At 35.0% G+C, this 72,089-nt stretch overlaps 4 protein-coding genes, 1 long non-coding RNA gene and 1 other non-coding gene across 9 annotated transcripts; 3 read left to right on the plus strand and 3 right to left on the minus strand.

Moving 5' to 3' along the window:
• Positions 1 to 10,878: 10,878 nt before the first annotated feature.
• Trnah-gug (transfer RNA histidin (anticodon GUG)) lies at positions 10,879 to 10,950 on the plus strand. Its single transcript has one exon. It is a non-coding gene; the product is annotated as a tRNA-His (tRNA).
• A 12,961-nt stretch (positions 10,951 to 23,911) lies between these two features.
• On the plus strand, positions 23,912 to 25,383 carry LOC131934548 (uncharacterized). The gene is made up of 3 exons (XR_009385805.1): positions 23,912 to 24,006; positions 24,294 to 24,351; positions 24,590 to 25,383. It is a non-coding gene; the product is annotated as an uncharacterized LOC131934548 (long non-coding RNA).
• A 5,239-nt stretch (positions 25,384 to 30,622) lies between these two features.
• Positions 30,623 to 37,041, minus strand: LOC131934555 (PRADC1-like protein). The gene is made up of 5 exons (XM_059290606.1): positions 36,911 to 37,041; positions 35,187 to 35,326; positions 34,683 to 34,786; positions 33,674 to 33,841; positions 30,623 to 33,566 (listed from the first exon to the last, which is right to left on the minus strand). Exons 1-5 carry the CDS (start codon positions 37,029 to 37,031, stop codon positions 33,446 to 33,448), a joined length of 654 nt encoding a protein of 217 aa, XP_059146589.1. The 5' UTR covers positions 37,032 to 37,041; the 3' UTR covers positions 30,623 to 33,445.
• A 727-nt stretch (positions 37,042 to 37,768) lies between these two features.
• On the plus strand, positions 37,769 to 46,122 carry LOC131934553 (DNA polymerase iota). Of its 3 annotated transcripts, none has more exons than XM_059290604.1 (10): positions 37,769 to 37,801; positions 39,261 to 39,454; positions 40,297 to 40,422; positions 41,551 to 41,715; positions 41,917 to 42,066; positions 42,607 to 42,849; positions 42,997 to 43,175; positions 43,367 to 43,458; positions 43,682 to 43,845; positions 44,937 to 46,122. In XM_059290604.1, the coding sequence occupies exons 2-10, from the start codon at positions 39,304 to 39,306 to the stop codon at positions 46,013 to 46,015; spliced, it is 2,349 nt and encodes a 782-aa protein (XP_059146587.1). In that variant the 5' UTR covers positions 37,769 to 37,801; positions 39,261 to 39,303; the 3' UTR covers positions 46,016 to 46,122. The 3 variants fall into 3 exon arrangements, with proteins under 3 accessions (XP_059146587.1, XP_059146586.1, XP_059146585.1); XM_059290603.1 differs by lacking the exon at positions 37,769 to 37,801 and adding an exon at positions 37,899 to 37,997; XM_059290602.1 differs by lacking the exon at positions 37,769 to 37,801 and adding an exon at positions 37,909 to 38,023.
• Positions 46,123 to 46,259: 137 nt separating this feature from the next.
• LOC131934554 (S-acyl fatty acid synthase thioesterase, medium chain) lies at positions 46,260 to 49,681 on the minus strand. The gene is made up of 7 exons (XM_059290605.1): positions 49,177 to 49,681; positions 48,492 to 48,630; positions 47,588 to 47,687; positions 47,414 to 47,492; positions 47,141 to 47,234; positions 46,710 to 46,798; positions 46,260 to 46,424 (listed from the first exon to the last, which is right to left on the minus strand). Exons 1-7 carry the CDS (start codon positions 49,292 to 49,294, stop codon positions 46,285 to 46,287), a joined length of 759 nt encoding a protein of 252 aa, XP_059146588.1. The 5' UTR covers positions 49,295 to 49,681; the 3' UTR covers positions 46,260 to 46,284.
• Positions 49,682 to 54,122: 4,441 nt separating this feature from the next.
• LOC131934547 (uncharacterized) lies at positions 54,123 to 58,892 on the minus strand. 2 transcript variants are annotated; one of them, XM_059290588.1, is made up of 4 exons: positions 58,812 to 58,892; positions 56,782 to 56,921; positions 55,493 to 55,534; positions 54,123 to 55,012 (listed from the first exon to the last, which is right to left on the minus strand). In XM_059290588.1, the coding sequence occupies exons 2-4, from the start codon at positions 56,864 to 56,866 to the stop codon at positions 54,309 to 54,311; spliced, it is 831 nt and encodes a 276-aa protein (XP_059146571.1). In that variant the 5' UTR covers positions 56,867 to 56,921; positions 58,812 to 58,892; the 3' UTR covers positions 54,123 to 54,308. The 2 variants fall into 2 exon arrangements, with proteins under 2 accessions (XP_059146571.1, XP_059146572.1); XM_059290589.1 differs by lacking the exon at positions 58,812 to 58,892 and adding an exon at positions 57,447 to 57,517.
• Between the last annotated feature and the right edge of the window lie 13,197 nt (positions 58,893 to 72,089).

Below are 72,089 nucleotides of genomic sequence, written 5' to 3' on the forward strand. Positions count from 1 at the left end.
TTGCATGGACTATGTTCTACTGCAGAATAACTTATTGCAAATTGAGAACATTAACCAACAAAGACACATAATTTGAAATTCTTTTTTTTATTGTGATGAGGCAAACACTTTAAATAGCAGACAAACTTAGTTGTTGACAAACATTAAGGCACACATTTAAATATTGATTCTTAGTTTATCTAAAAAGTTGAACTAAATAATTTTTCAACTGTTAACTGAAAAATAATGAGCTGTTTGTGACCCTCATTAATAGAATACTACACTTGTTTTGAGATGGAGCTTCTAAGGGTCTAGGATATTAATTTTGGTTTCATAGTATTAACATTAGATGGATACATTTTTAAATTTCTCAGTCATGTTTGCAATGGTGTTCACTGTAGAACTATCAGTTCAAGGACTATTTTAATTGCCAACAGTTTTTCACCATTGTAATTGTCAGAGATGCTTGAAGACTGACTGAAAAATACTACAGTAACAACTGGTGACTTGCGACTTAAACTATGTCACTCTTCTAGCTATGTGTTTGAATAAAAAATAAGGTTTAACTTAAACTTTAAGCTATTACCTAAAATAAATCCTAATTTTACAAATATTCATCTCATTTAAGGAAGCATAGTTTGGTTGAATATAGTCATCCATTAAAAATAATCAGGTTAAATAATTGAGTACTTTAAGTACTTAAGGTGGCATATTATTTTACCAAGTAATATCAAGTATACTCAAATTCATTTTTTTTCCAGTTTATTATTTTTTAACGCAAATGTATTCTAATACAAACACGTGTAGAATACCAGTAATAAAAATGAAAACAAAAGCTGCATTAATATTTTGCATTATAAAAAAGCCGTTAGAAAACGAGTTTTAGCCCTTATTTCGCGTTTTAGAAAACGATTTTAATAAATTGTAATAGGAATTGATCAAAATTCTCTATGTTGACAGAGTTCTGACAAGATTTTGGAATAAATTTCAATGTTTTCAGAAAAATTCAACTGCATATTTGAGGGGGGGGGGGGGGGGAAGGTTGTAGGCTGAGGTGTGACATTATTTTAGGGGGGGGGGGGTCTAGATTTTGTGACGGGGTGGGGGGGTAAAAACGTGGATCGCTTCCTAAATATTAGTATTCAAACTAATATGTAAAGTTCAATTATGTATGTTTGTAGCGGGCAAACCGTGGATTTCAAAGTCTCAAGTGCTCATCATCTAAATTCATGATTTAAAAAACTAATAATGGAGATGTTGTAAAACAATTTTCATTATTTAAACTTATAATGATAATTGTTGGCATGGTCATAAAACACAATTTAAATATATATATATATATATATATATATATATATATATATATATATATATATATATATATATATATATATATCACCTTTCACAAAAATTCTAATTATTTACATTTAGTTCTTAAGCACTTCTTACGTCCCTTGAAAAATTAGGAAAACACAATTACTTCCCTTTATAAAACCCATTACATGGGGGGTGGGATGAACTTTTTATTACTTTGTTTTGGTGTTGGGAAAAAAATAATTACATAAGTAATCAAGTGAAACGTTGTAGGTTAAATACTGCCTTTTATTTATTTCATACACTGAACGTAGGCCTACTGTTACTAATTATTTTTTAAATCAAAGACAGTTAAAGTAATAAAAGACATCTTTTTTCGGGAACGGGAATTCCCGCGAGTTATTATTTGTGACATTTTTTTTTTGCGCATACTTCTTTTCGTTTGCGGATAAGCTTGGGGTATTGTAATTGTTCACTAAATTGAAACAGGCACGCCCGCCGGCGCCCCGGAAGAATTCGAATTTTCGCCCTAGGCCATCCTGTCATCGCCATGGTACATAATTTCGTTTTAAACAGTGCAATAGACTCTGGATTGGAAAGGTTACTATATTCTTTAAGTGAATCAAATCAGTGCGACATTCGGCGCCCCGATAGGGGGCTATTTTGCGCCCGGGCCTTCCCGTGTTCGCTATGACGCCTACGTTCGTTTAAGTGAGTGCAAAATACTATGAATAAATTGGGGTACTATAGTCGTTTACTAAGCTGAAACAGGCGGTTCACATCCGGGATATAGAGGACCTATTTTAATCGGGCAAAAATTATAAATCCAGATTAATAAAATTTTTGGCGTTTTATGCGTAAAGGAGTCAGAAAAACTGGATTATCCAATCTGCCCTTGTGTCTGTGTGTAAACACTACAACTTGAGTACCGTTACAGCTAGGTTGATGACATTTTATAGATAAGTATTGTATCAAATTTGTAGATCTGTATACACTTTTCAGCGATTTCCAATTACCGGAAGTGGAACTTATTCTACTCTCAATTTTTCAAAAGCCTTGAGTACTATTTTAGATAGTTAAATGAAATCTCACATGTAAGTAAAAGATCTAATTCTCTGCCTTTAGCCAAATTTTGAGTAATTTCTGTTGACCGGTAGTAGTAATTTACGCTATTTCGGATTTCTCAAAAAATGCATGTGAATTTATAAAGTAGTAATAATATTCCACATTTTGTTTGGCATTCACTTGGTGCGCAATTCTTTTTCTACGAGATTCTAATCTATTTTAAAACGTTTGAGTGATTAAAAATTGATTAACAATAGTGTCTATATCCCCAGTTGCCATACCCTGTAGTGTTATAAAAGAATATTTGAGAAAGTTTAGGGGAGATCTCTCTCGGTTTATTTCTTTATAAAGCACGTCCTAAAAATGACGTCATTTAAAAATACTTAATTAAAGTAGAATGTTTTCTGTAACGTCCGCCAGATTACATATATTTAGAAATATCAGTAAAATTAATTTGCCAGAAGGTCCGTTGGGGCGAGTATGAAGGTCACGAAATGTAAGGCCTCGTATTTTCCCGTTTCCACGGTGGCGAAAGTGCCTTATCTATATCTGTGTGGCGGAGGATGTGAAACTGCTAAGACGCTGAACTTCTGCATCCAGTTGATGGTGTAGCAAGCCATCAACAAGATGCAGTCGTTTGCGTCTGGCATTGATTTCCCGACGTTACACAGATAAAGTTAATAAGGCATTTTCGACAGAATACTTGGCTGGTTTTCTATCCGGATTTGGCTTCTCCAGCGGAAATAAAAGAAAAAGTTTTAACTTAGTCAATGATAAAACTATAGTAAAAGTATATATCTTCTGTATAAATTATATTTCGTTCGGGTCAGTATATCTGCGTATTCTATTTTTATAAGTTTAACTAACGTGTATATTATAGAATAACGTATTTATAACGTGTTTAGTGTTTTTCCATGTGTATACAGTCAGTGGGAAAATGCACCAAGTAATACATTTTTAACAGAGGGTGTGATAATCTTAAAGACGTTTGATACGCCATAAAGCGACCTAAACTATTCTGTATCGTCTCCTGTTCTAGTCGGCCTGAATGTGAAATTACAGTCCCACCGTGTATTAGTATAAAATATGTAATGTCGATAAACATCACTGTCGACAGTGACAACACGAGATTTAATTTTTTAAAAATTAAATCAATCAGAAAACTTTCTTCAATGATAAAACATTGGGGGGGGGGGGGGGGGGGGGGGATTTCAAGTGGTATTTGTTGCGTTAATATTCTTACATAATAATAGCCAGCGTTTTTTAATTTAGAAACAAAAAATAATTAATGGACTGCTAAAATTGAATCTGTCGTAGATTGATATTTTCTATTATGATACACTGAAGATAGAAACCATGTTGATGTATATAGTCTTTAATCAGCCAGCATGACGGAAACAGGAAGTCACAAGATATATATATATAAGGGACATCACTCAAAAACAACATTATAAATATAAGACTAATACAAGAAGAGTGAGTTCCCTTGACTTCACAATTCTGAATATATTACATCCCTTTACCCTTAGTAAACAACAACACAGCTCTCAATAGAACAAATGATAGTATCCTAAAATCAACAAATATATTGCAACATGAACATTATATGATTTGAATCATTTGGTAGATTACATCCTTACAAACAAATGCAAAATATGCCACAACATAATTAAAATACAAAACAATGATGTCAAAGTCCTCTTGACTTTTAAAATCATAGGTCTAACTTATCTGGGACTTTGATTGTCCTGTTTGACCTTCTCAGTGGCTTTTGATTAGGTGACTCAAGATTCTGACCATCTGGACTCTCTAGCTCAGGAAGTCCAGGATCTAAATCATTAATTCCAGAATTTACATTTTCTGACTCTAGACTACTTGGTTCACTCATATCAACAGAACTTGGTTGTGGAACAAACTCAGTTGGTGTGAACTGTTCAGATTTGGTGGGATTGACAGATTCACACTTATTATCTGCACAAGTTATTTTTAACTGGTCTGCATGTCTATAAGACACAGGTCCTGTACATTGAACAATTTGACCTGGCATCCATTTTTCCCCTCTCCCATAATTTCTCAGATACACATTATCATTAACTCCAAATTCTCTTTCAATGGATGTTTTGTCATGATTTAATTTTTGTGTATGTTGATGTTGGGAAACAGACCTTTAAACAGTTGGATGTAGTAGGTCTAGGTGAGTTTTAATTTTCCTACCACATATCAATTCGCATGGTGCAACACCTGTTGTTATATGAGGAGTTGTGCGGTATTTGGCTAAGAACTTGTTTACTCTTTCCCTGAGAGACAATTTGTTACCGGTACTCATTTTTACCATAGCGGTTTTGAATATGCCTACCGCTCTTTCAGCCAAACCATTCCCAGCAGGATGATAGGGTGATGTGGTTATATGCTCAATACCATTTTCTACACAAAACAGTTTAAACTCATGAGCAGTGAAACTAGGCCCATTATCTGAAACAATTTGATCAGGTAATCCATGAGTTGAAAATATTTCCTTAAGTTCAATAATGGTATCATTTGCAGTGATTCTGTTCATGATTTTAACTTCTAACCACTAAGAATGTGAATCAATAACAATTAAGAACATTTTGTTCATGAAGGGTCCTGCAAAGTCTATATGTATACGTTTCCATGGTTCGATTGGCCAGTCCCAGTTTTGCAAAGGTGCTGTAGCTGGTTGATTTGAATGTAGTGCACAGCTTGAACAAAGCTTTACATATTTTTCAATATCAGCATCAAATATGTGGCCACCAGAACCACGATCGTGCAAGACTTTTCATTTTGGAAGAACCAAGATGAGTATCATGTAAAGTTCTTAAAACTTCTTTTTGTAACATTTTAGGGATAATAACCCTTGACCCCCATAGTATACATCCATCTTCTAGACAACTCTATTTTTCGTATTTTATATGGCCTTAAATCATCATTCACTGACTCTTCAGGCCAACCATTCTTACAGTACTCATATACTTTTATCAAGCACTCATCTTTTTGTGTTTCTCTTTTAACATCATTCACATTTATATTGGAGTTATCCATGATAGTGAAAAGAACAAATACATCTTCTGGTACATAACTAAGGCTTTGGTTTTTTTAAAGGTAAACGACTAAGACTATCTGCACTATTCTCAGATCCAGGTTTGTATTTCAATTCATAATTGTATGCGGCTAGTGTGATAGCCCATCTTTGAATCCTTGGTGAGGCATGTTCAGGCAGGGGTTTGTTTTCCCCAAATAAACCCAGCAATGGCTTATGATCTGTAAAGATGGTGAACTCCCTACCAAACAGAAACTTGTGAAATTTCTTAATACCAAAAATGATGCCTAAGCCTTCCCTATCTAATTGAGAATAATTTTTCTCAGCCTGGTTCAAAGATCTACTGGCAAAAGCAATGGGTCTGTCACCCTTTTCATCTATGTGGGATAACACTGCTCCTACACCATCTGGTGAAGCATCACATGTTAAGATAAGTCTTTTCCCTGGGTCTTAGTGAGTTAGTAAGGTTACAGAAGACAAAGCTTCTTTTGCTGTATTAAAAGCAGCATCTTGTTGTTTACCCCAGTGCCAAGTTGCATTTTTATGTAGCAGCTTGTACAGTGGTGATAGTTTATCAGACAGATTCCCTATGAACTTCGCATAGTAATTTATCAAGCCCAAAAAAGCTCTTAGCTGTTGGGTATTTTCAGGTTTGGGTGCTTCTTTAATGGCTTTTGTTTTCTCAGGTTGAGGTCTGAGACCCTGTCTGCTCAAAATATAACCAAGAAAACTAATATCTGTCAGCATGAATTGACATTTATCTTTGTTTATCTTTAAACCTTTTTCACCAACTATTTTCAAGAGTTTATCAAGTGTTTAAGATGTTCAGTGTCATTCTTACCAGTTATGTACACATTGTCAAAGTAAACACAAACATTTGGAATATCCTTAAAAATACTGTCCATGACAGTCTGGAAAATTCCAGGGCTAGATGATATACCAAAACATAGCCTTTCATATTGGTAGAGTCCTTTATGTGTGTTTATTGTCGTATAGATTTTTGAATCTGGATGCAGTTCTAGTTGAGTGTAAGCATGACTAAAGTCTAATTCAGAGAATTTGTCTCCTGCTAAATTCAAAGAAATTTCTTCAATGTTAGGAATAGGGTACCTATTTAGCTCTATTTGCTTATTCAGTGTAGCTTTATAGTCTCCACAAATTCTTACAGAACCATCCTTCTTTAACACTGACACAATGGGCGTTGCCCAATCGGAGTAGTCTACCTTCTTTATGATGCCATTAGATTCCAATCTACTTAGCTCCTTTTCAATTTTATCCCTCATTGCATAAGGTGGAACTCTAGCTTTGCAGTATCTTGGATTTGTGTCTCTAATGCTTATCTTCACTGTCCTATCATTTAGTAATCCGGAACTACCAAAGACACCTTCATTTTCAGATACAACTTTATCTCTTGAAGTAAAACTAGATTCTCTTGCTTTATTCACTGAAAATATACTCTCCCAGTCTAACTTAAGATCAACTAACCAGTTCCTACCTAGTAATGGTGGTCCATTTCCTTCAACCACAAGAAGAGGAAGTTTAACACTTTGACCATTATAGCTTACATGAACCATACACTCTCCTATCACCGGAACATTGTCACCTGTGTATGTTGTTAGGCACTTGTGACATGGTTGTAGAGGCACTGATCCTCCTGTGACAGCGTCAAAGTCCTTCTTTGTGATGACGGTTAGAGATGCTCCAGTGTCAAGTTGGAAGATGATGCTCTTACCGTTGATATAAACTGGTACATTGATGGGAGCATGACTTGTTGATTTCACAGAGAACAGGTTGAACTCCGGCTGCAAATCAGTTTGAGCATTTTCACTGGTAGAGTGGTTCATTGGTTGGGTTAGGTAGTCTTGGTGACAGTTAACATAGTGCTGCCTTTGGTTGCGGTACTGTCTTGACTGGCTAGATTTAGCAACAGACGAAGACTTTGCAAAGCAGGCCTTGGCAATGTGACCTTGCTTACTGCACTTATAACAAGTTGTTGGCTTGAACTTGCATCGATGAGATGCATGGGGACCGTTGCATCGATGACATTTTTGATACTTATTACTAGATTTAGATCTAGGATTTGAACGTGCAGGCTGTTTAGCATAAGTTGAAATGCTCTGATGGGGTTGGTGTTTGGTGACTAACCTGCTGTCTACTTCATGGATCCCTGAAGGCGTTAGAGATCTGGCTGCATCGGATGACTGCTGGAATGAAGTTGCAAGTTGTATTGCTTTTTCCAATGTTAGATCTGACTCGAGAAGCAACTTTCTTTGAACATCAAGGCTGTTTACACCTGTCACAAACTTTTCACATAGTCTGTCAGACAGCGTGTCCCCGAATTCACAGAATTCACTTAGATGACGTAAAGCAGCAACATATTCTGATATTGATTCGTTTGGTTGACGAGTCCTACCGTCAAATCTGGCTCTACACAGGAACTTTGATGGTGTGGGCGCATGGTGGTCTGTTAGCAGTTTGCTCAGCTCGTTAAAGCTCTTGGTAGTTAGACTAGCTGGTACGCATAAGTCCTTTAATAGCCTAAATTGTTGAGGCCCTATGACTGTTAACAAAACAGCTCTCTTTTTGGCTTCTATCGTCACGTCGTTAGCTTCAAGGTAAAAGCTTAACCTATCTAGATAATCATGAATGGTTTCATCATTCGAATTGAATTCTTTTATCTGGCCATACAGCGCCATTATCCTAGAAATACTTAGCCAATATGCTCTAGCAAGCTTCTTTTTAAGTAAGCATGTGCTCTTTTTCTGTGGATGATTTATCCTCGTCGCCAATTGTCGTAGATTGATATTTTCTATTATGATACACTGAAGATAGAAACCATGTTTATGTATATAGTCTTTAATCAGCCACCATGACGGAAACAGGAAGTCACAAGATATATATATATAAGGAACATCACTCAAAAACAACATTATAAATATAAGACTAATACAAGAAGAGTGAGTTCCTTGACTTCACAATTCTCAATATATTACAGAATCATTTTATGTAAGTAGCATACATGTTATTACTATGCATTACACAATAAAAAATACAGTATATAATGTGCTATTTTCACCCAATGTGCATAAAAACCAAGACACAACAAATAACGCACTTGTGGTGATAACAGAATAAACAAACCCTTCTTACAGAACTCAACCTCTCAAGGTATCCCCTCCCATTCCCGATAAAGTAAGTATCTTAACGTCCCAGCCCCACGCTGGGCGCAGAGACACCCAACCACGGGCAGGTTGTGTTGTTGATAAATAAATTATCGATAAGTACCAATACCATTTCTATTATCATCGCTACCCATCGTCAACTAAATCAGGGTTACGTCATTAGTTTATCGTCGTCACTATCATCGTCACTAACTTCAATTTCCCTATCATCGTCACTATCATCATCGTCACTATCAATTTCCCTATCATCGTCACTATTATCATCGTCACTATCTATCATCGTCACTATCATCATCACTAACATTGTCGCTATCATCGTCACTATCATCGTCACTATCATCGTTACAATCATCGTCACTTTCATCGTCACTATCATAGTCACTATCATCGTCACTATCATCGTTACTATCATCGTTACTATTATCGTCACTATCATCGTTACTATCATCGTTACTATCATGGTCACTATCATTGTCACTATCGTCGTTACTATCATCGTTACTATCATCGTCACTATCATCGTCACTATCATAGTAACTAAATTGTTCACTAAATTGAAATGAAAGTAATATTAAAATTACGCACTATTATACACATTTTGGTTGGTATTCACTTGGTGCGCAATTATTTTTTATACGAGATTCTAATCTATTTTAAAACGTTTGAGTAATTAAAAACTGATTAACAATAGTGTCTATATCCTGAGTTGCCATCCCCCGTAGTGTTATAAAAGAATATTTGAGAAAGTTTAGGGGAGATCTCTGTCGGTTTATTTCTTTATAAAGCGCCTCCTAAAAATGACGTCTGTTAAGATACTTCATTAAAGTGGAATGTTTTCTTTAAGGTCCGCTAAATTACATACATTTAGAAATATCAGTAAAATTAATTTGCCAGAAGGTCCGTTGGGGCGAGTATGAAGGTCACGAAATGTAAGGCCTCGTATTTTCCCGTTTCCACGGTGGCGAAAGTGCCTTACCTATATCTGTGTGGCTGAGGATGTTGGTCTACATAGACGCTGAACTTCTGCATCCAGTTGATGGTGTAGCGCAAGCCATCAACAAGATGCAGTTGTTTGCGTCTGGCATTGATTTCCCGACGTTACACAGATAAAGTTAATAAGGCATTTTCGACAGAATACTTGGCTGGAATTTCTATCTGCATTTGGCTTAGCTCCAGCGGAAATAAAAAAAAAAACTTTTAACTAATTTAACCTACTCAATGATAAAACTTTATACATTCGCTCCGGTCAGTATATCTGCGTATTCTATTTTTATAAGTTTAACTAACATATACATTATAGAATAACGTGTGTATAACGTGTTTAGCGTTTTTCCATGTACACAGTCAGTAGGAAAATACACCAAGTAATAAATTTTTAACAGAGGGTGTGATAATCTTAAAGACGTTTGATGAATCTTTAAGATGACACAATATAATAACACTTTTACTTACTTCTAACAAACAAAAAAATCACTCTGTTGTAGGTCCCCCTCCCTGATGTGGATCATCCCGCCCCTATGCTCTACTCCCAACCCCTATGCCCGCCACTGAATGTCAATTTTGTTATATACCAAGACAAGTAGGCTTATATATACGACAGTGGTTCCCAAACTTTTTCGAGTGGCGACCCCCTTTTATAAAAAGTAAGTGACCCGCGACCCCCATCTATAATACTACTAAAACTCAACTTTGTTTACATGTTTGAATATTTATTTGTTTGTCTGATTTCTTACTGTAAGGAAACTGCTGTATAATGGGGGGGGGGGGGGGGGGGGGGGGGGGGGCTGTAAAATAGTATGTAGGTAGAGAATAATTTTTTATTGCAGACAGACTGTATGTAGGTAGAGAATAATTTTTTATTGCAGACAGACTGTTAATCACACATTTATTTAAAGAAGTTAATTAATTTATTGATTTATTCATAGGTAGATTAACCACATTTGTTTTAAAGTTTTAGAACAATGGCTTAACTTTGGCTGAATAGTGATGTTTGATAACTCATTTTTAACACGTTTTTCTTAACTTAGCTTCGCGTTTGTTTGTTGTTAAAATTGACAACGAAAATTAGCCCACTTCTGATTGCTCTAGAGATCTGAAATTCGGCATGCAGGCTATTTTCGCCTAACAATTTCAGATGCAATCATAAAAACTAGCAATTAGAGACCTAAATTAGCTTAATTAAATTACGCCCCAAGGACCCTAAAATTGAGGACATGATTTCTAAAGATACCAACAAGACTGGAGGCCTATTGACACAGTTACTTCGGCGTGAGCGCGCTGGCCGTGATCGTATAGTGGTTAGTACTTCGCGTTGTGGCCGCGACAACCCAGGTTCGAATCCTGGTCACGGCGTGTAGGCTGCTGTGGGTCTCGCACTGCCAAGCTCACATAACAATTTCAGATGCAATCATAAAAAACTAGCAATTAGAGACCTAAATAAATTAGCTTAATTAAATTACGCCGGTCGCTCAAGATTTTTAGTCCGTGTATTTAAAAACACTTAGTCAAGTCATACTTAATCAAGTCATTAGATAAAGTAGAAAATAAACTATATAAAAAACTTTTTAAAAACCACGTTTTTCATGTGTAGCAACGGACTAAAAAGGAGAAAATAAAATACTTAAAAAAAAATTTAAAAAAAACACGTTTTTCTTGTTGACTAAAAAGTAGAAAATAAATTTTTCTTCCGACCCTAGGGGATCTACCAATGACTGCTCGTAGATTTTGATGACAAAAAACGTGGGTCGGGCAGATTTATGATTAAAGCGGAAAGCACACAACACACGAATTTTGGAAATTTGATGGTGAACGTACCCACGTTTTTTGTCATCAAATGTATGAACAGTCATCACAAGAACCTGCACAGCTCGAGGAAGCACAAAATCTACGAGCAGTCATTAGTAGATCCCCTAGGGTCGGAAGAAAAATTTATTTTCTACTTTTTAGTCCACAAGAAAAACGTGGTTTTTTAAAAAGTTTTTTTTAAAGTATTTTATTTTGTTTGTTTGTTTTTCTGATTTGTTATTGGGGAGAATCTTCATTATGTGTAGAGCTGTAAAATGGTATTTTGGGTGGTAAATATTGTTCCTTCTTAAAAACACTGTTAATTACAAACTAATTTAAAGCCGTTAATTAATTCATTGATATATTCATGGGTAAATTAACCACATTATTATAAAAGTTTAAAACAATGACTTAAGTAATAGTATAAAGATTTATTTTCTTTGTACAACGTTTTCAATTATTTTTCCTAAGGCCTACATGTGAATGATAAGGTTGACTATCAGGACCTCGCGGGGCACAGGGCAGGTGAAGTAGAGTTCACCTGTTTGTTTGTCCTTAGCATATGAAGGGATAGTGTGGTCAGAGACATGCTCGTCTGGAATCGATATTTAAACGATAAAAACATGTTGTCTGAGACTTGGCGGGACACTGGGCAGGTGAAGTAGGGTTGAGTAAGTCACCTGTGACGTCAATATATGAAGGGATAGTCCGAAATCGTTGTTTTCGGTGTTTTTAAAAGATAAAAAACATATGTTTGAATGTGGGGTCTGTTTTTTGTGACGATAAGTGACACTTCAGTAGCGTAGCGAGGGGGGTGGGGGCGGGGGGGGGGGGTACATATGTCCCCGGGCGCCGACCTTAGGGGACGCCAAAATGGGTTGGAAAAATAAATAGAAAGGTTGAGGAGGGTGCAAATCGAAGGTTTGAGGGGGGGTGCAAATCGAAATCTTGAGGGGGGGGGGTGGTGCACATCGAAAGTTTGAGGGGGGTGCATATCGAAATCTTGCCGGGGGGGGGGGGGGCGGGGGGGGGGAGGTTCAAATAGAAAAGTTTGTCCCTGGGCACCGGGAAGGGTCGCTACGCCTCTGAGTGACAGACGTGATGTTTTTTTATGGATGACCCACAGTTATCCAACGGATGACGGGTAGTCTAGTAGAATTAAAAAGCCGAAATTAGTATGGAAATTAATAAGCACTAAAATAAGACTTTCAATAGGAACTACTCTTCATAACTGTTTTAATATCATGAGTGAAATTGCATGATATTTACTAAACATTCGCGGTTAAGTTTTTGTTAACGCCAACCTATATCATTAGGGGTCGTCCATAAATGACGTCACACGCCTAGGGGGGGAGGGGGTTCAGACTTTTGTGACGATGTGTGACGAGGGGGAGGGGGGGGGTAGAGACAGTGTGACGTCACGTTGTCTTAATTCCACGAATTGATTAACATGCATTTTTTTAGTTTTTTAGAAAAATAAACATACTAAATAATTTTTTTACATTGGTTGCGATACTTCTAAGTTGTCAAAAGATTGTGAAATATATATTTGTTCTAATTAAATTGCCCTATAATTTGATGTGTGTTGTGTAGTAGACTGCCGTATATGCAAATTTGTCAATACTGCTATATGAATAAAGGTCGGAAGCGTATCAACTAGTGAGGGTGAGGCATGGGTATCAGTGTAATGCTTGCTATTCTTTGAAGTTTACAGAGTAGGGCAGTCATAATAAAACTTTAAACCCCGTTTTCCGAATATTTTATTTAAAAACTTATGTTCACACTTAGGACTGCGACTCTTGCCCTTGATGACACGCCTTGTCTCCCTTACATCATGGTGTTCATGCCGATAGCTCATGCTTGTTGAACGATCCACTGGCAGATAAATCTCGATCCCCTTCAACACTAATAATTAAGAACGAAGAAGAAGAAAAGAAGAAGAAGAACGATCTAGTGGAAAAATTACTAGTACGATCAGTTCCAAGGTCGAGATCACGTGATTTTTGTAGGTGCGGCCAAAAAAAAGCGGATGTGTGTAGGGTCAGCTTGTGATGCGTGTTTATTAGATCAACTTAAATAGGCCTACACGTGTCTTGCTGAATCAACTTTGTCTGTGTGAGGCTTTTCAATTGAAAGGTAGATCTAATAATCTCATATATACTGCTTAAAAATCGACAGTTAATGATGGATAAAAATAAAATGTTCCAATGTATTTTTGATGCCTACTTGCTGGCACATCCTAAAAAGAGTAAAAAGATTTGCCAAGAAGAAGTCGTTGAAAAGTGGACTCAACTAAAAAGCGATTTAGATCTTCACTCGAAAGCGGAGGTCTGGCTGCAAGAGTTAAAAGCAATTGCTGCCGCTAAAAAAGGCTCACTTTTGACGTTTTCGGCCAAACAAACATCTGTATCTACATCTACAAATAAGAAAACACCCTATGATTTGGCAAAAGAAATACCTAATACTAATAAGTCACTGAAGTCAGATGAAAAAGTGAACGATGCTCATGAAGTCAGTGATTTCAAACCCTCTACCAGCAAACCATCAATATCTAAGCAGGCTACAGTCCAGATAAACTTACAATCAGAGATTGAGATTCTGAATTCTGATCTAGTTGGCTTGTATGCGCGACAAACTCGCGGAATGTTAACGCAGGAACAGAACATGGAGCTTAAAGAAAAGAAACAGAAAAAGAGTGATTTGGAAAAAAAGCTAAAGAGGAAGATATCTGATCAAATAAGATCTCAGAAAGCTCGAAATGAAAAGAAAAGAAAACTGAATGCTTTGTTTGAAGAGAATCCGGGGCTACGCGCCACTTTGAATGTTAGATCTAATTCTGGCAGGCCAAGGATTGAAGAAGATCAATCTTCTTTATTGGAAACTATCATAAACATTGCTATGCATGGATCAGCATCACACGAGAGGAGGCAGAACGAAGTCTACAGGACTATTAAAACATTAGATCAGCTAACTGATCAGTTAAAACAGGATGGGTTTATAATTAGTAGAAGTGGGCTGTACCTTCGACTGTTGCCAAGACGTACTTCTTCTCATGAACGGCAACAACATGTATCGACAGTCCCAGTAAAACTGATAAGAGCGCAAAACGATTGCCATGCAAATCACATTGATCGCTTGTTTACAGCGGCAACACTGCATCACCTAGAAGAGTTAGCTTCCATGCTTGGACCGAATGAGGTATGCTTTATAAGTCAAGATGACAAGGCCCGCGTTCCGCTTGGGTTGACAGCAGCTAAAAAACAGAGTCCATTGCTCATGCACATGGAATACAGGGTGAGCTTGCCTGGCCATGACTGGTTGTGGCTGCTGGACATAAGCTGATCCCTTCAGTTTATGCAGGGAAAAAAATTCAGCCCAACGCCTTGGGAAATCGAGAAGCTGTTGGATACTCCGGCCCAACATACATATCAATCAGATCTGGTAAACATTCCTCATCCACAGCGCTTAGTCATGGACTTGATTTTGAAAAAAATTACTTACTTTACATGAATTTGATGATATCACAAAGAGCGGTGTGGATAAAATTGTTAAACCAATATTAGTGTTGACGGTTGATGGTGGCCCAGACGAAAATCCTAGGTATCAAAAGGTGATCAAAGTTGCGGTACGCCCCTTTCTCAATCAGAACTATGATGGTTTGTTCATTGCTACAAATGCACCAGGAAGAAGTGCATTTAATAGGGTTGAAAGAAAAATGGCGCCACTTAGCAATGAGCTCACAGGATTAGTTTTACCCCATGACCACTACGGCAGTCATTCGGATGAAAGTGGAGTCACAATAGACACAGATTTAGAGAAGAAGAATTTTCAGTTTGCCGGAAACACTTTGGCAGAAATATGGTCACACTTGACAGTGGATACATTTCCTACAGTGGCAGCATACATAGATCCAGAAGAGTCTGAACTCCTTGAAACTTCTCTGCTCTCAAAAGATCAGCGTTGGCATGATATTCATGTGAGAACTAGCCAGTATTTGACTCAGATCGTTAAATGCATGGATGGTAAATGTTGCTCAAAGCCAAGAAGCTCGTATTTCAGCGTAATAACTGATAGATTTCTTCCTCCACCTTTACCAGTCGCCCAAACAAACTGTGGACTAACAATACCTGAGCGTTCAACAGATGGCTCTTCACATAAATTTCCATATCTTTTTGTTGCTCAAAGTATAAAAGTGGATGAAATCCTTTCCCGCTCTTCAAATCCTTATCGCACAATCCCTTATGATTTGTATTGTCCGTCTGTTCAATCCGTGATCAGCGACAGGGTTTGTAAGAAGTGTCATTCATACTTCTCTTCATTGGTTATGCTGCGCAATCATTCTTTAACTCACAAACAGGAATCATCAATTGTGCCATTACAGCGCATCAGGCCTCTGAGAGTTGCTGCACGTCGCCAACGTGCACTGATGGTTATAATTGCCAATGAAATTAACGGTGAGAGTGTAGATTGGATAGAAGAGGAAGACCTTGATGTAAAGGGAATTCCCATTCCATACAGGAAAAAAATCAATTCCGTCCCTGTGTATTCAATGAAGGAACATTTTAATTCTCCATGGGAGAATGAATAAGCTTAAAATTAAATATCACAACTTTTAATTTAGGATTGCCATATTAATACTGTTGTAAGTAGTTTTTTAAAATACTTCTGTTAATGATCTTGCTAAGATTTAGAAATATGAATGTATATAGATATCGTCGGTTAAGTATAACTTGTTACTGATATTATTATTTAATCGTTATTAATAGAATTTCTATAAAACTTGCTTAGATTTAAGTCAGTGTGAAAGTATTTCTTGTCCTATTTCAACATCCTCTTCGCTAACAGCAAAACACGCAATTTAATAATCTAGTGGAGAGTCTTTACTATTAAAAATCTATTACATTTATTTTGCTTGTGAGAGATGAAGTCCATTTTATAGGCTATAATGAACTATACCATTCATCTAGATTCATCTACCACACTGCAGAGTTTCTTAAATTTACAATATTTCCAAGATTTATTTTCTTCGTCGATTTTGCAGCTTTGATAAAAATGCCCCGAGATTATCATGGAAAGTGATAATATTCGTTCATTTTCCCTGAAGCTTCAGGTTAAGCTTATGTTGATGTTCGAACACATCTGCTAGGTATGATACTCTCTCCAACCACTCTATGTCGTTTTAAGTATACCAAAATGTCTTGTTTCCTTTGCACTTCCAAGAACAATTTGATTTCAGATTTCAATTAAAAAGCACGATTCACAACATTTCGTTTGACAGCCAGCGTACTGCTGTGTAGAAAAGCAGATCCTCGTGATCTATTTAATTTCTTTGCTCAGTTCTTTGAAGGCTCCAGATTTTATATAATTTACGACTTAAACTAGCAATAGAGTCTTGATGGCGATTGGGCAGTGGTTAGGGAGCTAAATCTTTTATGTTTTCGGGAAAGCCCGATTTTGACCTAAACATAGATGGCACACCATCCGTACAAACCGCCACAGCCATTTTAACCCGTTTTAATCATCCAGTTTAAAAAAAAAAAACGTTTTTATTTTCTCAATGCTATCTTCACAAAATAGCAACTCTTCTTTGCTATCATCTGAACGAATATAAACAAAGACCAGCAACTGCGAACATGAACTCACGTCTGTTGATTTATCAACTTGAAAAGCAAACAATGGCGAAAGCTTTGTCTGTATTAACTTTTCAGCGATTTCCTATAACCGGAATTGAAACTTATTCTACTTTCAATTTTTCAAATGCCTTGAGTATTATTTTAGATAGATAAATGAAATCTCACATATACGTAAAAGATCTAATTCTCTGCCTTCTGTCAAATTTTGAGTAATTTCTGTTGACCGGTAGTAGTAATTTTCGCTATTTCGGATTTCTCAAAAAATGCATGTGAATTTATAAAGTAGCAATAATATTCCGCATTTTGTTTGGCATTCACTTGGTGCGCAATTCTTTTTTCTACGAGATTCTAATCTATTTTAAAACGTTTGAGTAATTAAAAATTGATTACTAATAGTGTCTATATCCCGAGTTGCCACCCCCCGTAGTGTTATAAAAGAACATTCGAGAAAGTTTAGGGGAGAACACCCCCCGGTTTATTTCTTTATAAAGCACGTCCTAAAAATGACGTCATTTAAAATACTTAATTAAAGTAGAATGTTTTCTTTAAGGTCCGTCAGATTACATATATTTAGAAATATCAGTAAAATTAATTTGCCAGAAGGTCCGTTGGGGCGAGTATGAAGGTCACGAAATGTAAGGCCTCGTATTTTCCCGTTTCCACGGTGGCGAAAGTGCCTTATCTATATCTGTGTAGCGGAGGATGTTAAACTGCTAAGACGCTGAACTTCTGCATCCAGTTGACGGTGTAGCAAGCCATCAACAAGATGCAGTTGTTTGCGTCTGGCATTGATTTCCCGACGTTACACAGATAAAGTTAATAAGGCATTTTCGACAGAATACTTGGCTGGTTTTCTATCTGGATTTGGCTTAGCTCCAGCGGAAATAAAAGAAAAAGTTTTAACTTACTCAATGATAAAACTATAGTAAAAGTATATATTTTCTGTATAAATTATATTTCTTTTGGGTCAGTATATCTGCGTATTCTATTTTATAAGTTTAACTAACATGTATATTATAGAATAACGTATTTATAACGTGTTTAGAGTTTTTCCATGTACATAGTCAGTAGGAAAATACACCAAGTAATACATTTTTAACAGAGGGTGTTATAATCTTAAAGACGTTAAATCAGGTCTCTTGTGGACTTCTCCGGCACTTTGGTGCTGTGTGGCAACATCAACCCTCTACAGAACATCGCCATGTGCTGTTTCTTGAAGAATCTGAGCATTCACAGCCTTGATGCCTGTCATGTGGTCCACCATTTTCTTACCCTGACTGGCCCACGCAGGCAGAAGTTTGAGACAGAGTTCACGCAGCATCTCTTGGCGCTTAATGATGCGGTGAGATCATATTGGGTTAAATGATGTAGTGAGGTATTGGAAAAATGGGTTGGTGAGATATTGGGTTGAATGATGTGGTGAGGTATTGGGTTGAATGATGTGGTGAGGTATTAGTCTATGAGTTGAATGATGTGGTGAGGTATTAGTCTATGAGTTGAATGATGTGGTGAGGTATGGGTTGAAATATTGTGGTGAGATATATTCATTGGTAGATACACCACTTTATTTATAAAAGTTCATAACAATGACTTCACTCACAGTTACGTCACATGATTATTTTTAGCGCAATTTCCACTCTGGAGAATTGCGATTATTAACTCGTCATTTCTGGGAATGGATGGATGGATGGATGGATGGATGGATGGATGGATGGATGGATGGATGGATGGATGGATGGATGGATGGATGGATGGATGGATGGATGGATGGATGGATGGATGGATGGATGGATGTCCGCAGCTTTAAGTCGTATCTCCTCCTCAACGAAGCAATATCGAGGACTAGTTCCAAAGCAAATATGTTAAGCAAGTTCCGAGGATGAATGTGGGCTAAATAAATTCCCGGAATTCCTTCCTGGATTTTCCGGAAAAGCCAAAAAACCTTTAAAAAATGCAGTTTTTGGCCCATATCTCGGCAACAAGACCACTTAGCGACTTGAAACATTTACCAATCGATTCCTGCCATAATTTAGAACAATATTGCCGAAGAAAGTTTTCAAAAATATCCTTTCGTTCGGTCACAAAAAATTAATTACTACTTTTTTAAACTGAGCATCGTGTAGGCTTTCCCCCCCTTTTTTTCGACTGATACGGGAGGCTAGCCTGTCGCGACGTGGGATCGTTCGCGTCACTGCGCGCGGCAAGGGAGAGAGAGAGGCGAGCTACGCGTCGCTCGTTTTTTTTCCACGTGCTAATGTTTACAAACAAGAGGGCGGGTTTTAATCATAGTCAAATACTGATATAAACGTTTTAATATTTGGGCACCGTTGCTGAATATATGATTTATCTCGATTTAAAATTGTTATGGATAACAAGGAAATTGCGCTTAAATTGTCACTAGACTTTTTATTAACTTGTTTTTGGCCAACAACCATGGCGTCTTCTATGCGAGATCATGTTGCCCATTCAAAAGTTTAATGCATTATAAAGCTAAATTTTCTATAGCTTTAACAATACGCCCGTTTGCAGCAGAAATCGGTGTTTTAAAAGAAAAAAATGTCTGCGTTGGCGGGACACTGGACAGGTGAAGTAGAGTTGACCTGTTTTGTGACCTAAGCATGTAAAGGGATAGTGTGATCAGATCCATGCTCAGCAGAAATCGGTGTTTTTAAAAGACAAAAATGTCTGAGGCGTGATGTCTTTTTTAATATGGGGTCAGGTTTTTCGTGACGATAGGGAGGGGAGGGAAACGATAAAATTCGTCAAACAAACGTCATCATATTTATGGATAACCCCCGAAACCCAGTTATCCAAGGATACCGTTTAGTCTATTATACATTCTTATTCAACACAACACCATATTAAATGCACACACTGAATAAGAGACTTAAATGATTTCGTTAAGAACCCGGCTCTTCAGTGGTATTTATGTTTTTTTTTTAAAAAGTAATTTGTATTAGTTAAGGCCACGAAAATTGAATACATTTCACAGCGTACTTCTTGATAAGTAAATCTAAATCAAATTTGAATGAAATAGTTCATTTCTTTGTATTCTAAAATTGGAAGATGACGCCATTAGTTTTGTGTTCTTTCCGTAGTTTAAACATGTGGCATGTGATGTCATTGTAAATTATTGCATTCTTGCCACAACAATAAACACTTTTCCGGTTGCTTGTGTTTCTTCATTCGAATATGCCTTTATTTTTTCTTTAAATAAAATTTTGTTTATATATTTAAAACATCCACCATATTATTTTCAACAAAAGTCCGTATCTTTAAGTTCTTCATGTATTGCTGAACATGCCATGTAGCCTAATACTGTTGTGGACAAAGAGAGAGACATCAGCTGTGCTATAGTTTGAACCCCTCACCATGTGGACAAAGAGAGAGAGAGAGAGAGAGAGAGAGAGAGACCCCATGCGAATGGCTATCACTGTCTCTGTCAATGATCTGATCACTGAGTAACAAATAGATATACCAGCACTTCCTGTATGGATCAGCCGACTAATTCAATGATAATTGCTCCGACTCTAAGCATTTTGAATCTATAAATAGAATAACAAAAGGAAGGAAACGAAATTTTAAACTGATTTCCGCCATTAAAAAATAACATGAAACCTACAGTTCACGACACATCGCATAGGAATTTAAAATAAATATTAGGCCTATAGGTTTAATAAATATTGCATAGAATATAGAAATTTAGATCTAGTGTTCTGGTTAGTAGTTATTTCAATTTTATTAGAATATAGTCTAGAATCTAATCATACGGCTGCATAAAAAGAAAACCCATCTAGATCTAGATCTAGAGAAGCGGAGGTAAGAAGGTTAAATTAGTAATTTACATGATTTTTATTGTAGTTTCACTGTTTGTTAGGCCCAATTATTAAATCTTTAGATCAGAGGTCCAGCTTGATCATGTGTGGTATCTATTGTGGTGCATTGGAATGAAAAGCCCACATACTTAAATATAGAATCTAGTAGGCCTATACTATACTATAACTGTAATGCCATACTTTAAATTTGTTACCACAAGAAAAAAGTCTATTTACTATTATTAGTTATAATTAAATTAAATTGAAATATTTGTTTATCTTTATAGTTTATAGTGAATGCATGCTAATGAGCATTATTCAAGCTGCTGTTATATTTAGGCTTCTAGGCCTATATACTCTATAGCTTAGGCTATATACTATACACTATATATTATATACCAATATTGTGCATAAAACTTAAAGCATGTAAGCATACACAATAATAATTATCATTAGACCTATAGTAACTAAGACTCGTACTATTTAGTACTACTTTAATACTACCTTTAAAATATTAGGCATAATGAAATAATGATTAATGATTTCAGTGTTTTCCGCACTCGAGAGGAAAGAGTTTGTAGGGAACTTAGAGACTAATCTTTGCCAACATACTGGATTTCTGGTGATGACAATAGCAGCAGATAGTATGTGGCTCAGTTAATACTAAAAAAAAATTATTTTAGTAATTAGTGGTAAGCTCTTTTTTAAAATAATATATTATAACATGGTATCGCAAAGGTTCAGGTTGTCCAATAAATGGTAATTAAAGTCAGGTTTAAGACTATAGTTTAATGCTTGGTTAGTAATATGCATCAAGGTGGGAAAGACATAGAAATGGAAATACATAGAATTTAATGTGTTCATTCGCAAACGTTACTATTTAAAAATTTTTAGGCCTGCTATTTATTGCTGAATAATAAAATCACTATACTTATCCACTATATTATGTTTAAATAAAGTGAGTTTAGATCAGTCGAGTAAATAAATTTAATAGCAAGACAATGAATATATATATATATATATATATATATATATATATATATATATATATATATATATATATATATATATATATATATATATATATATATATATATATATATATATAATATATATAATTTGATTGGTATTTTATAAAAGTATGTAAATCACAGAACAAACATTACTTTGTATTGTTTCTACAACTTAACAAAATGCTACTACTTTGATGGATTGCACTAAATAGGGGTTAGCAGAGGCGTATTCAGGTTTTCGTTGTAGGGGGAGCGAAAAGAGCAAAAAAAGGCGCCGAATTTTTAACACGTTCTATATACGTGTATTATATATAATAAATTGAAAGTAGCACTCTGAAGTGAAGAAATAAGAAAAAAACACACAATGTAGGCCGACAAAACAAAAATTGTATCAATCTAAAAAAAAAAATATATATACACACTACAACCAAAAACAATGAACGTAACACAACCTGTTTTGTAATTGTTGTAAAAAAAAAAATTTAAATAATAATTCCTGGGAAATTATTTAAGACAAGTGAATAAGGGAAATAATCACTCTCTTAATATAAATATGTATATATCTACACATTTAATTATAAATGTCAAAACAAATAAATAATTACTTTAGAATATAATGAAATTGTTTAACGCTATTCGTGTTTTCAAAATGTTTTTGTCTATAATCAGAATTTAATATATCGTCATCATAAATGCTAAAGTATTACAGCATAATGAAAGTTTTTCAAATCAGAGTTGGTATAAAACCACGCTTTTCGACATAAAAGAAAAACATTCGGAATAACAACCTACATTTGACTAATTATTGGCCATTCCTTCAGATTACATATTTTTAATTAACTACTGCTTCTTCGTGTTCTTTAAAAATCATTTTTCAACATAGTGATAGGTATGGGTTAGATCACTGTATTGATCACACACCTTTTTTACTGGTAATTGCAAAAACAATATTCACAGAGTTTTACGTTTAAAAAGCTAATTTTCTGGCGGCATGGTACTTGGGTACATCATTACGCGTTTTTCTACATGTACGTAGCAGATCAGTTCGGGGTGGGTTGGGGGGTGGGTGGGTGGGTTCAACTTCATTCACCACTGTCCGGTCAATTTAGGTCAATTATCCAACCCAGTGTATACCTAGGTGTGACATTAATGTCGCTCTACACAATTGTTGTGGTGAGGTGTGGATGTGGAGGGGGGGGGGGGGGAGATAACCAACTCAGAGTGAACATAGCGTCAGTTTTTAGATGACTGTTCTAAAGATACATATAAATTACACAAATATATATTACAGGAATAGATTTAAATAAATAGCAGTGGTATTACGACAATATTTTTTTTTACAGAGGGGTCCATGGGGGAGGGGGGTTGTAACTGTTTCATATAATTTGTAATCGTGATCACTATCGCCCAAACTGTAAGAATACTACTACTTCATCCTTGTGACGTTGTTGACCGTGTCAAAATTTCCCCAACACTACGCAGTTTGCTCATAAGTAAATTTAAATAGATGTGCCACAGCAGTTGTATTTGTTTCTGTATTGTAATTTTTTTTTAATTAATCACACGATTCAATTGTATATATAAAGTAATTATCTGTGAAGTTTTATGTATAACATTTTCTAATTCAATTATTCGTAAGCAAAGACATTATACAGTTGCCTTAAACTTAACACCCCTCTTACCAAGTGGTACTACCTGTAGAGGTTTTTTAAACATTGCAATGCATCGTAATGGTTATTTTTAGAATGGCAAACTGAAGCAGCTGTTAATACGTGTTGTAAACGTAGACACTACTAGACTAGTAGAATAATGCTTAATTGCTGCATGAAAAAGAAATCTTGTGATTTACATAGATGTCCCGACCAAAAATATTTTTTAACAAATATCATTGTTTAAAACTTTGAGTTTAAAAAGTTTCCAAAAAGGCGCCACTTTGCTGAAAATGGCCAGAGGGGGAGCGGCCGCTCCCCCTGCTCCCCCCCTGCGTACGCTACTGGGGGTTAGCTTTAATTTAATAATTTGTGAGATATTCTTGCTAATCTATGTGTAAATTGCTTTTCAGGACTATGAGTGTGGGTTTGGCCATCCAGATTTCATAATTCAATTACAAGAGATATTAAACAGTCTACATGGACTATACACTGTGCCTAGTTTCATCCTCAGGTAACTGTACTATAGGCATAACCCATTTTAAAAAATAATTATTATAGCAAGAGATAGCATTATATGTTATAATAAATATAATGGATTTTAATCCAAAATATTTGATTAATTATTGTCTTTTCTTAAATTCTAATAAATCAGTGAGTTGTACAACATAGAGGGTATTATATTTGAATGATAATTGAAACACATATTGTTATAGAGCTCAAAACTATGTACTTATCTAATGTAATTAATATACTGAAACAGTTTTATTGAAGCATATTTTTTCATATTTTACCACACAGAGACTGATGTGTAAGCTTAAAGTAAAGACATCAAATCAAAGTATCAGCCATCAAGAGGGTAAATATTGATAGTCTACTTCATTAATCTTCAATATGAATGAACACAATTTTAAATCTATAATCTTTGCTGATAATGTTTGTTTCTTGTTATTCATCATGTTCAGTGCTTTATCTTTTCAAAGTAATTAGTTATAGTAAAGAAATAGTAGAGATAGTAATATAAATTTGTAATGTATTTCTCTTGCTAGTTCCACAAAAGAATATATCAAAATATTTTGTCTTTATTTCATTTACAGAAGAACATTCAAAATCATATTGTGATACACAAATCAAGCAAGTCTATGACCAGCATTATGATACAGGCCAAGAAAAAGCTGGATATTTGATTGAAAGGGTGGCACAAAAAAGATGGGTTATCACTAGGGAAACAAGCTCGGAATACAGTTCACTGTTGGGACATCAAGCCAAATACTTCTAAACTTATTTGAATCATTTTTGCTGTTTATTATAATTCATCCAATTGTCTTATTAAATATATAAATTTATATATATACACAATTCCTAATATAGAATTTCTAAAAATGTTTTATTATAATATTTAAAAATGAAACAAACATGTTCCCAGAACACAGCCACATAATGTCAACATGTTCCCAGAACACACAAAATGGCAACATGTTCCCAGAACACACAAAATGGCAACATGTTCCCAGAACACAGCCAAATAATGTCAACATGTTCCATGAACTCACAAAATGGCAACATGTTCCCAGAACACAAAAAATGTCATTATGTGCCCAGAACACACAAAATGGCAACATGTTCCCAGAACACACAAAATGGCAACATGTGCAGAGAACACAAAAAATGACAACATGTGCCGAGAACAATGCCCCTTACAGATGACATGTTCCCAGAACACAGCCTGTAGTTGGCCTGCCATAAAAAGTTAACATTACTTCACTTTTTCCTTACCAATTTTACAGGCAGGTAATAAAGCCATAAATCTTTGGTGGATATAGCCAATAAAATAGGGTAACCTTCACTATATGCAATTTGTAGTTTTCAATGCCTGTCCCATGCATATTATTTAGCCTAGCCTTTTGGGTCTTGCTTCATTTACTCAATAAATTATATAGGCATGAGAATTTTCATTTTAATCTGCAAAAGCTACATTCTGTACATTATTATTTTCAAATTACATCATATATTTTTCTCTTCTCTGATAAAAAATATTCCTCATATTGTTTGTGTCAAGTATTTTATTTTTATTTATGCAATACTATATTCCTATTTTATAATAATTACTTTTATACAAATTCTTTTGAAAACTGTTCTTTATTGTTTTGTATCATTTTCTTTATTTCTGAAAAATAAAACTTTGTTTGGGAATCCCTTTTTTTTTGTTTCTGTTCAAATTAATAAACATAAATACCTACCAAGCTTAATATCCAGCAACATTAAACAATTAAGTAGGGACTATTGTTAGTAATGGTAAATTTTATACTAATTAATGTGATTTCTCCTGGCCACCTTGTTCTGAATACCTTCAACTGTGTCAATGTTGCTACCAACTCCAATAATTAAAACTGAAGCCATTTACTATGAAGTAAAACTTGTGTGTAATCCAAATCCACCCAGTTGCCGGGGGCAAGGTACCAAACATGATGTCCATTACAGGGTTAAGAAAGTATCATTATTAAATTACTATTAAACCCCTCCTCGCCTACGCCATTGCTTGTATGCATATGGACGATATCGGAATTTACTGTATTGCTTATAAGTCGAAAATGCGAAAAAGACACGTTTAACATTACTAGTTTGAAGAATAACATTCATGTTAGCCGAAACAGGTGTATTCTAAAGTTGTTTAAATTCATTTTATTGCTCATTACAATTAGGGCCTATATTGTCGTAAAATATAGGCCTATTTTTAAAAAAGCATAACTAAAAAGTGTTTTAACGCATTTTCTTCTTACAAAAGCCTCACATGCATGATATTATTAACATTACGGCAAATCAAACCCTTGAAGAAGCCCCATCAACCATCCAATTATTACGATGGGCAACAAATAAAACGCCCGCATCAAGGTACAGTCCTTATGCTCTCGACATTAGCTCAACCCCGGCAACTAACGTGTCCCAAAACCAAGAATTGAAATCTTGACCCATTATTCTGATAAATTAGTGGTTAAACATCTTTAGGCATCTGAAAACGTTAGTTTTTAATCTAGTGTACTCAAAAAGGAAGAACATAAAGCTTTATGCCGCCTTAAAAACCCAATCCCATGTTACGCAAGGCGTCGATAGGCTTTGAGTCAGAACAGGCAAGGGCTTAGATAACTGCCAAAATACCTAATCTGTAGACCTCACAAGTCTAGACGATATATTTGTGCCTCTGTTTTTAGACTTTCAGAACAAATACATGTGATGTGGTCAGTATGCACATAAAAGAGAAAAGTAGTTTTAATCGAGAGACTTCAAACATTTCTGAAGGACCGAATTTGAACTTGTAGGCCGTGGTGTCGATGCCAAAGTTTAGCGTCGTCCGCAAAGATAAGCTATCGTTATATCATCTCTATGCCCATATTGTGACAGATATTTACAAATGTGTCTAACATAGGACAGAATACATAGCTACTCAACAGAGATAAGCGCAATCACTTGTCCACGACTTAAGAAACCACTGAACTGCAAAACCCACCTAAATGGAAAATGTCTTAGATCTGTGTTTTAATACAAATGTGTACCTCGTCGCGAGTTAGGACCTGTAGGTAGTCTGTTACTACTCTATATCTAAAAACAATAAAAAGATAACGTGAATTTTACTTGTTCATTTTCTTGGTTAACTGTATTTGTTGCATCTTGTTCAATTTTGTTAATATTGATTAACCTAAAGGGTTCAAATGTAACAAAGAAAATTGTGACTAAGTTTCCGGGTGCGGGTATGCGGACACTAGTTAAAGTATATATCTATTTATATTTATAGAAATGAAAGTATGTTTTTTTTTATCTGTTTGTCCTATATGAATTACTACATCTTTTTCATCGGATCGCCATAAAACTTTGTGAACAGAGTTTTTTCCAGGAATCTATTCGGGGGGGGGGGGGGGGGGGGGGGGGGGGGGGGAAAGCAGAGCCCCCCCCCCCCCACCCCCCCGAAGAAAGTCTATCGACCTCCCCCACCCCCGAACGAAACGGAATTTATATAGAAATAATATATACTTTTAACAGTGTCAGCACGCCCCCCCCCCCCCCCGGAAAGATTTCGCCAGGGCGGCGCCCTAGCAGGAAGCAGAGGCGTAGCAACCTATTCCGGCGCCCGGGGCGAACTATCAATGTTGTGCCAACCCTATTCAAACGCTGGCAAAAAGGCGCCCATCCCTACATACACTCCCCTATATAAAATAATTGAGGATATCAGTCATGTATAAATCTGTTTTCTTAAATTTTACTGAAGAATGAGGATTTTTTAAAAATTGTCTACCCCTTTTGGCGCCCCATTCGATCTGGGGTCTCTGACAGGAAGCAATGCAATTTTTCTCCATAAAAATAAAAGCCAGATGCAATTTGACACTGTTCGTACGAGAGTCATAAAATTTTGGGGAGTTGGTGAAAAGGGTTTCGAGAAAGAAAAAAATTCTTAAGTGTGGCACCCTGGGAGGGTTCGATTTTTCTCATTATACGATTATACGATTATGAGCCCAGAATCCAGAGGGGAATCCAGAGGGGCTATCTCATCAATTGGGCGGTCATAGGTAATACTAGATTCAGCAGAGGCGTAGCGAGGGGGGGGGTACATATGTCCCCCGGGCGCCAACCCTAGGGGGCGCCAAAATGGGTGGGAAAAATTTAAAAGCTCATTTTAGCTACAGTTTTGCATTATAAATATAAAAAAAAAAAACGGGGGGGGGGGGGGGACACGCCAAATTGAAAGTTTGTCCCCAGGCGCCAGGAATGGTGCTACGCCTCTGAAATTCAGTGATAAAACTACACCAGGTTCATCCGCCAGCTCCCCGGCGGTTGAGTGGCCCAGAGCGGCCAAGACCCACCTCAGGCGACACTACGGTTTAGATGGGCTACTATAAATGTTCACTAAGTAGAATAATGAGCGCCCGCCGGCGCCCTGGCAGTTGGCGACAGCGAGCGCCCCGGGCTCTACCGAGAGTGCCTCTTTAAAGAGCACCCTACAATAGGGAAACGGTGGCACACGACATTTTATAATTAAACCGAATTAGGGGCGCCCATTTGGTGGCGCCCCGGCAGGGTTCTATTTAGCTCCCCGGGTTTTCCCGTGAGTACTATGGTACCTTTGTTCGTTTTAATAATTGCGAAACTCTATGAATATGATGGGCTACTATAATCGCTCACTATACCGAGTGAGGCGCCTTCCTACCTAGGCCCACCTACCTACATACCTAACTCCCTGCCTACGTACCTACCTATCTACTAACCTGCCTGCGCTGCTGCCTGCCTACCTACTTTCCAACCTACCGTTATTCCTCTCAAACTGCTTTCCTTCCACCCGCCTGTCTACCCACCTCACATCCTACTTACACACACACATATCTTCGTATGTATATATGTATGTGTTAGTGTGCTCTAGGACTATGTATTTTTACATTTTTGTTGTTACGTAGAACTATTCAGTATAAAGGAGTTTCCTTTTTTTTGACGTTGTAACTGCCGCTAAAATATTATTTTTTGCATGTGTGCATAAAATAGTGTAGGTTTATTAACAAAAGTAAATTTTAGTATGTATTTAAGTGTATATAATCATTTTTGTCAAGCCAATGTGTTCATAATCTTAAATTTAAAAACCCATGAAACTCGATAGCCAAAGATTTAGAATGAGAATAATTGCTATTTAACCAGAAACACATATTCTAATTATTGTAATAATATTTTTTTTAAAATAAATATACACAGTATAGATTGTTTTCTTATATAATTAATTAAAAAAGTCAACTGTATTTCATAACGAAAATTAACACAAAATACATTCGAATAGAAACTGTCAAGGGAGACTACTCTAATATTTGTAGGAATAATAGTTTTTATTTTTTTTATTATTAGAAGAAAAGTTAATCATGTAGGTTCTATAAAAGATTACCTTGCATTTTAAAAAAAAAAGATATTCGATAGGTTTAGAATGAGAAATAGTAAACATTATTTATTATATTCATTAGTTGTTTTTTTTAATAATATAGTACAAAGACCTGTTTTAATTATTTTTTAAAAATCTTATTTTAATTAATAAATTATAAATGAAGATCAAGGATCTATATTTTTAAAAAATAGTTTAACTGTCCCACAACAATTGTATCAATCGCTGAGAAATTAAGAATTAATAATTACGTTTAACGCTTTATTAATTAAACGAGTTGAATTATTTCCGTTTTGATAAACTCTCTCCCTCTCTCTCTCTCTCTCTCTCTCTTTATAACTACTAACGCTTTATCATTGAGTTTCTCGAGAGAAAAATACAGGAGAGCGGTAGTTATCATTGACTCTGTCATTGATAATTTCATTGTGTCTTTCATTGAAAATAGTGTTTGATCGGCTGGAGAGAGCAGCCAGAGAGAGAGAGAGAGAGAGAGAGAGAGAGAGAGAGAGAGAGAGAGAGAGAGAGAGAGAGAGAGAGAGAGAGAGAGAAGTGCACACATTTATATATTAGGATTTTTAAAAAGTAATTTATTTTCCACTTTTTAGTGCTTTATTACATTAAAGCTTGTTATTAAAAAGTTTTTTAATTTTTTTTTTACTTTCTCGTATACATAGTATAGAGGAAGTATTGTAGATGTGCACAAAAATCATATAATTTTTAGTTTTCATCGTTATACATGTCAGTACATCAGAATATATGGAGTATAAGATAAAATCATTTGGATCGGGCAAAAATTCTGAATCCAGAATAATCAAAATTTGATAGATAGCAGAGAATTAGATCTAGCACTTACATGTAAAATTTCACGTATCTTTCTGAAATTATACTCAAGTTATAGACTTTTGAAAAATTGAAAGTAGATACATTCACCACGATAGTGTTGAACTTAAATCCATTTTGAATTGAATTAAAAAGCAATTAGAGTTGACAAATCACTTTTTTACATTTTTGATGGACATACAGTTTATACACATTTACAAAGAATACTGTGCTGATCTTTTTTAATACTTGAAGTTGACTACTATAAGTGCATAACCTGTATAAAATAAATGAATCAATGCTTGCATGGACTAAGTTCTACTGCAAAATAACTTATTGCTAATTGAGAAAAAAAACAACCAAAACAAATAATTTGAAATTCTTTTTTATTGTGATGAGGCAAACACTTTGAATAGCAGACAAACCTAGTTGTTGACAAACATTAAGGCACACATTTGAATATTAGTTAATCTAAAAAGTTGAACTAAATAATTTTTCAACAGTTAACTGAAAAATAATGAGCTGTTTGTGACCCTCGTTAATAGAATACTACACTCCAGTTGTTTTGAGCCTCTAAGTGGTCTAAAATATTAATTTGGGTTTCATAGTATTGACATTTGATGTGTACGTTTCTAAATTTCTCAGTCATGTTAGTAATGGTGTTTACAGTATCAGTTCAGGGACTTTTTAAATTGCCAAACAGTTTTTCCCCATTGTAATTGTCAGAGATGTTCGAAGATTGACTAAAAAATACTACAGTAACAGCTGGTGATTTGCTACTTAAACTATGTCACATTTCTTCTAGCTATGTGTTTGAATAAAAAAGAACAAGGTTAAGGTATTACCTAAATCCTAACTTTACATATATTCATCTTATTTAAAGAAGCATAGTTTGGTTGAATAACAGTCATCCATTTCAAATAATGAGTTAAAATTATTGAGGTTAAGTTGGCATCATATTATTTTACCCATCAAATCAATTATTATTTTTTCTTCAGTTTATTATTTTTTACCACAAATATATTCTAGTACCGACTGGGTAGAATACCAGTACTAAAAATCAAAATTGAAAAGAAAAGCTGGATTAATTTTATGTTATACAAACCATCAGCCTATAATCTACACAAAGTAATGTATGGTTATCTTTAGGTTTTGTTAGACAAAGGTAACTAAGATTAGTATTCAAGGAGAGCATAGGTTCAAATCAAGGGAGAACACTTTTATAAATGGTGAGAATTAAGATCTAGATACCATCACACATTTTCTGAGAAAAAATGTTACTTTAATTATTTTGTTATTCAGTAAATACAATGTGCAACATACAATTCTAATCACTCCCTTGAGATATAATACAGAATATAACGAACTAGCACACAACAATACTCACTAGTATAGTAGTTAAAGCTGTCACCTATTTTTTTACCAACAGTAATCACAATTACGCCAAACAATTGACATTTGAATTCAAATGCAGGCAATGAATAATTAAATCACATAATTGTTGAACAAAAAGGGCTAGTGTGTTTAAATAGACATCACAGTACCACAGCTGGACTAACACAAGCCTAAAGAACATGATAAAATCATCAAAAATAGAATGAATATAGTTGGTGAACTAGTTCTCCAATATGGATGAAAGATGAGAAGAGAGAATTAAAAAATATTTTTGACATTTCCAACCAGTTGGAATACTGATTTAAATACAATTTACAATGGTTGTATACCAATCATCATTTACCTAAAAACTCTGGTAAATCCATGTTACATTTTGATTATTGAGGTTAAAGTAAAAAAACAAACAAATTTAAAACAAGTTATTAACAATTTTTTTTCCTTCACAATGAAAAAAACATGCATTAATGACATAAGCACTAATGGCAACAATTAAAAAAAATTGGCAACTTCAAATTAAATAATTTTAATTTTATTATTTGAAGAATAGATTTAGAAGATAATATTCATAAATATGTTATGCAATACAAAAAAGCTTCAAAACAATTTACAATGACATAGTTTTTAAATATAGTGGAACCTTGACAACAAATTCATAGTACATTTATTTATTGCACAAGATGTTTACACAGTGAAGTATTATTTATACCAGCTGTTGGGGATCAACAGTGAGGTAAATATTCATTCTATGTAGTCTATAGAGCAACATGCAGCCATTTCAAATATTTAAAAAAAAAAATTTAATATTTAAAATAAGCTCTCACATAAATTAAGGCAGAGTTGCATACATTTTTAAGTTACAATACTTGTAAAGTTAACATGCAAGTTGTCAGGCTAAAAAAATGTTTTGAAATTGATCATACACTGATCTTTTTGCATCACACGCAAGGAAGGAATAGACTGAATACAAAGGTTATATAAGATGGGCACATGAGTCCAGTGCATAGCCTATACTTTCGTTGTGGATTCTTTAAACAATTCAAATAAACATGCAATATCCTCTTTGTTATCACATGTTTTCCATTGAGAAGGTTTTAACAATACTTGAAACAAAACAGCATATCATTGAAAAAATGGATTCAATTCAGGAAGTACAAAACAATTATGAATTTCCTGTTTTGCTACAAAACAAATTGTAAAAATTAAACATAAAAAAAAAAAACCAACAACCTACACCTTAAAAATGAAATATAATATAACAATTTCTTTAAAAACATTATTTGACAATTTAATTAAAACTCATTTGAAGGGTAAAACCCATTCACAAATAGTTTCTTAACATGTTTCAATTGCATCCCATAATATTAATTATAATTTATAGAATGACAAAAATGTGCTGTTATCTTTTGTGTATTTAAATGTGAACTCACCATTAAACCTAGTTAATTTTAAAATAATTTTTTAAAGGAATTAATATTGTTTAAAAGTTGGATATTAAGCTATAAAACAAATTAAATTATAAAAATTTTCTTGTTCAATACATTTTTTGAATACACTGTGGTTTTTAAAATGTACAAAGATAATTTATAGCAATCATACATTTTTCCTTTAATTATAGTGTCTGTCAATAAAAAGCATTTTCCTTTAATTATAGTGTCTGTCAATAAAAAGCATTTTTGTGGTTGATTGGTTGTAGATTATTCAAGAACATGCATTTTTAATAAAAACAACAGTTTAAACAACAAAATTTAAAATAAAAATGTTGTACTGTAAAAGTTTTAAAAAATAGATAACATTATTTCTTTCAATTTTATCCCTTTAACACGTTATTCTGTCACCAGATAGTCCAAGGTGGCCTTTTAGCTTCTACAATTGATTTCCCAGTCAGATTCACCGGAATGTTAATGATTGCATGGTCTGATCTGATGGCATAAAGCTGTCGTCTAATCATTGACCTGCAAAAGATAACAAATAGAAGTCATCACAAAAAATGGCCAAAATTTCATACTAGATTTATATGGCGCATTTAAAAAAAATTGAACTTGTATAAAATTATGCTTACCCATCTTTTCCTACAAGAAAAAATGAGGGAATGTTAACAACTCGATCCGTGCTATCACTGACCATGTCAATCATAATACTGTCATTGCTCTCATCATTATCGGCTATTATGGCCGCCAAAGCACCTGCTCTCTCTGCCACTTTGGTTTTTGTAAGGAAAGAGCAGCCCCTAAAAAAAAAGGTAATAGTTAAGTATTAATAATTAACATAAATTGGTGAATTAATGCTTTTCATAAAAAACACAAGCAGGGGAGGGGTTGAGTATTATTGTTACCTAACTGTTCCTAGACATTTACAGTGGAGAACAAGTCCTCGACTGAAAATGATATGAATAAGTGCTCTATAACTGACAGGAATAATTCAATAAGTAGGAAAACTGCAAAAAATGTCTTGAATAATTAGAGCTGCAAAGTGAGGTAACTACAAAAATGATATTCTGATGTGTATAGAAGTTGATTTTATGTTACCCTTGCAGTGCATTCCATATGAGACATTTCTGTTTCCTATGTATGGTACAGTTAATCTGTTTTTATTTTTTATTCTTTTTTAATAAATCTACACAACTTACATAAATTTAAGACAGACATATATATATATATATATATATATATATATATATATATATATATATATATATATATATATATATATATATATATATATATATATATATATTTTATAATGAGTATGATTCGTTTTATGAAACTAATTGAAGAACTTTAGCTGCATTACAAAAAAAATTATACTTTTAGTATAATACTATTTAATGGTACTCTTGTCCACAACAGTTCCATGAAAAGAATAATTTAAAATCAGCTACTATATGCCTGACAGTTAAAAATATTTAATTATTAGTTAGTGGAAATTCAACACAGCAAAACTGTGTAGTGTAGCGCTGTTAGTATTACCATATGTTGAGATAATTATAAAATAAAATGATACAATAAATAAAGCCAAAAACTCTTATGAAAGGATGGAAAAAAGGGAATAATGTGAATAATGGTAATTACCCACGCAAAATAAGCACAACACTTCCTGGGACATCATTGTATAAATCTTGGCAGGCATCTTCAGGGTCTGCTAACACCATTTCTACTTTTTGATATATTTTGTCCTAATAATTGCAGATACAAATAACATATGTAATACATTTCATAAAGTGCATACAAATACAACCTGGCAAACACTCAGCTATAATAAGTTTACTGTTAAATATCTATAGTAATAAATGACAAGAAATACATATAGCAATATATGACAACAAACAGAAGTCTTGATAACTTAAAAATAAAAAAAATATTCCTATTAAGAATCTTAATTTAATCTGTTTTCTTTTTATTGTTTCTTGCCTAATGGTCAAACATTTTATAGACACTTTTTTAAAACCTGCAGATAAAGTAATTAGGTTTTTTAAAAAAAAAATGCTATTACAAGTTTTTACTTTAGAAATGTTGCACACTGATATATATGGCTAAATGTATCCACTTCAAGATCATATATTTATCAATACTTACAAAACGGGTACCAAAATCTCTTGCTTGTTTCAACTTGTATGTATACATCAGGGAGGCTGGCCATGTTATTTCAAAGTACAATGACTCTTCAAACACAATATATTCATCTGGCGCAGTTGCTATTTCAATGTCTGCAGCAACTGTTGAAAAGTGGGTAAATATTAATTAGAATACAATGGGGACATTATTTCATAATACTAAACTAATTTATTTTGTCTTTTTAGTTTTTAATTTAAGCCTGTTAAAAAGTATAAATAAATACAATCAGTAGTCAGTAATTTCCGTTTAACATAAAACGGTGGAAACTATAAACATAATTTTAGGGTGAAGGTTATGGCTAGAGTCTGTTAGCCTGGAGTATACTTCCAGCTACCCAATTCTAAAATGTTTAACTGACTTGGAAAGTTGGATAAGAAAAGGTGTCTGAGCACTTATCTACCACACATAGTACATAGCTAGGGTCACAAAGACAACATTGAACACAATTTTGTATTTATTGTCTCCTATGACGAGCAAAGTCCAAAAATTCAAATTAAATGCTTTTTAAAAAAGTGGTTATGTTACCCAAGGCTTAAAAGACACGTTTACAGATTATTAGCACATTAGTCGTATTCATTCAGATGAATATAATTTGAAAATCATTATTGTATATATGATTCATACAATTAAAACGAATGATTTATGAAAAGAGCATTATTATTTGGCAAGTAGATCTAAATCTATTAGTAATTCGATTCAGTATGCTTGCCAGAAACAATTTCAAGCAATGGGTTAATTAGGCTTAATTAATTGAAAAAAAATTAACAAATAGGCCTTTTTAAAAACCTTTAGGGTCACTAGTAGCTCTAGTACTAATGTACTGCTGCTATCTAGTAAGACTTTTCAAATGTGCTGAAAATAAAAAAAACAACCAAAAATTCTAGCTTTCTTTAAGTCTAGGTAGACTCTAGTTGAAATTGGGTAAAAAGTAAACTCAATTTGCTTGAGGGGGGAGGGTGCGTAAACTTGTGTTCATTCTATGAGTATGATGTATGCTTTAGGCCTGCTGAACTCACAGTGACCTCACCGACCGTGGGCCGCTGTGGGATTTTCCACTCAAGCAGTGTTTCTTCCAGACTTTTTTCTCCGGGGGGGCACTTGAAATCTTCGGGGGGGGCGGTAAACTTTCTTCAGGGGGGCGGACACTGTTAAAAGTATATATTTTCTATATAAATTATATAAATTTCATTTCGTTCGGGGGGGGGCGGTAAAAATTTTTCGGGGGGGGGGGGGGGGGGGGGGGGGGGGGGGGGGCACAAGCCCCCCCGAAGAGATGCCTGGAAGAAACTCTGCACTCAAGGGATAGTAAACGTAAGGCAAGCAAGCAATTACGCCAGTGACGATGCTTGAAAATTTATTTAAAAAAAAAAAGGATCATACGTCATATTTAAAAAAAAAACCCCGGGTTCGAACTCGGATCTCCGGGTCTGTGAACTACAGTCTACAGCTGGCACACTGTTGACTAAACCACACCGGATGTGATAGAGAAGCAAAAAGTAAGCATTTCAATTACAAGATGGCAAATCTAACCTGCGAGACGCATAGGCATAGTCAATTCCTTAGGCGAACTTAGGCCAGGGACCATGCTCTGCAAGACGCGTAGTCAGTTTGTAATTGTTATATTTATGTTAGGCCTATCTACTTTTTAATAATTAAATTAATAAATTATACAAACATAACTTTACCATAGACTGCAACAGTCGTTGCCAAAATATAATAAGTGAAAATAACAGGGAAGATGAGAGTGGCACTGATGGTACTGGTACACCTCAGCAGTGACATTTCTTCGTAGACCGCCAATCCCATTTCAAAATTGAAATAGATTTAATTTTGTTTCTAAATGTCTAACAAAAATACACCTATACAATGATTTTAGAAACATGACAATCGGTTAAAACACAGAGGCATTTCGTTTCAATGCTGCAAAAATTGAAAAGCTGTCAAGTGATCTTGAGATACCGTCAGCAGTAAACTAGACCTACGTTGCGATGCAAATAATGAAAGTAAAACATCTGTTTCCGGTTATGTACGCATGTAAACATGGAGAAAGACTGGCCAGTTACGTTAACAATTTATTCACCATGCAAATTTACAAATGGAACAAGATGAAAATAAATTTAAGCGCGTCAAGAAGATTAAGTGATCCGAAATGCTGAAACTGAAGATAAGAAAAAATACCGGAATAAAAAAACAAACGAAATTGTATTCAAGTTGAAAATTTTCACTCTAAAATCAAAGGGCAGATCGCAAAGACGCTTGAAAAAAAATTTAATATGGCCAAGGATTTTAATGACACATTTATTCGATTCTTTAGCAAATCAAACAGTATGCTCACTCGCCGATAGCATATAGAAAAAAAAAAACGTGTGCAGGTCTACTTAAATCTAATTTTAGATTCAAGTAGCTAATCAATTGTTTTTTTTTCAAAATAAATTATAAACACATGTTTACATGACGTGCCATTTAATGATTTATCCTTTACTTTATGGGCGTAACCTGATTTTCTTCCCTGGACATACTGCTCGCTGTAATGTGTATGGTGTGAGCGGAGGATTATTACAACGATGAGACTACTCGTAAGAAGCACCCCCCCCCCCTCGGCCTCTAGGCTGAAGATGCGAAACGCGATGACCTTAACAAACAAGACACAGGCAATATGAAAGAGATCTAGATCTAGATCTAAATGGAAAAGATAAATGGGATACTTTAAAATACCGTTTAGAATAACAAGCTATTTCCCCGCGAAACGCAAAGTGAAAGGAGATCGTGTAGGTCTGTAGGCCCACAGCCACAGCAGTGTGAGTAGTTTCGGCTACTTGAGTACTTGCATTTTAGTTTACTCTGGATTGATTTAGAGTAGAGTGTAGAGTATTCTTAGACTTAGACGTCTTTTTATAGTTAGACTTAGTCCACTTTGCTCCTTACATATACTACTACTACTAAGTCTAAGTACTACTTACTAGATCTCTAGTACTGTACTTACTACATAGTGAAAGTACATAGTACTACATACATTACATATTACATACTACTACTACATTCTACATACTCATTACTAGTTTACTGGATCTTAGTGGTATTCACTGTGGTGTCACCAGGTCACTTGAGAGTTACTAGACAAGCAGTTTCTGCTAGACTCCTACTCTAAAGCTCTAGGGGAGTGTAGCTACTAGATCTAGATATCTAGCTAGCTAGACCACCCCTAGCTGGGCCCTCTACTATTACTAGGTCCTAGCTAGATTAATTCAAGATCATGGAGTAGTAGTAGATTTCTACTCTAACTCTTGGAGCTCAGTCTCTTAAGCTTGACCTTAGTCAGTGGCGTAGCGAGGTCAGGTGTTACCCGGTGCGGCACTTAATGGTGTCACCCCCCAGAAACATAGCCCCGGGACAAACTTTCAATTTTCGATTTGCACCCCCCCCCCTCAAACTTTTGATTTTGACCCCCCCTCAAACTGTCAATTTGCACGTCCCCCCTCAAACTTTCGATTTAAGTGGAATTATCATTTTCCTCTATATATTTTGCTCTTTTTTGCCTTGATGTCACCCCCCCCCCCCCAAATGGTGTCACCTGGTGCGCTCCGCACCCCCGCCCCCCCCCCCTCGCTACACCTCTGACCTTAGTTACTAAAGTAACTAAACTAAGGTCACTCCAAAAACTCTAAAAGGCTTAGTTAGTAAGTGATAAAGTCACAAGTACTTATTGAAATTGAATAGAATATAGAGCGTACTCTTTAGGTGGAGTATAGTGTGGTAGTTTCTGTGTTGGATACTAGTTAAGTATTAAGTAGACTAGATAGATAACAGACATAGTGTTTAAACATTCATAAAGACTCCAAGAGGACTCTAACACTATATAAATAAATATATATATATAGGCCCCTACACATTGGTATGAATTAAAAAATAATTAATACTACAATATTTAGTAACAGACAGTGTAAGTTACACATAACATTGTAACAAAAAATATTTAAAATATATCAATTTTGAATGTATTTATTATCATATTAAATTATAATTCATGTTCATTAGGCCCTGGAATGTAATGAGTTGGACATTATCACATTGATAAACAATGAAAAGTACTTTGAAATCTGGAAACTTTGGACAAGGATCTTCATACTACGATTGTGGGAATGATTTGGACCATGTTGACAATGGCGATTGTATCCCAGGTGAAAATGATTCAACAATTGAACCCGAAGATTTCTGGAGGCAAAGTTTAAGTAAGAAAAACATCAAAATGATTTCCTTATCTGTTGCATGACTATAATCTTATTAAAAAAGATCTAGATAGGCCTATATCTATTTATGTTATTTTATTGGTTTTTAATATAACTTACTAAAATAGACCTATTATGATGTTGTCGTATTGATAGATTCTTAAAGGGTATACATGTTTACTTAAAGTTCCCTTTTCAAACCTGAAGGGCAAGTGAAGTAGCGTTCACCTGTTTCTGTGACCTCGGCATATGAAGAGATAGTGTGGTCAGCACTATGCCCAGCCGCCTTTACTTTCCCTAACGTGTGTTAGGTACCTATCAGAGTTGGGTGGACTCAGGGATGGTCTACTGACGTGAACCCGGATTCGAACTCGAGACTTACGGGTTAGCAGTCCAGCTCTCTACCGCTAGACCACTCCGTCCCCAATGTTTACTTGCTACTTTTAACAGGTATCTGAAATGGCAGATAGTTTAATCTGTATAATATTTTACAAGGAGTTCTCTCTACAATACATGGTGCCAAAGTACTGGCAAAATTTGTCAAAAGTAAAATGAAGTTCACCTGACACTCCTTAGGATAGATAAGGTAGAGTTCTTTTGTTTTTGACCATCGCACATAAAGAGATGTTGTGGTCAGCACTATGTCCAGCCGGCTAAACATTCCCTAATGTGAGTCAGGTACCCATCAGAGCTGGCAGGACTTACTGACATTCTATAGACTTGAGTCCAAGATCCGAACCTGAGACCTTCAGGTTAGCAGTTGAGTACTCTACTCACCTGACAAAATGTTAGCCAGTAGTTATTTGAAACGTCATATATGCGGTATTTAAAAAAATGTTTTACAGATGTAAGCAGTCAGAGACTGTTGCCAGCAAATGCACACCCTCGCACCATTATCCATTTAGATATAGACTGTTTCTATGCTCAAGTTGAAATGTTACGGAATCCGGAATTAAGGAGCAAGCCATTAGGTAAAATGTAGCAAATGTTAACCTTTTTTGCCAGCAAATGCACACCCTCGCACCAAGTTGAAATGTTACATAATCCAGAATTAAGGCGCAAGCCATTAGGTAAAATTCAATGAATGTTAACTTTTTTACTTTCTCGTATATACGAAGTATAGAGAAAGTATTGTAATCGTGCACAAAAATCACTTGAAATTTTAACAATTTTCACCGTATTACACCTCAGTCCTTCATCACATCCGAAGTATAGAGGACTTATTTTAATCGGGCAAAAATTATCAATCCAGATTTATCAAAATTAAGAGGTTTTATGCGTAATCCAGTCTGAAAAACTGGGCTTTGCAATTCTGTCCGTATGTCTGTGTGTCTGTGTGTGTGTGTGTCCGTGTGTAAACACGATAACTTGAGTACCGTTACAGCTAGGTTGATGAAATTTCATATATAAGTATTTTATCAAAATCGTAGATCCGTATCAACTTTTGAGCGATTTCCGATAACCGGAAGTGGTACTTTTTCTACTTTGAATTTTTCAAAAGCATATAACTTGAGTACTATTTCAGATAGATAAATGAAATTTCACATGTAAGTAAAAGATCTAATTCTCTACCTTCTCTCAAATTTTGAGTAATTTCCGTTGAACGGAAGTAGTAATTTACGCTACTTCCGATTTCTCAAAAAACTAATGTAAATTTATTAAGTACTAATACTATTGCGCACTATTATACACACCTTTATTAGGCGTTCGCTTGGTGCGCAATTGTTTTTTACTGAGATTCTATTCTATTTTTAAAAGTTTAAGTATTTAAAATGGATTAAAAATCATAACTATATCCCCAGTTACCATCCCCTGTTGTTTTATATAAGAATGTTCGAGAAAGTTTAGGGGAGATTACTACCGGTTTATTGTTCAACTAATTATTGAAAAGAATACTAATGTCATAAACATATTAATTATATACTGTAAATTATAAATGATCTTTAAAATACACTGTTTATTATTATCTTTATGATTTTAAAGCAAAACTAGGTATGTTATGAACAATTTTGTAAACTAAGTAAAATCTTTGTAAAATTCTTTTTAAAGTTAGAAACAGTTCAGGGTTATTGATTATTAATACTATTATGTAAATACAGGCATTCAGCAGAAAAATATAATTGTCACAAGTAACTATGTGGCAAGAATGATGGGTGTTAACAAGTGTAGCTATGTTACTGATGCCATTAAAAAATGCCCAGAGCTTGTTTTAGTGAGTGGAGAAGACCTTACAAACTATAGGCAGATGTCCTATCAAATTTCAGGTTAATATATATTCTGCAATTCTGGAAAAAGTAAATCTAAAGCAAAGATTTTATATTTATAAGGATATTTTTTCATTTTAAAATTAATTATATTATATTTTTAATTCTATTTTATTACATATTAAAAATTGCATTCTTAAGATGACCTATTGCTACAGATGAAAATTAATTTAAGTTTAAATCCCTGTGTTTGTATTGAAGAGTTTATACAGAAATATACACCACAAGTTGAGAGACTTGGATTTGATGAGAACTTTATTGATGTGTCTGAAATGGTGACATGGAGAATTAAAGATGGCCAGTTTCACAAAAAATTTATTGGTCATGTCTATGATTCAAGCTCTCATCAAGGTAGGAGATCTTGTTCAGAAATATTTTAGTTGAAAGTAAATTCATTTCATGAATTTAAATAGTGATATTTTTATGCAGTCATGTTCTGATTAAGTTCATTCATGAAAATATCCATTTAAATATAGCAAAGTTCCTCTTCATACATAGCAATCCATTGGGACGATGAGGTAGAGTTCATGTTTCTTGACCTCAGCACATGAAGAAATGATGTAGTCAGCTCTTGGCCCAGCCGCCTTTACTTTCCCCAATGTAAGTCAGAGCTGGGTGGACTCAGGGACGTCCTACAGTCATAAGTCTAAATCTGAGATCCAAACTCAAGACATTCGGGCTAACAGCCTAACGCTCTACCATTTTGACCACACCGTCCTTAAAATATAAGTTTATTGTAATTTAATCTTATTACTGAATGGATTTTGCTCGAAAAAGTATTTTAATCAAAGTGCATCATTAAATCTATAGACTGGGAAAATGACACTGAAACTATTCATTTTGCAATAAACATAACCTAATGATTGCCTGAAATCACTTTCTTTTAACCAGATGTTTCTCCTGATTGCTCTTGTGGATGTTATCTGAGACTACAGATTGGATCTCAGATAGCAGCAGACATTCGCGAGGCATTGGAGAAAGAATTAGGCATAACTAGTTGCGCAGGCATAGCTCACAACAAACTGCTGGCCAAACTGGTTGGGGCTGTCAAGAAACCCAACCAACAGACAACTCTACCTCCTTCTCTGGCTGTCAAGTTGATTTCTTCTCTCCCTTCTGCCAATTCCATTCCAGGTATATACATATCGTTATCTCTGCTTGGTAGATTAGGGCCTTTCCTTTATAATATGGTCTTACTGGTAGGTTACTAGTTATTTTAAGATTATTTCTTATTATCAATCCCTGAAAATTATGTTTGTTTATTGTGTTTGTTTAATTAAGGTATTGGATGGAGCACAAACTGCACTTTGAAAAATCTTGGAATTGTTACTGTACAAGACTTACAGAATGCCGACCACAAGACTTTAGAATCAGAGTTTGGGACAGCCACTGCAGATTTTCTTATCAAAAGTAGCTTTGGTATTGATAACTCACCTGTAATAAAATACAGCTTACCACAGGTGAGTTAATCCATATTAAACACATTTGTTTAAAAAGAATACTTATAATTCAAAACATTAGTGCAAAATGTCTTAAAATTAGTTGACAAAATTTTGAAAGGTTGGATATTGTTCTGTATTCTAATTCAAAGTTAATGAATAGGATTTTTCTCTAATACTTGTGTAAACAATAATAACATTTCATCTCATAGACACTCAGTGATGAGGATTCATTCAAGTGCTGCAACTCTTACCAAGATGCAGAGACAAGAGTTAAATCCCTGCTAACTGCTCTTTTGAAAAGGTATTTTATAGCATTGTTGGTCTTGATGTGTTGAAAGTAAAGGATGAACAACCAGTAGTAATCAACTATTGCTTATGCATTATTTGATATTTTATTCGATTGCAATTTCATGTTATTCACAATATATTAATTTTAGAATTTGTTTTGATTTTTTTAATAGGTTTAATTAAATATTAACAGAGTACTTTCTATTTATTTTAAAAATTGATACTATTAAAATTAGAGTTATTGAAGATGGCCGCACACCTCAGACTATACGCCTAACTGTGAGGCGAATAATTGGCCAACAGCCAGCTTCTGATACTGACAGATACAACTTAAACAGAAAAAGAGAAAGCAAGCAGTGCCCTATTCCATGTAACATCTTCTCAGGATCTCAAACCACTGGTAAGTTCAGATCATATACTCACAAACACTCTTAAAGTATGTGCTAAATTGTTGCTAGGTATAAACCTAACACTTAATCAATCAGGTTGATGTAGGTTTAAAACGGAATTAAGCATTTATTTTTGGCTTTCATGAATGTGGGACATGTGGTGTGTTAGACCACACAATGGACACAACCGAGAACAGCCTGAAAATTATTTGAAAGACCCATTAAATATTTTAAAATTATCTAAGCCTACGATGTTATAAAATAAATATGGTTATAAAAATCTGATTTTTCTTGGACTTTACCAATGATTGGATGTATTTGATGTTTGTAGTATTTTTTGTAACTAAAATTTTTTTTAAAAAGCCAAAAAAAATTTGGTTGTTTACATTTATCACAGAAAATGAAAACAAAAATGGCAGAACTAGCCAATGTGGTTTTAAAAAAAAAATTAGTTTAAAATTTTTATAAGTTTTGAGACCAAATTACTATGAAGGGCGGTTTTCAGAATATCGATCACTGAGTTTCTGTACAGCCAATCCATGTTCATCTTACAAAATTGAAACATCAGGCTATAACTTAGGCTTGATGAAAATAAATAGAAATGTAGCCTTAAACTAAAAAAAATATTTCAAGGTCTCTGTATTAGCAACTTTAATATAATTGATTATTAAAAAATATTACATTTTTGTATTTTCAAGATTGTTTTATAAACATTTTTACGGCCTCTTTGATCTAAAAGAACACGGATTTTATCCATGTCAACAATAATGATGTAAGGATTCTGTTATAACATCTCTTTATCCCCTAGCTCCAAAGAATATCTGACAAACAGGAGGCAGCAGGGTATAAAACTGACCTCACCTTCACTTCATATTATGAGGTCACAAACAGATTGACTCTACTTTATCTGTTCTTTGGGTTTTTAATAGGATCCATTAGTTTCCACTGTTACTTTTTAGAGCTTGGTAGGCTCACAGTTTTTTGACCATTTTTCAAAACAAAATCCTTGGCTGATACAATACCCCACTCATTGTTTAATGTAAATCTTTTAAATTTTAAGTTATTTTAGTGATGGTCTCATATTTTTTTGTTTACTTCACAGATTCAATAGACACCCTGTGTGATGGTTTAATGCCAGTGTTGATGAATTTATTCAAGAAATTGGTGGATCCTCATAAGCCATTTCATCTGACCTTAATCAACATTTGTTTTTCAAATTTGGGAAAATTTGTCCAGACAAAAGAAAAAATCAGCTATTTTTTTACAAAACAAACTGAAACACAGAAAGACGACAGACCACCCAGTCAAACAGAAGCTGCGTCACAAGTTTCTGTATCATCTTGTCATAAAAAATCAGGTGGGGCATTTTCTGAAAAACATAATCAAAAGCTATCTTCTGAACCACCTGTATCATTACCATCAGCAGAGCTGCGAAGTGAAGAAGTCAAAAGTATTGATGACAATCATGAACTTCTGCTAAGACTCTTGCCAAAAGACATTGACGTGAACACAGTAACAGAATTGCCTGAGGATGTACAGAAGGAAGTACTCGCACAGTATGGAATTGGTGTAGAAGATTGTCTCAATGGGAAAAAATACTCGTTACTCTCTAAACCTGAATCCAGCTCACATATACCTGGAAAAGGTGTCACATCGAGTAATAAAGAACTTGTGAAAAAATCAAACAAGAGGTACAGAGAAGGGACAATATCTTTTATGAAACCGAGCCCAGCTACAAATGATAATAAAGTTGATATTGATAACAGGAACATGTACTCAGAAAATGCTGAGAGTTGTAGTTCTTGGAGTAAAAAGGATGTAGAAACAGGCTCATCAAAGCCAGTGATAGAAATGCATTGTGATAAAGCCGAAAGATTTAAAAGCACAACAGAGGATACTGTTCCAGTCACCACAGAGCAGCCTCACAGTTTAAACTATTTCAAGGGCTGTAAAGCAGCCCTGCCCAAAGAAATTGATGCCTCTGTGTTTTCTGCGCTACCCAGTAGCATTCAAGGGGAAATAATGGCACATATTGTTATGGGGAACAGTCCAAAAACGTCAGGGAAAAAAGCCAAAATTGAGCATGACCAAGATAAAAATGCAAAGAAAGTAAAAGAATCCGGCCAAGAAAGTCTATCTGGCAAGAACACTTTATTCAAATACTTTGGTAAAAAAAACTGATCTCTCTTTTTTCTGTTTTTAAAAATAATTTCTATGTGATATTTATTGACCAGTCTCAAGTATTGAGACAAATATTAATGTAAATAAAGAAATTTTGCTGTATGTGCTAGATTACATTTTTTGCTGATTTAAAGTTTTTTTTTCAAGCCAGATGATCAACAACACTTAAAATTTGTTAGATTTTTTTAATAAAACAATTTGCTAATTTCAGCATCTCTTACTTTATGTTACACAGAACATTATCATCGTCTTTGTGTTTTTTTCTGTTTTTAGCAAATGTCCTCAAACCCCCCAAACCTCTGGTTCACATAGTTGATCAGTTTCCTAGTGTTCTCTGGTTCTTTTAGAAAAAAATGGCCGCCTGGCATTTTACGAAATGTGAAGCTGCCTTTAGTGACTTGTTTCCAAGCTGAAAAAAGAAGGTGCATAATTGTCAACAGGTCTCTGGGATAGTGAGGATTGTAAGGGGGACATTGTGGCCTAGTAGTAGGGAGCTAGACTGCTGACTGAAGAGTCGAATCGGGGTTTAAGCCAGTAGAATGTCTCTGAGTCCACCCAAAGGCTGGGCTAGTGCTGACCACACTATCCTTTCAGGGATGGGAAAGAAGATGAAGGATTGTCATATCGAAAATAGGTTAAATAGTGTATTAGAAATAAATTTGCAAGCAAATAGTGATAAAAATAAATAACTTGCCTGCGATATCGTGATCAGTATCTTCCGTTCCATCAAAAAAGTCAATAGGGCAATTCAAAGGAGGTTTGTCTTCTGGGCTTTGTTCGTATCTAGATAAAACAAAGATATGAATACACATTTGAAATGGATTGGTTGTTTCGAAGAATTGAACTGGTAGTAGCCTGCTCATATCATGATATATTCATATTTGTTTTATTTAGTTAATATGTAATTGGAGATTTAAAATGGTAGGAGTTTGCTTATAAACTATACCTAGATACGATGATAATAGTGTTTTAATATTGTATTGAAGATTGAAAATGGAAGAGTTTGCTTGTATGTAGATACAATCATGATATCACATTTGTTTTATTTACTTGAGTTGTAATTGTATCTATATTAACTAACCCATTACACATTTTAAGACATAGTGTTAGTGTTTATTTTCTTACTTGAGTTGAGGGACCATACAGAAATCTGCATACATAGAGGGGTAAAATATCTCCATTAGCTCTGGATTATCATAAATCTCTGCTGGAATCCCTCCTAGAAAATAAATCCATGAACGAGTTTATTATTATGTTTAATTAAAAACAAATAACTGCACTTTTATGTTAAATGCAGATCATTACTTTAATATAAATATAATATTTATATCATTGTGTGTATTAATTTCACAATATTCATTACCTTAAAACTTGTTTCTATTAACTGAAGCTTCTTACCTAATACTTTTAACTTTTCTAAAAACTCGTCTTTAGTTAGTTTGTTGACATTTAAAATGCGTGCTTGTCTGTGAGGTGACTGGAAATAAAAAAGAAGTTTTATTTCTATTCCCTTCCATGAATTTTTAAATCAAATAGCTATGAGTTAGACGGCTAAAAGGTAACGTTACTCACATGAGGTGCTGTGGTCCCTGATAAAAACATATGTTCTGGTTCCTTATTGTACAACCGTTTGATTTCCAAAGCTACCAAAAAAGATAACAACGCACCCATGCTGAAAAAAAAAATTTCAGTTGTTACATTTTTCTTGTATTTGCTGTGTAATTACATAGTCTAAGAGTACAATTGATAAGTTATGGTTTGACTGTAAAGCACACATGAAAGTTGATTTGAAAGTATCAAGTTTGGATCTTGCATTCAAGTCTTTCAGACAGCCTTGAGTCCGCCAAACTCTGATGGGTACGTAAATAACGTTGAGGAAAGTAAAATGCTGACCACACCATTCATTCATATGTTGAGGTCACAGAAATAGATGTAATCTACTATATCTGCCCCATGAATATTACAAGGTCAGAAACTGTAACTTTTTTTACAATGGTTTTAGTTCTCTATAACAGTGGAATATGAAAGGGTTGCATGATGAACAACATGCTGAGACACTTTTACTATCCACACTCAAGTCAGGTGCCCATCTGATCTGGGTGGACTGATGTTCTACTAATTAAGTCTAGAGGCCCTATGTTCCATAAGGAGCAGAAAAGACTAAGTCACTAATTAAGTCTAGCAACTAAACTTGAGACTCTCTGGCTAGTAATAACTCAACCACACTGTACCATTAGGACTATATTTTTTATATATTAGATTTCAACTAATATCCTGGTATAACTTATTTCAAGACAATGCATGATATCACACTTTCCTAGTAAAACCCTTATTTACATCCCCACCCTCTCACTTCAAACATGGCTAAAGTAAAAACAATGAGATAAATACAGCACACCAATGCTGAGTAATTAACATATAATTGTTTACACTTCATGTGTAGTAATTTAGAGATTATGATTAATAATGCAAGTACCTGTGACCATAAAAAGCAAATGGTTTATCGAAATATTCATCGTGTAATGTCTTTACAATCCAGTCTATTGTTTCTTTAGCATTATCACAGCAAGGCTCGTTGAATCTGTTTTCTCTTCCAGCCAAACATACACCAATTACTATAAGGAAGTAACACATGATTAGATTAAAATAAAATAATTTCAAATTTTTTTTTCAACAAATTTATGCCCATATAGAATCCATGTTTGTTAGAGACCATGTGTTATGTATTGACCTTTTGTAAAGTTGGTATATATGTATAACAGAGCTTATTATTGTAATAGCATAATTAAATTATTGTACTGGTTCTCTGTATGCCATAAAGTTTTAATATTAATGCTTTAGCAGGTCACATTCAGAAATTAAAAAAAAATGATATATAAATTTAGCTCAATGGTTGAATATAATAAGGAAAGGAAATCTTTGTAAGTGACTGTTGCTATTTAGTTTAATGCTGTAAATGCTTTTGCTTTAAATGTTGTAGGCTTACTAGTTTTATTTTAAATGTTAGTGTTCATAAATAGTTTTAGGTTAAAGTAGTGTTATTTGGTTAGGAATGGTAATAAATCATTTTTAAACATCTAACTGTGCGGTCTTTGAAAATAAAAGTAAAATATTTCTTATCTCAAATACCACTTATGACAGAATGAAATTATTTTTTTTACCTTCAACATCTTCTGTTATATCTTCCCCCCAAGCTGTGTAGAAGCTAGCGCCTCCACCAGCCCAAGGAAAACAAAACAATCTACAACTTGCATCAGGCCTTGGAAATCTACAATTCATTTCTCTTTATTTACAGAGTTGAACTTACAAAACAAAATTTCCTGAAATAAAAAAAATAAAAAATTTCCTCTTCATAGTTCTTAAAAAAATTATATTCTACTTCTCACAACACACATACTGCTCCTGAATGACATTTATGAGATAGAATGTTCCAGCATAGTAGGGCCGTGTTCTTAATACATAAATCAGTCAGCCTGACAGTTAAGGTCCCTAGAGAACCACAGGTAATAAAGAGGGGTCATTTATCAAGGTACAATGGTAGAAGTAGAAGACACAGTGAGTGATGTGATAATTCTAAAGTATATCACATGCTAGGATTAGTGCACATACATAGATTATAGGCCTATAGTGAATTTAACCGTGCTGCTATTATAATTAAATAAAACTTATCCAAGTAGAATAGGACTTATGGACTATATTATGGTAATGGTAATAGTTAACAGATTTTAGTAGAATAGGACTTATGTACTATGTAAGAATATACTAGTATATTGAACTAGTATATAATGAATATAATTGATGGTTGTATAATGTACTGATTTAAAATCATAAAATTTCCATTGATTAACAAATTGTAAAATAAAAACAAATTGTGATGTGACCAGATTTTTTTCCAGGCATCTCTTCAGGGAAAGTCTACCGCGCGCCCCCCCCCCCCCCCCGAACTAAATAAAATTTATATATAGAAAATTTATACTTTTAACAGTGTCCCCCCCCCCAGTGTTTCTTCCAGACTTTTTTCTCCGGGGGGGCACTTGAAATCTTCGGGGGGGCGGTAAACTTTCTTCGGGGGGGCGGACACTGTTAAAAGTATATATTTTCTATATAAATTATATAAATTTCATTTCGTTCGGGGGGGGGCGGTAAAAATTTTTCGGGGGGGCAAAGCCCCCCCGAAGAGATGACTGGAAGAAACTCTGCCCCCCCCCCCCGGGATATTTTAGACCACCACCAAAAATTTCAAGTGGCCCCCCCCCCCCCCCCCAGAGAAAAAAAGTCTGGAAGAAACACTGGATGTGACCCAATTATTCATAACTAAAATTAATTATTGCAAATAGTCCTATCCATCCCCATATTATTATATAACAGAGGCATTGGGAGGCGGGGCCGGGGGTGTGGACCACACTGGGTGACATTTAGGGGGTGACACCAAAACAAAAATTACAAAACATATAAAAGAAAAATACTTTTTTCCAGTTCAATTAATGATTAATTACATAAGTCTTTTAAGTGCAAATTGAAGATTCTAATTAGGGGAGGGTGTGTGTGTGTGTTTAAACTATTAACTATAGAGAAAACAATGCTATATGAGTATATTGTATGTATATGCATATGTGAATATATATCCAGCTGTATGCTGTAATTACACTTTTATTACAGTCATAGTAACCGACTACAGATAACCATGGCATTGTTATTTGAATATTTAATACATTTATATATTATAATATAGTAATAGTATATATAGATAGGCCTAAGTTATTATTATTATTATATTAATAATTATATTATTACCTGTGCAAATTTGATCAAATAGGTATAAATATAAATATAATATTAAATATTTAATAGTAATACCACCTAGATCTAGATCTAGAATCTAGATCTATATCACTAGACACTAAGACTAAGTTAATTAGGAGCTAATCTCTAGACCTTGTTCAAGTAATAATAATAAATTAATAATAGTAATAATTTTTAATAGATCTAGAATTCTAAGTAACTTAATTTATAATTATTAGGCCTACTAGATCTACTTATTACTTTAAGTGAAAATAATATTCTCTCTCTTTAGTTAGACAAACCCTCTTCTTTGCCGTAGGATCAAAAAAAGGTCTGTTATTAAGATCTAGAATGCAGATCTAGAGTCTAAAATTTTGCCAATAATTTCAATTTAGTGTTCTTAAAAAAAACCAAAAAAATGGTCGAACTTACAGGTTCTAGATTATCTAGATCTAAACAGTAGCCAGTAGGCCTAACGTAAAACCCAAGCTTTTCTATATTTTTCTATTGAAAAGACAAAAAGCACCGACCCTCTAACAGAAATACTACGGGGGAAAAAGAAGGGGGGGGGGGGTGGAGGGAGGAATGTGTCATTTTATTTTGAGGGTTCATATGAAGGGGGTGAATATCCCCCCCCCCCCAGCCACCACCCCCTACACCACTGATGAAACTCAAGCAAGGCACACACCCGCCACATAGCGTCAGTTTACGAATATTTAATTTCACCTTTTTCACCTGTAATAAATTGTACCGCGAGCAGGAAATACGTGAAAGGTAAAGAACAGAGGGTCAGTTACACACAGAATTCCTGACGCCTTAACAACAGCATGTAGGCCTAAGTTTGTCTAGATCAGTGGTTCTTATCCTTTTGGAGTTACCGAACCCTTCTTATAGATCTCTCGTCCGCACTGACAAAATCCGATCGTGAATCATGAGTCGAGTGTGTCTTGACCAGTGTTTCTTCCAGACTTTTTTCTCCCGGGGGGGGGGGGGGGGCACTTGAAATTTTCGGGGGGGGGGGCGGTAAACTTTCTTTGGGGGGGGGGGGGGGCGGACACTGTTAAAAGTATATATTTTCTATATAAATTATATAAATTTCATTTCGTTCGGGGGGGGGGGGGGGTCGGTAAAAAAATTTCGGGGGGGGGGGGGGGGGGGGGGGGGCTTCGCCCCCCGAAGAGATGCCTGGAAGAAACTCGGGTCTTGACCTTCGCCGAACCTCGGAGGCTGACTTACCGAACCCCTGAGGTTCGTTCGAACCCAGGTTAAAAGCATTTCTATTACAATTTATTAAAACAGATTTCTAAAACGCGAAATAACAGGTAAAATTCGTTTCCTAACAGTTTTTTTTATAATGCAAAAGTGTGACGTCACACTAACGGAACCCCCCCCCTCCCCTCATCACACACCGTCACAAAATTACAAAAATACATAGATCTAACAATAACCTTGATTTTCTAAAACGTTCTTATTTTAGATTTATTAAATAGGTCTTACTAATTGAAAATAAATTATATGGAGAACATAAAGTAGGAAAATTAGGACTACATAAAATAAGGATCTCCCCGTTCTCATTTTAGAATAAATTATACGCTATTTTTAGCAACGAAAGACTAAAATATCGCGACCTCCGTTTAGCCTGTGACCGTAGGTGTGTATGTTCATCACTCAGGTATAGGGCTTGGCTAATGAATAGAACCCACACTGGTAGGCTGCAGTGTAGTAGGTAGGCCTACATGTAGACGTCCGTAGAGGAAGTCACGTGATTGAGAGATTTTTACCCTCCCTTTCGTCACAAAAAGTCGGACTTACACAAGTCGACAACAGAAGCGTAGCTAGGGTGAGGGAGGGTGGAGCGGCTACCCCGGGCGCCTACCAAAAGGGGTAAAAAAATTAAAGCTCATTCTGTTCTATACGGTCAATTTTAAGAAAATTTACTGCTACTAAGACTTGGTTTTACAGGCTAATTTCCCTGAATAGGTGTGTGTGTGTGTGTGTGGAGGGGGCGGTTTTTTTCTCAACAACGTGAATAACAGAAAGACAAAATTATTCTCAATCTGACATAGATATCTATTTGTTTTCACTCTATTCATTTCTAAGGAAAACAATGGCACTAAACATTTCTTTAACCCCATAATTCCCCTTGCATAAGATTTTGACAAAAGTGATAAACCTATCCATGTAGATGAATGAAGGCATTACATAGAAGAGAGCCCCTTATGGTATATGACAGATGAAACAGGTTTATAATGTATACCTGGAGCTGTGGGTTCATATAGCTGAATATTCTTGTCTAGACTATGTTAGTGTCAATATTATTCAGGTTTTTGGTCTAGTCTATGTCTACATTAGCAAGGCTTTGAATTGAGTGCTGAAATAGAATACTTTTTTCTTTTGGTTTAAATATTTATTATAAATTTCATAATCAGCAATACTAAAACATACATTTTTTAATGAGTATTTATTGAACTGAATTTAAGTATATTTCAGTCGTACTTTTCTCCCGCATAAGTTACATAAGTTCAAAAACATTTTTTTTAAAGAATTATTTTGTTCAGTCAACATTATAAATGCATTGATATTATAATGAAAACAAACTTTTTAGCAATCCTAGGCATAGTGCTGACCACACTATCCTTTCATATGGCAAGGTCACAGAAACTGGCAAACTCTACTTGCCCCATGAACCGGAAGGTTTGAAAAGGGAATTTTTAAAAAACTTTTTTTAGAAATCATGCTTGATCACAGTAGTCAGATATTTTATTATTATTTTAAAAAAAAATCAACATAGTTGTAATAACATGGTACAAGATTTTTATGGAATTTAAACCAAAGAAGAGAAGGAGGCCTATACATTGCTATTGTGTTACAAAATCAATCATATGGAATGCAATTGTAGGTGTTGCTTGATAATTATGACACAAAAAATGCAAAGCAAGAAAAATAATTCACAAAAAATAAAAAAAATAAACAGACCTACTTTAGTAAACAAACAAAAGAAAAACTGACAATTCTATTTAAAAAAACCCAATATATTATCAATTATATGGAATGCAATTGTAGGTATTGCTTGAGAATTATGACACAAAAATTGCAAAGCAAGAAAAATAATTAACAAAAAAAAAAAATCACAGACCTACTAGAGTAATCAAACACCAATAGAAAAAACTGACAGTTCTGTATTAAAAACAACCTATATATTAGTAGAAAAAATGAAGTTATCAATTAGTTTTCATAATGATTAAACATTTCACAATGATACAAAAATAATATCAGGTTACTTTTATACTTTGTACATATATGTTTTATATATTTGTTTTATAGATTAATATGCTGTTTTTCTCTCAGAAAAATAAACTTGTAAAAAAAGATAAACAATGTAAACATTTGTATATTACCCATAGCTTTTATCTATGCAGGTTAATTATTAAGCACATTTATAACATTTTAGATCAAGGCAGGTTAATTGCGAAGCAAATGCAATACTTTGAAAATTTTTTTTTATTTTTATTTACAGCCCAGCCGGTGAAGTGTTATTTAAAAGCATTTTGATTGGTTGGAACTCCCGCATGGATTCAAAGTAGCAGACATTAGGCCGATCAAGGCTGTACTCTCTCTGCAGTAGCTGCCACAGCTCCTGTAGCTCCTTCATGATGACAGCCTTATCATGGTCCGTCACAACACTGTGGACGTATCCCAGTGTCATATGATAAATCCTGGCCGAGTCATCCTTGTCGAAAAGGGAGGTAAACATGTCCCTGGCACTGTTGAGCTCCTTCAGGTTGCTTATCTCCCCTTCAACAATAAACGGCCTGCCTGGCCCATCACCAAAAACAATATTTTTTGGTTTGAAAGTGATCCCCCCCTGGATCTTATCACATATGTACTGTGCAGCTAGCAGATCAGTCTTGAGGGCACCTGAGTTCTGAGAAAGCTTCATAGACGACGCCAAATCAGAGGTGTATTTCAACGGTATTTTTCTCTGAGTAAAAATGTCATATATGGTGACGTGGTAGGAGGATATTGGGAGAGGTGTCAAAAACTTGCTGAGAAACTTTGTGTTTTTTATGCTGTCATAAATTTGGTTCAGTTCATACCGGTCAGTTAACATGGAAACAATTGTGTATCCGTAGAAAGGCAGGTAGTGTCCATCTGGGCTTATTTTGTCAGACATCTTCTTCACTACCTTTTGTTTTGAAATTTTTATCCAAGGATCTGAAATCCAAGATCTATATTGAACATTTCATGGACAGCATAACTTAATGTATCAATAATGTTAAAAGTTTAAATCGCAATTAAGTAGCAATTAATTGAACAAAAATATTTTAATTAATAACTTCTTTTTCTTTGTACATAATTTACACTGCATTGAAAGTGATTTCCTCCAATATAATTAAGTACTATGTGCAAACACGTTATGCCCCATATGACCTGTTGACTCCTATTTCAGCCTGCTTCTCTTTATGGATATGCTTTCATAGCCTTTGTCCACCCAATGAACAAGGCAGCAGATGTTTGATTTTGGAGTTGTCTCTCCTTGATGGGTTGCTATCTCCAGCTAAGGAGACTCTTCTGTTCTTATTCCAATCTTGGGACTTTTGGAGTTAGCAGTCATGCACTCTCAGTCCCAACCACACTATCCTCTTATTGATAACAAAATAACTATTAGATGGAAATCAGATAGAAAAATCTTACCTGCAATTCTAGTACTTGTAGCGCTATTCTGAGTACTTTTACCTATAAAAAACATTTTATCAAATCTATAATATATATCATATTTATATCAGCTTTAAAAAATATCAGGTTGTATTAATATTATTTTAAAATATGATGCACATCCTGTATCTAACAGAACCCCCCCCCCCCCCTCCCTTCTCTACGGAGTCAAAAATCTTTGTAGTGTTTTTTACCTGATAAATAATATTTTCAATCAACTTTTTAGATATGTTAAGTGAATATCTTTAATAGTATTACTAATAATAGTATTGTAGCAGTAATTTAAATATTCACAAACATTAACAAAGTAGCAACTTTACCTTGTGAAACTTAAATGAAAGAAAAATAAAAATTTGCAACTAGTGGCAGTTAAAAAAGATTAGTCATATAAGACTTTGAAAAGAGTTCGACCACAAAGGAGTTTTTTTTCTCATTTTATTACCCCGCCCACATCATCACACATCATTTAAAATCCGCTAAAATGACATCATATTACATTACCCCCCACGCACCCAATGAGAATCCCAGAACTTAACATACATAAGGGCAGTGGTTCTTAACCTTTTTTGGAGGTATCGAACTCCACCAGTTTCATATGTGCATTCACCGAACCCTTCTTAATAGTTCTATTGCCTGCACTGACAAAATCTGATCGTGAATTATATGAGTTGGGTGTGTGTCTTGACCTCCAGCAAACCCCTGAGACTGACTCACCAAACCCCTGGGGTTTGATCAAACACAGGTTAAGAACTACTGCATTTGGGTCTTATTATGGTCTCAAGCATTGCTTATTCTACAGATAAGCAAAAATACTGATATTGCTTGGTACTTATATGACTGCAGGCAGGGCGATACAGTAACCCAAAAATATTTTTTCTTCAAATATTGAGAGAGTTAGGAACAGTGATAGGGGTAGTGATACTATCACCACACAATATATACAAAGCTCTGCCAACAATTTTAGAAGTACCAATAGGGCTTGTAAGTAGGTCACCAGCTTCTCATCAGCTAGTATTTTTCAAACCAATTGTGAATATGTTTATTAAATCGGTAAAAAAAGAAATAAAGGTTAATTCCGCTATTGTTAAGTTATTTAAAATCGTAAAAACTGATAATGATACTTTGAGAATTCACCTGAGCTGGCTAACGAGATTTCAAATTTTAAGTAAGAGAAGCAAAGAGACTTACCAGCCCTATTACTGCTGACAGTTAAGTTTAAGTGAAAAATAAAGAAGAGAAGTGGACATATAATTAAGATGCTCTCTTACCGTGGCCAAATATGAAGTAAACCAGAGCTAATGTGATACACAGAACAGGTATCAAAATGTTTTTATTTAACTTTGTAGGGTTCATAGTGCGTTTTTTTAGTTTTCCGATAAAATGATTCAATGTGATCCTAAGTCATTACCTAAAGATGAAAAACAAATTTTATTTTATGGTTAATTAATGGTTAATTAATACATTAAAATTGGTTCTTCTAAGAATGCTGGCAGGGCAATAAATAAATGCATCGAGGTGTTTTTGTTGTGCATTGCTGATAAGAATAGGACCAGGTTTGTGATATTTAAAAGTGTTCTGTCTTGCCCTACCTGCCTTCTCAGATGGATCTTACAATTTTACAGAATGGCAACTTATAAAGTGCTATACATTATGGTAATATAATAGCTGGTGTTAGATCTAAGTTATGCTATTCAAAGTTTAAGTTTCCTATCATAAAATATTTGTACGAGCAAATGCCATTGCAAATGAATATTTATGCGATACATTGATACAAAATTAAACAAATATTAAAAATTATCAAGGCTGTAGGCCTGATATGTATTGAGTAAACTATTTAATATAGGGGTGAAAATTCATCATACATTGTGATTAAAATACAAAACAAATACATTTACAATAGACTAATTTATAATCTTATTTAATATTCATTCACCTGTTCATAAGAAGGTGTCACAAGTTGTTTAGTTAAAAAATTTAATAACAGTGAATAGAGCTTCTATAATCCTGAAATCAATGAATATTTATATATCATCCTATTAGAAAATCATATCTTTAACTTTATTTAATATCTACTAAAGTAACTATTTACTAGTATTTAGTAAGGCCTAGAAATACATAGCTTCTTCTTCTTCGTTCTTAATTATTAGTGTTGAAGGGGATCGAGATTTATCTGCCAGTGGGTTTGAACTCGAGACTTTGTTCGAATTTATCAACCATGAGCTTTTTGCCGACTCGACCACGCCTCCAACACAATTAAGCGTTACGTGTCAACTGGTTATGCGCCATGAGGCCATTGACTCCGATTTCAGCCTGCTTTTCTTTTTGGATTTGCTTCCATAGCTTTTGTCCAACCAAGAACAAACTACAAGGCAGCAGTTGTTTAATTTTGGAGTTGTCTCTCCTAGAAGAGTGGCTGTCCCCAGCTAACGAGCCTCATCTGCCCGAGGGTTCGAACTCGTGGCTTTTCGGTTTAGCAACCATGAGCTTTACCGACTCGACCACGCCGACCCCTACATAGCTTGATCTAACTAATCTAAATCACTAGTAGATCTAGATTAAAAAATTCTAGATCTATCACTACTCCTGTAAGTCAAGTGTAGTAACTTAGTAAGTACTAAAATCTAGACCTAGATATCTAGAAAATCTAGATCTAGAGTCTAGTACAGTAGTAGTAGTCACCAGTAGTAGATCTAGTATTCTAGATCTTTCACTTTACTATTATTATTTATTAGGGGCCTAAGTATTAACATTCATTAAGTAGTCTAAGTATTAACTAGAATCTAGTATTAAATTAAGACACTTAAGAAGTAAACTAGAGAACTAACTCGACCATTTTTTTTGTAAGCTAAACTGAAAAATCGTTTAAAAGTAAAGTACAGTTCAAAACCTAAACTAAATCTTCTAGATCTAGATTCTAGTAGATATCTAGATCTAGATCATATCTAGAATCTAGATCTAGATTAGAAACTGAGTTTGGGGGCATGTAAAAAGGTATTTTAAAACATTTAGTTTTCTCATCAAGTCAAGAACTGAAAAAGTCAGAAGAAGTGTGTAGTCACTGTGTACTACTGTGTAACTGTAGTGTGTGGTAGCCGTAGGGCGCGTAGGTCGTAGAGTAGGTAGCAGGTAGAATCTAGACTTCTAGATCTGGAATTCTAGATCTAGTTATTACTAGTTAAGTAACTCAATAGCAGTTACTAATTATTACTAATTAATTACTAATCTACTGGGAATTTAACATGCGACACCTCTACACTCTAAAGGCGTTAAACGATTGTTACTATGAAATTACTAGTACTTTTTAATTAATCAAAGCTAATCATTCATGATTCTCTCGTGGCTTAGCAACAGTACAAAGCTTCCCAAAAGCTCGAATGTTTATTTACAATAGGTTTGCGCATGCGTGCCGAGATTCATGTTGACAAGTTTCAGCAAAACAAAAGGTGTAGCCTACACCTGTAGGCCACCTACGCTAGAAAATGTATCTAAAATGTAGATCTAGATCTAGAGAAATCTAGCTTATATTTTTAATATTTAGATTTTCATGGCTAACTTGTCTATGCTACATGTAATCTACATGATCTTGAGTTGAAACCCAGATTAAAAATATGCAAAACCCACTAGTAGATCTAAACTATTTCTATACTGAAAAGACTATTCTTAATAAAAAAAAAAATAGAACAGCATATTTATATTCATATTTCTTTCTCATTAGATTCGCCTTAATCGCCTAGGAGTCTTCTATAGTTACATGTACTATATAATATACAGTGGCGTCACTAGGTCGGGTGTTATCTGGTAAGCTAAGTGAGGGTGTACCCTACCCCCTTCAAACAATGTAGCATATATATATATATATATATATATATATATATATATATATATATATATATATATATATATATATATATATATATATATATATATAATTATATATATTTAAAATCTTAACTCGATAAAACATTGATTCGACAGTAAATTTTACTATCTTACGTCATGGTGTCATCCCTTATTTATGCCACCCCACCCTCCCCGCGGACCGCTCCGCAGTCCTCAGCTTTAGCTTTAAAAAGTCACTGATAATATATACAGTGTAGGCTTATAAAGTGATATCCTTTTAGGGCTGCCAATTAGAAGCATTGGAGAGATGCCCGAATCAAACACGGCTCACACCCCTCCTCCTCTAGCTTTCATACTTGAACATGCGTGCATTCGCGGAGTTAAAAAATAATATGGGATTGTGCTCATATATAAAACGAAGAGAAAGAGAGTGTTATTATTGTTATATGTTGCAAGGGATAGGAATTGTATAGAGCCATTTGTGATATAACATTGCCTTTGATGTAATAATATCTTATTACTTTAACAAAGGTTCACATCTTCTCGTAGAAAAATTGGATGTATAGGTTGACACAACTGGTTGACACAAATGGCTGACAAAACTGGTTGACACAAATGGCCGACACAAATGACCGACACAACGGGTTGACATAACGGGTCGATACAAATGATTGACACAAATGGTTGAAACAAATGATTGACACAAATGTCTGACACAAATGTCTAACATAAAGGTCTAACACAAATGTCTAACACAAATGTCTAACAGACGGCTGACAAATGTCTGACACAAATGTCTAACACAAATGTCTAACACAAATGTCTGACAGACGGCTGACAAATGTCTGACACAAATGTCTAACACAAATGTCTGACACAAATGTCTGACACAAATGTCTAACACAAATGTCTGACAGACGGCTGACAAATGGTTGACACAAAAGGCTGACACAAATGGTTGACACAACTAGTTGAAACAAATAGCTGACACAACTAGTTTGAAACCTGGTTGACAGTGACACACACCTCCACTCAAACATTTTGCAACTTTTTCATGACGGCAGAAACAATTCTTTCATTAATGATTCCAAAAATGTGTTTCTCATCAATTGTTTAAAAAAATACATACCTTGGACCTTCTTTGTAGGGATCCTGTTGTGATCTGTGGTGGGGTGGATGGGTGTGTTTGTGTGTGTGTGTGTGTGGGGGGGGGGGTGGGGTTTCCTTAAATGTTATATTATGAGATCAGATCGCAAATAGAAACGTTATATTACTATTTACAAAAACACACACCCGCGCGCACACACACACACACACACACATATATATATATATATATATATATATATATATATATATATATATATATATATATATATATATATATATATATATATATATATATATATATATGAGAGAGGAAGAGAGAGAGAGAGAGACACGGTGAAATCAGAGACTGAGCAAGTAATTTTTTGGATTAGTAAAGTGAAGACTGACCCCCTCCTCTCCCCAAACCCCACTCACACCACTACTCGTCTACCCCCCCCCCCCCCCCCCCACCCCTCCCATTCCGAATTTCGGTTAAGGCGATCGACTCCTGAAATGAATAGAGGGAAACGATCAATTCGTCCTGGCACCGAACTCAACATGACTCATTTGATGTCTGGCGAGGCGGGTGTTTGCCCACCAGCTCTCCACACTATGTGGTTTGTTGATACATTTCACCATCGTCTCGCGGACCACCGGTACACTAGTTTTTTAATTTTTTTTTTTGGTCACTCGAATTTAGTCAAATACAGACGATGGGGTGGGGGGTACGTTTTGCACCCACCTCCTGCCCAATAGATAGATGAAGAGTACCCTTGGCGCCCAGCATTACACCCCCCCCCCCCACACACACAGAACATTTAGTTTAGATGAAGAGTAATCTCTACACTCATCCCACGCCTCTTCCTCCAGTTTCGATAAAATGTACCCTTTACACTCCACCCACACCCCTCTCCTTTAGTAGAGATGAAAAATACCATGTACACTCCCCATACCCCCTCCTATAGTACTGATGAAAAGTACTCTTTACACTATTCACCCCCCTCCCCTCTTCTTTAGTATGGATGAAAAGTACTCTGTACACACCACCCACCTCTTCATCTAGTCTAGATAAAAAGTACTCTGTACACACCACCCACCTCTTCATCTAGTATAGATAAAAAGTACTCTGTACACACACCACCCACCTCTTCATCTAGTCTAGATAAAAAGTACTCTGTACACACCACACACCCTCTCATTTAGTCTACATAAACAGTACTCCTCTTTAAACTCACTCCACACCCCTCTTTAAGTATATCATATGTAAAGTACCCTTTACACTCACCCCACACCCCCTTCATTAGTCTTAATGAAAAGTACCCTATACAGTTACCCACCCCTCCTTTAGTATATATGTAAAGCACCCTTTACACTCACCCCACCCCCTCCCTCCGTTAGTACAGATAAAAAGTACCCTCTAGCACCCGATGACCCCCCCCCCCCCCCCTCCTGCATTGACTCTCGCCCTACAAGTTCCAGAAACACGTAATGTGTGTTTAAAACTAGGCGAGTCAGACCAAATCAAGACTGATTGGCATTTGGGTCCGGTTAGTTTTGAATGTGTCCTGAGTCGGTAAATTTGCTGCCGGTTGATGTGAGCCTCTGATGGGGTAGTGGAGTTAAGTCCCCTTTTCGAACCTGACGGTCCATGGTGCAAGCAATGTTTCTTTCAGGCATCTCTACCCCCCCCCCCCCCCGAACGAAATGGAAGTTATATAGAAAATATATGCTTTTAACTGTGTCCGCCCCCTCTCCCGCCCCCCCCCCCCTCCCCCCGGAGAAAAATGTCTGGAAAAACACTGGGTGCAAGCGGAGTGGGGTTCACCTGTTTCTGTGACCTCGGCATATGAAGGGATAGTGTGGTCAGCACTATGCCCAGCCGCCTTTACTTTTCATATCTTGAGTTAGGTACTCTTCAGAGTTGGGTAGACTAAGGGGCGTTTTTTACGCACTTGAACTTGGATTCGAACTTGAGACTTGTTAACAAGCAAGTTAACAAACACAAATACACAAGCAAACAAACAAGCTAACAAGCAACAGATAGCTTTATACACAGACTAGAACGTACATTTCCTCACGCCCTAAGCCTACCATCATCAAAATAAACAAACAAACAAACAACATATAGCTTTATACACAAACTAGAACGTATATCCCACTCACGCCCAAGCCTACCATCATCATCAACAGACCAGGATCCCGTGAAGCGACCAACCAACCAACCGGACACATTTGCTATTTGATGACATCTGGCGCCGAGGTCTCCCGCTCCGGGGGGGGTGGGGGGGGGGGGGGGGGGGTCAGAGTTCGCCTGCAATCGGTAGATGATGCATGAATCCAGGAGGGGGTCGGACCACGTAACCCCAGGGTCCAATGAGCAATTTACGTGCAAAACGATCTAAGCCCCCCCCCCCCCCCCCCCCCCCGCCTCATCTCCTTATTTTGACATGTCCAGTTGGTTATGTATTGGGCCTCTTTGACCTTGAATTTGTGTTGAGCAAAGCGATGTTTTTATGTTGGATCATCAAAAGCGACCAGATCGGAAGCTAGAGTGGAATGTTTCTCTGAATATTCAGGATTTGTAAGAAGAAAAAAAAACGAAATAAAGAGCATTTCCCACCGATAGACAATGATGATTGGAAAATTAGAAATAAAAAAAAAATTCTGCCGGTATGGTAAATGTTATAGGCGCAAATGCTACCTGACGAAATGAATGTACTAAAGACGAAATTTGAGTTGTAATAGTGACAGTTCTTAAAAAATAACACTGTTCCGTTGGTGTTTTTTTTTAAGTAGAAAATATTCAAATCTTCCACTACAGTAAGATCAAATACAGCTCTACAACAATTGTATGTTCATTTGTTTGCTAAACTAACTCGACGGACACAATCAAGCTTTGTAAACAAGGTTAAGCTACTGTGTCTTTGGCTGGAGTAATAAATGTAGTTACTTCCCTTTGAACAGCAAGTCTAGAAAACAACCTGTTTCATCTCGAGTAGGCCTATTGTGTCTTTACATCTAGAAAAGTTATATAGGTATATAATATTTTTTCTCTCTCATCAATTCTTAACAAGGTTAAGAAAAAACAATCTGTTTTGGCTTATGGTGCCGGGACGTGCATCCATAAAAGTTCTTTGAAAAATATACCCACATTTTACAAAGTTAAAACACCACAAGTAGAGAGCTGGACTGCTAACCCGTAAGTCTCGAGTTCGAATACGGGTTCAAGCCAGTAGACCGTCCCTGAGTCTACCCAACTCTGATGGGTACCTAACTCACGTTAGGGAGAGTAAAGGCGGCTGGGCATAGTGCTGACCACACTATCTCTTCATATGCCGAGGTCACAGAAACAAGTGAACTCTACTTCACTTGCCCCATAGACCGTCAGGTTTGAAAGGGAAACTTTACTTTTTTACTTTAAAACACCACACATTAAATGTAAGGTGCTGTAACTAAAACATCACAGATTATTATAGGGCTGCACAGTTTGGCACACAAACTAAAATATCACAGAATAAATTTTACATGCAAAAATAAAATATCACAGATTGGATGTAACAACTAACATACACAACTAAAAAATCTTTAATTAAATGTAACGCACAATGCAAAAATATAAATTAAATGTAACATACTCAACTAAAATATCATAAATTAAATGTAACATACGCAACTAAAATATCATAAATTAAATGTAACGCACAATGCAAAAATATCATTAAATAAATGTAACATACTCAACTAAAATATCATAATTAAATGTAACATACACAATTAAAATATCTTAGATTGAATGTAGCGTCCAATACAAAAATATCATACATTAAATGTTACATACAATACAAAAATATCATAGGTTAAATGGAACCTAGAAAACTAACATATTATAGATTAGATATAACATACAAAACTAAAATATCATAGGTTAAATGTAACATACAAAAACTAAACCATCACCAGTTTCTTTCAGGTTTCTGGGGAGGAGGGGTGGGGTGGGGAGCTCTTGGGGCACTGCTCCCCCGAAACACGTTCATCGCCTCCCCTTAACGAAAAAAAATGTATAAAGACAATTTATACTTAATCGGTGCCCGGAAATATAATTTCTACCAAAATTACACCCCCCGCAATCCTCTGGCAAAAAAAAAATGTCTGAAAGAAACATAGAACTAAAAACAACAAAGCCACCAAGTCAAACACTAATACAACACACAAGCAAGCAAATTACCCACACAACTAAAAACACCCAAAAAAAAAAAGATAAAAAATACGAAACTAACAGCCACTCAGAAATAGGTTACACTTTGATTTACCACGAACTCTGCTGGTCAGTGGATCGATACGGCTGTTTATATCAGTCGTGCAATCAGCATTCCCGTCTCGACACGTCAGAGGTCGATGATTACATACGGTCTCGACCTGTTGAATGTTCACTTCCAATCCTCCATTCACACCATCTTGGGAGCCACACAAAACTAACATTAGCAGGTACGCTGGGCGTACAGATAGCCTATGTAAGGGTGATCACCCGGTGGATGGTTGATGTTATGTATGATCGAATGTTGAAATGTTAAACTCATAGTACATCATTTTATTTTAAATGTTTTTATAGCTTAGAAGAAATTGGAATCTAAATGAGATTTTAATTTCTAATAAAGGCATACGCTTAAAAAATAAATATTACGGGGAGATAACAACTATAAAAAAGAAAAGGATTTTTTTCAACTATCAAAAAATTAGAGGTAATTTATTTAAAAAAAATAGAGGACTGTGGTAGATAGTAGGTATAAATGTTGTAAATTAGATTTCATATATTTTCTAGCCCCACCCTCCCACACAATATCCCAGAGAAATCCCAACCCCTAAGCTAAAGTATAAAAGTTTCTCTTTCAAACCCTCGGCATATGAAGAGATAGTGAGGTCAGCACTATGCCCAGCCGCCTTTACTTTCCCTAACGTAAGTTAGGTGCCCATCAGAGTTGGGTGGACTCAGGACGGTCTACTGACTAGAACCCGGATTCGAACTCGAGACTTAGGGGTTAGCAGTCCAGCTCTCTACCGCTAGACCACCCCTAACCTAACCCAGATAATAAATGTGTACAGATTGCGTCACTGCGTACGCCCCCCCCCCCCCCCGACCCTCACCACCTCAAAAATATTTTCACACTTCCTCTAAACACGATTTCTCGCACTTCATTTTCTTTCAGGAGCAATAGCTCATTTTGGTAAACAATAATTCAAACCCCCCACTATCCATCAAACTGTATTATGTATTATATGTATATTTAAGTACGAAAGTGAACATAATAGCGAATAATTGTAAATCTATACCAGTCCTGGTATGTCAAATGATGAGGAACACCTTCTGGGCGACGTGATTTTACGCTTATAAATATTATAAGTCTGAGAAAATAAAAAAAAGGTTCAATTAAAAAAAACAACAACAAACGAAGACAGAAAGATCATGTACAATCATACACATATAAAGTTTTGCACACACAACCAGAGGTGCCGAAAGATTTATATTGTTTGATCCAACTGATCGGTGAATGATATAAAAAATAATAATTTTCTTGCGCGCTTTTTCGTGAACAATAGCTTTAAAGACTGAAGTAGAACAGAGTTTCTTCCAGGGATCTCTTCGAAGAAAGTCCTACCGCCCCCCCTCCCCCCCGAACGAAACGGAATTTATATAAAAAAATATATACTTTTGACAGTGTCCGTCCCCCCGGAAATTGTTGTCCGTCCCCCCCCGTCCCCCCCCCCGAAAATTTCAAGTGCACCCCCAGAGAAAAAAGTCTGGAAGAAACACTGAAGTAGAACAGCCGGAATGTCATGGGCCCAACTTGAAGGAATCGCCCAGAACCGAGTACGATGGAGAGGTATGGTTGCGTTTCTATACTCCACAAATGTCTACATGAATGATGATGATGATGTATGATATAAGAACTTATATTTTTCTTGCGTTTTTTTTGTGCCGCGAACAATATAAAAGACGAACAAGTTTTCAAAGTCCCAGTTGGCTGAGAGGGATCCAATCCTTGTTATTGACCGACTAAAAACCTGTTTTTGTCGGCCTACATTTGTCTGAGGAGTAGTCTTAAAAATATAAAGATTGAAACTGAAGCTGAAAAAATACTTAAATATTCTCATGTAGGCCTAAAACTGATAGCTGTACACATTTGTTATTAAGCCAGCAACATTCATTGTTGAACTTTTTAACAGGTAAATTGTACTTTAAAAACTTTGAAAAAAAAATGCCTTACCTTTTTAAAAAATGTTAACGTAAAAAACATTTTCACTAAGTGGGGCATGACTTAAGGAATGGTATGACAAGTTAACACGTACAGCGAAAATCTGGAAGCTAAAAATAGATTTCTTGTATACTACTTGTGCCAACACATTTTTTCAATTTAGAAGACCTGGAAACAAAAGTTTTCCAAAAAAAAAAAAAATAAAAAAAAAAAATGTGACCTGGATATTTCCTACTGCGTTTTAAACGAAGCTAAAATAAAAAGAAGTTAAACGGTTATTTTTGTGATGTAACGACAGCAAAACATAAACCCGTCTGGGTATTTCTTACAACAGTGGCAGACTTATCGAGTCTGTTGTTCGCCAATATCGCTAGCCTTACTTAATCATCAATGTTACCCTGAACACAACAAGTAATAAAATAACAGTCAGGTTTCAAAGTGACACTGCCTTTACATAACTCTCTTCCTGTTCTGAATGAAAAAAGTTGCTTGTAAAATATGTACTTGTACTTACGTGAAACACATAGAGCCTGAAATGTGTCATATATATATATATATATATATATATATATATATATATATATATATATATATATATATATATATATATATATATATATATATAACGATTTTAAGAGAATAACATTTGTTTGCTACATGGCTTTCACATTTTATATAGTAGACGTAAAACTAAACGAGAGCCGTCACCTTCTGTCTTCTTCTTCGTTTTTAATTTTAATATTGGAAGGGATTCCCTCCAACACAATTAAGTATACCTGTCAACTGGATATGCCCATTGAGGCCATTGACTCTGCTTTCAGCCTGTTTTCTTTTTGGATTTGCTTCCAGAGCCTTTGCCCAACCAAGAACAAACTACAAGGCAGCAGTTGTTTGATTTTGGAGTTGTCTCTCCTAGAAGAGTGGCTGTCCCCAGGTAACGAGTCTCATCTGCCCGAGGCACCGTCACCAATATTTGTAACTTTACATAAGACATCTTTCAATTTTGGGCCTATGGGGGATGTGATGGGGGCTAGTTTTAACCTGCCCTGATATCACCTGCTAGCGCCACTGGGGTTCACCCTACACCAACATACAAACGAACAACCTGCATGTAGGTCTATCATACAACACCCAACTACACCTGCAAAGTGCTTACTAGAACACGGCGGCCCATCGACCAAAGACACTCTCACGTTCCAAATCTATCAGCTTACCTCGTTGTGATCACCATACACCCGTTCCCACCCAGGTGTTGAACCCTAAAATTGATTAAAAAAAAACACCCTCTGACCATATATGGGTGCTGGTTTAAAAAACAAAACAAACAACGATTGAATCGTTCACCTCTTGAACGTTCGCCCTGCTCAACCCTTACCAAATTCCACGCATGACTACATAATCTCCAACCTAACCCACAATTTTTCCACAGCATTTACTTTGCAGCTAACACGGTCGGCGAAAATTTGTATGAGCTACCAAATATAGATACCTATAAAACATTTGACTTAAATAACACACCGACGGGCCTAATATTTCAATACCGAGAACTTTTAATCCTATTCAGAATAAACCTACCAGAAATATTTTCGATAGCCTATATTATATATCGCAATAACCGAACGCTCTAATTTCGATTCGCTTAAAAAAAATTCATGCATTAATTCGTTTTTTTTCTCTTCTTTATTCATTCGCGTAGACTAGACGTTTATTTGATGGTATCTCTCATAGACGAAGGGAGATCGTGTGTGTATTTATGTACAAATCAATGAGACTTATTATATCTTTATTCGAGCGCGGCTCCCAAGTTTCGGTATTGATTTTTCGACAATATCTGGCAAAGATCGTATCGAACTAGCAAGCTCATCAATGATCCGAGTTGTATAAAAAATGTTTCGTGTAAGAGGAGGGGTGGGGGGGGGGGGGGGGGGGGAGGGAAGGGTTGTTGAATAAATGAAAGATGTTTAACAATTATTAATGGTTATATGTCGTTTTATATTAAAAATAACTCTATGTGTCTGTATGCATGTCTATTTGTCGGTCTGTATTCAAGTAAATCTTTCTCTCTGTATATACGTATGTTTGAATATATATATATATATATATATATATATATATATATATATATATATATATATATATATATATATATATATATATATATATATATATATATATAATCTGCATATTTGTATTTGAATATATATATATATATATATATATATATATATATATATATATATATATATATATATATATATATATATATATATATATATATATATATATATATATAATCTGCATATTTGTACATCTGCAAGTCTGTATATCTGGATGCCTGTCCGTTTTTATGTATGCCTGTATGTCTATGCCCCTCGGTTTGTCGTTTAAGCTGCCTGTATTTCTTCTATAGAGATGGATACAATTCTTACTTGTGTCCTCTATGCCCAGGTACAAGTGTACTAAAACGAGGACCAATTAATGGTTGCCTGCAAAAGTTACAGTGACAAGTGTTTTAAAAATAAGATTTGGTGTGAGGTACTTCGCGTTAGGCTTCTCAAAAACTACATCCAAAGACACCCCAACTAATTTTTATCAAAGCTTAAATATAAAAAATACAACATGTTTTACTGAACCCTAACACCGCCTCCCTGCAATGTTTACATATGCAAAAACATGTTTAAAAAATTAGACAAGACTCATGCAAGAAACTCAATTTTTGTGGTTTTTAATTTTTGTTTTTAACATAAAAAAAAAAGAAACACCGTTTCTTTGAAGTTTCCAATCTTTTTCCAGCAGTAATTAGTCTTCATTTGGATACGCAATTAGATTTACATTTAAAAAAAAAAACCAAACATGAAGATAAAAAAAAAGCTGCAAAATCACATTTTTGCTTATTACTTTCCCGCGATCGATAATTTAAAATCTATCAATTCAATAACATCGATCTACACTATTCAGGTTGGAAGTAACCGCTGTGTAACGTCTACAACATTAAAGCAATCCTTAAAAAAAGGGGCTAAATTTACCCCAGCCCCACCCACACTGGTGGAATTCCCGTTCGGCACGTATTGATTTCTTCCAATATTTTCTCGTACGCCTCCATGTATAAGGACAACTTGATGAATGCGCGGGAATATAAAATTGCATTCGAAAATCAATACTAGATTCACACATACAAAAAAAAAGAAAGGAAGAAAAGAAAAAAAAAAACACACGGGGGCTCCGCTTTACGCTGCAGATCTAAGCAATAGAGGGCGCTTTTTCTTTTACAACCGGGGTTCTTGTAGACATGAAAAATAGAAATCGGAAATTGCTACCGAATAAATCGTTCATTTTTAAAGTCTTAGAAATGTCTTATCAGAACATACTCTCTTCTGATATTATAGAATCTTATTTTTCTCTCCCCCCTCTTTCCTCCCTAGCGATGTTATAGCCTTGTATTGATCATGTGATAAGACAATTATAGTTATTTTTAGATTCTACAACATCATCGTTGATTTTGGTTGCTGGGTTAGGGAAGAAATAAGTAATCTTTTCAAGCAAGGAGTGGACATTTACAGTTTAAATACAACTGACATACGCCTTTTGTCACAGAGGCGTAGCTAGGGAAGGGCGGATGGGGCGGGCGCACCGGGGTTCGATCCTAATGGGGCGGCAAACGGGGTAAAATTAGTAATTAAAAAGCTTATTCTGTGCAGCTTTACTAAATGATATAGCCTACAGTAGAAATTAAGAAAATAGACAGCTGCTTTGTATTCCTGACTAATTTAAGTGTTTCAATTTTGAGACATCTCAATAAAAACTTTCAATGGATAGTGACTAGTAACATTCTTTATTTTTTGTGGGGGGGGGGGGGGGTACGCTTCTGCCTTTTGATTTAGCAGGCATAGATCACATTTTAACTTATTTCATGCAATAGTAAGTTATCGATCCAAAAGTCCTTATCCTTTCAGTTAAAGAAAAAAAAAAAACAACACTTTCGACACACAATTCCCATCAAAGCTGTCAGTAGAGGGGAGACCTAAACAAAGATCAAACAAAAACATAACAACAAAAACAAATCAAACCCCAGTCATGCATGACGAACCAGAAACACGTCACATTTAATGCTTCTATTCATCGGCTCATCCACACCTGACGTGAGGGTGCCAGTACTCACATTCAAACTATTTGCTCCCCCCCCCCAACCGTCCACACACACCATGTAGAAAGTAAAAAATAGTTTTAACTAAATCTAGTAAAAAAAAAAAAAACTCGGGATATAGGAATATCCTAAATCTGCGCATTGAATGTAGGCCTATCCTACTTAGATCATGTTCGGTACTTGTGTTTAAAGTTAAAATCCATAGTTCCGTACTTGGAGATTTTAAAACGCAGTACTTTTGTTAACAGTTAACAGCTGTAGTATGGAAAATGGAGATTTTAAAACTCGAGACTTTCGGGTTAGAAGGCTAGCTCTCTAACGCTACGCCACGCCTTCTCGTTAATCTTTCAGTTAGTCATAAGTTTCGTACATGGAGATTATAATTCTCACGATGACACCAAGACAACAAAAAAGAATGGTACCCGACCAAACATGACTCTCAGACGACGATAAAAGAGACGGAACTGACGTAAGGAAATCAATAACTTTCCCGCCAAGTCGTATAACAGGTCCACAGTCATGCGCACACTTCCGGCGATTACTGTCCTCACTTTGCCAGTAATACTTAGGCTAGCATGATTAAGTCTACACAGCCTACTGTAATTGTTTTGTTTATTCCAGAGAGCTGGATTAATTTTTAAATGTTTAAAGAAGTTTTCACACTGACATGACCAAAAGTTACTACGCAATGCCACTAGTAACTCAAAAAAAACCGACAAGATCAAAACTGTCGTTAAAAAAAATCAACAGGGACACCCGCCAATCCACCCCACACGCACATAATAGAACAGTTATAGTGAACTGCGTTGTTATTTTATGATCCGATTTTAATAGCTTACTTTCTATTTTTAGTCTCATTTAATATATATATATATATATATATATATATATATATATATATATATGATATATATATATATATATATACATACATATATATATATATATATATATATATGTATGTATATATATATATATATATATATGTATGTATATATATATATATATATATATATATATATATATATATATATATATATATATATATATATATATATATATATATATATATATATATATATATATATATATGTATGTATGTATATATATGCCTATATATATACATATAGGCCTATATATATATATATATATATATATATATATATATATATAGATCATATATATAGATCATATATATATATATATATATATTTATATATATATATATTTATTTGTTGTGTGTATATGTATA

This window comes from Physella acuta, unplaced genomic scaffold, assembly GCF_028476545.2.
Source record: "Physella acuta isolate Inbredline_101_S28 unplaced genomic scaffold, ASM2847654v3 ptg000111l, whole genome shotgun sequence".
Taxonomy (NCBI): Eukaryota; Metazoa; Mollusca; class Gastropoda; family Physidae; genus Physella; species Physella acuta.

Coding starts and splice junctions, on each gene's coding strand:
- LOC131934555 (XM_059290606.1), bottom strand. CDS start 37,031: ATGGGATTGGCGGTCTACGAAGAAATGTCACTGCTGAGGTGTACCAGT. Junction 34,787..35,186: donor GAGATTTTGGTACCCGTTTT/GTAAGTATTGAT, acceptor TGCAATTATTAG/GACAAAATATATCAAAAAGT. Junction 33,567..33,673: donor TTTCTTGTAGGAAAAGATGG/GTAAGCATAATT, acceptor TATCTTTTGCAG/GTCAATGATTAGACGACAGC.
- LOC131934553 (XM_059290604.1), top strand. CDS start 39,304: ATGAAAAGTACTTTGAAATCTGGAAACTTTGGACAAGGATCTTCATAC. Junction 41,716..41,916: donor GATGTCCTATCAAATTTCAG/GTTAATATATAT, acceptor TTTGTATTGAAG/AGTTTATACAGAAATATACA. Junction 42,850..42,996: donor TTCTGCCAATTCCATTCCAG/GTATATACATAT, acceptor TGTTTAATTAAG/GTATTGGATGGAGCACAAAC.
- LOC131934554 (XM_059290605.1), bottom strand. CDS start 49,294: ATGAATTGTAGATTTCCAAGGCCTGATGCAAGTTGTAGATTGTTTTGT. Junction 47,688..48,491: donor TTTGCTTTTTATGGTCACAG/GTACTTGCATTA, acceptor TTTTTTTTTCAG/CATGGGTGCGTTGTTATCTT. Junction 46,425..46,709: donor TACTGATCACGATATCGCAG/GCAAGTTATTTA, acceptor TTCTTTTTTCAG/CTTGGAAACAAGTCACTAAA.
- LOC131934547 (XM_059290588.1), bottom strand. CDS start 56,866: ATGAACCCTACAAAGTTAAATAAAAACATTTTGATACCTGTTCTGTGT. Junction 55,535..56,781: donor TTACTTCATATTTGGCCACG/GTAAGAGAGCAT, acceptor TGTTTTTTATAG/GTAAAAGTACTCAGAATAGC. Junction 55,013..55,492: donor TACAAGTACTAGAATTGCAG/GTAAGATTTTTC, acceptor CTTGGATTTCAG/ATCCTTGGATAAAAATTTCA.